General features: G+C 37.9%; 1 long non-coding RNA gene and 1 other non-coding gene across 3 annotated transcripts; one reads left to right on the forward strand and one right to left on the reverse strand.

Annotated features, from left to right (window-relative positions):
- Positions 1-9,731: 9,731 nt before the first annotated feature.
- Positions 9,732-9,855, reverse strand: LOC123600243. The gene has a single exon (XR_006713602.1). It is a non-coding gene; the product is annotated as a small nucleolar RNA SNORA31 (small nucleolar RNA).
- Positions 9,856-14,418: 4,563 nt separating this feature from the next.
- On the forward strand, positions 14,419-43,639 carry LOC123598334. Of its 2 annotated transcripts, none has more exons than XR_006712547.1 (7): positions 14,419-20,983; positions 22,320-22,387; positions 26,966-27,100; positions 28,385-28,452; positions 29,062-29,147; positions 30,604-30,689; positions 42,969-43,639. It is a non-coding gene; the product is annotated as an uncharacterized LOC123598334 (long non-coding RNA). The 2 variants fall into 2 exon arrangements; XR_006712548.1 differs by having other exon boundaries at positions 27,031-27,100.
- Positions 43,640-72,089: the final 28,450 nt, after the last annotated feature.

Raw genomic sequence — 72,089 nt, forward strand, 5'->3', positions numbered from 1 at the left:
AGTTTTGCTGCCTGCCCTCTGGAGGCCCTTGTCTCAGGTCCTTGCTGAGTGGGTTTCGCAACATGGTGGCCTGCTTCCTAAAAGCCAGTAAGGAAGAAAATCTCGCAAGAGGGATGTTATAATTTTTTTTAAAGTTTTTTTAAAAAATATTTACTTATTAAATTTTTTTATACATTTATTTTTTTTGATAGAGACAGAGCACAAGTGGGGAGGGGCAGAGAGAGAAGGAGACACAGAATCTGAAGCAGGCTCCAGGCTCTGAGCTGTCAGCACAGAGCCAGAGGCAGGGCTCGAACTCATAAGCTGTAAGATCACGACCTGAGCCAAAGTCGGACGCTTAACCAAGTGAGCCACCTAGGTGCCCCCAATCTATTTATTTTGAGAGAGAGAGAGAGAGAGTATGCATGCAAGCAGGGAAGGGGCAGAGAGAATCCTAAGCAGAATCCATGCTGTCAGCACATAGCCTGATGCAGGGCTCAAACCCATGAACAATGAGATCATGACCTCAGCTGACACCAATAGTTGGAAGCTTAACCAACTGAGCCACCCAGGTGCCCAGGATATTATAATCTTATGTAACATAATCACATACATCCCATTGCATTTGCATATTCATTTGATTAGGGGAAAATCATAGATCATGCCCACACTCAGGAAGAAGAGATCATAAAGGCATGAATACCAGTAGTTAGGGATCATTGAGACCACCTCATAAAACCCAGGGAATGAGAATTAGAACCAATTAATGTCCTGTTTCTGTGTCAACTTAGACTATGACTGAGGATACTTCCTGCCCATGTTTAAGCCATAATAGGACTGGAAATATTTTTCTGCTTCTACCTTACATAAAACTGAGAACAAGTAAAAGTAATTTAACTACTTGATTCAGGAACTACTTGCTCCTGGAAGTCAAAACTCTGAGCCAACTTACTTACCAAAACCAGCAGTTTGTTTATCATGACTCTTAATTACGACTCTCACCTCTTTCTGCCCATGCATCTGGAACTATTATGCCATAAATGTCATTATGTCTCTCTTACTACCAACCAGATTCTATCAAGGTATGGTTTGCCTTACAGCAGAAAGCCTAATAAACTTAGCTTTGTTTGATCATCTTTGTTCTGGTGGTCTTTTTTGAAGGGTTAATAATCAACATTATAACTTCATGGTTGTTTTGGTGTCAAATATAGTATGTATCCCTTGTATTCTAAGAAAAAGACTAATATCAAAGCAATTTTACTTAGTCATACCTTAAAGATAAGGCCTTCTCTTCATGTTATCTTAGACCTTCAGGGTGACTAAGTTCCCTATCTTCTGTTTTGGGAGGAAAGCTTATGAATATTCTGAGATGGGGCATTGCCCTCAGAGGAGAGGAATTAGGTCAGTGTCTTGGAATTCTTCCACATTGGTTGTCTGATAAAAGAAAGATCTTCTCATGACTGAGGTCCTTTGTGTGTGGCAACGAGGAGAACTGACTCAGCTCTCACACAGCCTCCCCTGCTGAGAGTGAACTGTGTCCCTGCTCCAGCAGGTGCTTGGTCTTTCACTTTCCTTTTCTTAGAGTGATGGGTCTTGCCCTTCTGTGGTCAACTTTTTATCTAGTGCCTCAGACATAAAAGATGTCATTTGGAAAGAGGCATCTGACTACTTTTGCTTGTCTCAGAGTAGCAATGGTGTTTAATAGTCAGATGTTTCTGATGATGCAATGAGTCACTCAAGACTAGCTGTCTAAGTTGGGAAGCAGGATGGGGCACAGGGGAAGAGGCTCCAGGAGGAATGTGTACATTAACATTTCAAAATATTTGACCACACTATTTCCTCTCTACTACACTCCTCCCTCTTTATCGTGGCTGAGCATGTACATTTGAAGTCATGTAAGTTAAATAAATGTTCCATATGACTGTGTAGTTTCTTTTTTTTAACTTGAAGACAAATTTTTATTTTTTAAACTTTTATTAAAAGTTTTTTTAAGTTTATTTATTTATTTTTCGGGGGAGTGAAGAGGGAGGGAGAGAGAGAGAATCTCAAGTGGACTCTGCGCTGACGGTGCAGAGCCTGATGCAGGGCTCAAACCCACGAACTGCTAGATCATAACCTTAGCTGAAACCAAGGTCTGGATGTTAACCAACTGAGCCAGCCAGGCATGCCTGCAGAAAAATTTTTAGACAAACTGCTTAATTAAAAAATTTTTTTTAACGTTTATTTATTTTTGAGACAGAGAGAGACAGAGGGCAAGCGATAGAGGGGCAGAGAGAGAGGGAGACACAGAATCTGAAACAGGCTCAAGACTCTCAACTGTCAGCACAGAGCCCGACACAGGGCTCTAACCCACGAACCGTGAGATCATGACCTGAGCCAAAGTCAGACGCTCAACCGACTGAGCCACCCAGGTGCCCCAACAAACTTCTTATTTTGGAACAGTGTTAGGTGTATAGAGAAAGGGTGACACTAATACAGAGAGTTCCATTTATTCCAGACCCAGTTTTCCTTATTATACATTATTATTATGTGAAGTCCATACTTTATTCAGATTTCCTTAGTTTCTCCCTACTGTACCTTTTCTGTTTTGGTGCCCCATCCAGGGTACCACATTGTACTTTGTCATCATGTCACCATCTTCCTTGTTTTTGATGATCTTGACAGTTTTCAGGAGTAGTTGTCAGGTATTTTCTAGAATATTCCTCAATAGGGGTTTGTCTGGGGTTTTTGTCACAATTAGACTGGGCTTGTGAATGTTTTGGAGGAAGACCATAGAGGTAAAATGCCACTTTTAATCATTGAATGAGACAACTGTGTTTGTCAGATTTCTCTGTTGTAAAGTTACTCTCCCTCATATTTCTATACTGGTTTTTATTTTGTTTTGTTTTGTTTTTTGTTTTTTTGAGAGAGAGCCCAGGTGGGAGAGAGGGGCAGAGGGAGAGAGAAAGAGAATATCAAGCAGGCTCCACACTCAGGGCAGGGACTGACATGGGGCTTGAACCCATGACCCTGGGATCATGACCTGAGCTGAAATCAAGAATCAGACACTCAACCCACTGAGCCACCCAGGCACCCCTATGCTGTACTTTTTGGAAAGAAGTCAGTATGCTTAGTCCATTCCAAAAGGATGAGGATTTATGTTCCATCTCCTTAAGGAATACCTACATAAATTATTTGGAATTCTTCTGTCTCTTCTTGCTCATTTATTTATTTATTGAATTAATCATTTATTTCTGTCAGTATGACTCAGGGATATTTATTTTATACTTTGGGTTATCATCCAATGCTACTTAATTCATTTTGTTGCTCAAATGGTTTCAACTTTGGTCACTAGGAACTCTTTCAGTTGACTCTTGTGTCCCTTTGACATACTCCACTATTTTCTTTTTTAAAGCACTTCCTTATTTTCTGCTACTACAAACTACGAAATGCTCCAGGCTCATCTTGTATACTTCCTGTATTTTCTTTTTAATTAAAAAAAAAAGATACTTGAAAGAGCTATCAAATGAGAGAAATCCAGAAATGCTCATTTCACCCCAACTAAACTATTTAGCTTAATACATATACTTTTTCTTGTAGAAATTTTTCTATTCTCTCCATTTTAAACCATTATAATGTGAAATCATTGGTAACATAAAAATAATATGATAAATCAAATTCAATTAACTTCAGAATTTAGGAAACTTGGTGGATCTGATATAGTTTCGTGTTGGCTATTGGTGAAGTTGGCCAAGCAACTAGCTTTGAGTATTTGAGATAGTCTTTTCCTGACTATTCATACCCTGATCCCCTGTAACTTTTGGCATAAGGTTTCTACTTTCATATGTACCTAAACTTTCTTGCCAGGCAAACAGGTAGTCTAGGGCTCTGAGTGGCCTGCAGTATTGGGAGAGATGGCTTCTTCTGCTTGAAGGCATGAAACCATGGGAAATTAAAGTCACCATTCTGGGAAGAGACTGGATTAAGATGCTATGTAGGACAAAGAATCAAATCTAAAAAGCAAGACTTCATTCTAAATCAAAATATTTGCAGCAAAACAGTGCAGAAAATAAGGTAGTTCTGCAAGTGAGGACTGGAGATACTCTCAGTCCAACAGTGTGAAGGGACAAAACCTTTTATCAGGTGCTTGATGGCAGGAGATAACTGTTAGAAGAAATAGCCTAGAAATAGCCTGGTTTCAGATCTGGCTATTTCTCTTACTAATTATGCATTGTTGGGAATTCTATATACCCTCTCTGAGCCTCAGTTTTCTCAAATGTAAAAATAAAGCAAATACTGATACCTACCTCATTACATTGTTAAGATAATTATTTTTTTTTTTAATTTTTTTTTCAACGTTTATTTATTTTTGGGACAGAGAGAGACAGAGCATGAACGGGGGAGGGGCAGAGAGAGAGGGAGACACAGAATCAGAAACAGGCTCCAGGCTCTGAGCCATCAGCCCAGAGCCCGACGCGGGGCTCGAACTCACGGACCGCGAGATCGTGACCTGGCTGAAGTCGGACGCTTAACCGACTGCGCCACCCAGGCGCCCCATTGTTAAGATAATTAAATGAGATAATATGAAGAACGCTTAACAAGATATTGGACACCTAGGAAGATTTCAGTAAGTCAGCCATTGTTTTATTGTGTATTATGTAGAGTCGTAAGTCTCCTCCAACTAGCCCTTTGTATGATATAGCTCATTAAAAGAAATTGAAGGTGCGAAGATACAAAGGAACAGTTAGCTGAGAGTGCTAAGTAGCTTTTAGCATCTTTTCCATTTCCTACAACTTAGGTCTTGTTTATATGTTGAAAATAAGATGGAGATTCCATCATTCTTTAGTTAATTGATCAGTGTAGATAGGTATACTAGTTTTAGCAGGTTTTTCTGTAGTTGATTTATCTTATATATTATAAAACTTATCTAATTTTAATTTTTAGTTGATATTTTCTTCATTAGAAAGTTTCCTGTTTTCTTTATTAGAATGGTATTTTTTAAAGAAAGAAACATGGATTAAGGTAACATGAAAAATAATGGAGTGTACAAAGGACATTTAGTTTACTAAGCATTTTCATATAAATTACCTCAAGAGAAGCATCTTGGATATATGAAATCCAATGAGTGAAAGAGTGAAACTTCCTTGTTAAATTCCTGATAGCAGCCTAGCTACAAAATACAGAGTTTAATTGTGAATAACCTTTGTGTATTTAGTCAGGGTTCCCTATATATGTGTATGAATATATATGGAGAGAAGGAGAGGGAGAGATGTATTATAAGCAGTTGGCTCACATGGTTATGGAGGCTGAGAAGTCCAGACCCAGGAGAGCCATCTTTTATTCTATTTAGGCCTTTAAAAGATTGCATAAGACCTGCCCACACTGGGAAGGGCAATCTGCTTTACTCAGTGTATGGATTCAAATGTTAATTTCATCCAGAAACATCCTCATACACACACTCAGAAATTACGTTTAACCAAATATCTGGCCACCTTGTGGCCCAGTCAAATTAACACATTAAATCAACCATCAAACTCAAGCACCAGCTCTTTCATGCTAGTGCTTTCAACACAGCTTACTTAGCCTCGAATCTCAAGAGGTCAAGGAAATAATCTGTGGCAAGATGGTAAAGTACTATCATTTGTAAAGGAAAAAACAAATACATAAGCAGTCAACAATTGAAATATCGATGAAGACGTGTGACCCTTCAAAGTCCTGCTTTGGTTTAGCCCAACCCTTTTTCATTATGGGTAGAGAACATACCAACCAAGGCAGCTGACACTTGGTTGACAGGGTACAGGGTTTTGGACAGTATCCTCAATTTCCTCCTGGGGAGTTATGATTGTAAAGTGGGATCCAAAGAATCTTATATAATATGATTTTGGAGTACAATCAATTAATATCAGCTAGGTCTCATATTTCTTCTAGTTTCATTATCTCCCCCACCCCTGATCCCAGGATCCTTCTGTTAATTAGGATAATATAACTCCAGTATGACTTAAGGACCCTAAGATTTCATGCCTATTTCTTCTCAGTGACTCCTAAATCTGTATCTCCATCTTGGACATCACTTCTCAGCTCAAGACTCTATACCCAATATCTGACCCTTTCTTATCACACTCACTATGCATCATGTAGGTAATGCAGTGATCCTCAATGAAACTGAATTCTTGATTAGGAAGCTTCTAAAGCTATTGTATAAAGTTCCAGGCAGTTCTAGAACACAAGAGACAGAAACTGCCCAAAACTTTGCCTGTGCTTTGGATACTTGAGATTCCTTTAGAGACAACTGTATTTGTGTTCTGGGGAAAATCAAGCACAAGTAGTGAGCACTTTTAGATATGGTGTTGGACATGCCCTAATGCAAGCCCCTAGTGATCCCCTCCTCTTGAGTGTGCATGGAGACTGTGACTTGATTGTAACCAATAGAATATGGCAAAAGCGATGGGAGTTAATTGTATTTCATTCTATATGAGTCCATTTCAGTAGAGTCTGCTGGCCTGGCGGAAATAACTGCCATGTTGTGGGTCACTTGTGGAGAGGGTCACATAGTAGGGAGCTGTGAGTTGCCTCTAGAACTAGAGGGGGACTTCCAGATGATAGCCAGTAAGAAATGGACGTTCAGTCCTACAAAAGCAAGAAAATGAAATCTGCCAACAACCTGAGAGAGCTTTGAAGTAAATTCCTCATTCAAGCCTCTAGATGAAGACACAGTCCCACCCATACCTTGGTTGCATCCTTGTGAGTCTCTGATGGAAGGACCCAGCTAAGCCATGCTGGACTCCTGATGACACATGAAAGCTGTGAGATAGTAGGTGTGTGTTGTTTGGAGTTGCTAAGTTTATGGTAATTTTGTTGCTCATCACTAGAAAACCAATACACACATGTAGCTCTAAAGAAATTTCCTATCTTATGTTCCTGAGAAGATTTAAAAAAAAAATTTATTGAAGTATGAATGCACATCACAAAAATACAGTTCAGTAAAGTTATGCAAACTGAACACATCAGCACCCAAATCCAGAAACGGAACATTACCAGTCCTCCAAAATCCCTTGAGGAAGATTGGAATGCCAGGAACTAACTGGATGCAGGTGTTTCAGATGGAGAAGTTAAGTGCTGTGTGTATTGAGCTAATTGGGTAAAACTTTTAGTCATCTGTGTCTATGGAGTTTATATTTAGGGAAGATATTTTATAATCTGTATTTATTTTTGAGAGATCACAAGGGGGGCAGGGGGAGAGAGAGGGGGAGAGAGGATCTGAAGTGGGCTTTGTGTTGACAGGCTGACAGCAGTGAACGCAAACCAAGAGATCACGACCTGAACAGAAGTTGGAGGCTCAATCGATTGAGCCACCCAGGTGCCCCAAGGAAGATTTTTTTTTTTTAAATGAAGATGTAGACTGTGTTGAATCTGAAAGTTGATGCTTGTTTTTGGGAGCTGTATGTGTTTGAGGAGCACTGATTTTAGAGTCTGTACACTCTTTCTTCATCTCTGTAATGCTTTATAGCATGCCATCCACTTTCTTAGTCATTATTTCATTGTATTCTCCCAAGAGCCCTGCTAACTAGGTTTGTCAGATATTCACCCTGTAAGTGAGCCTCAGTTATTCATTAGTGCTTAAACATGCTTGGTATGAATCTCAAAGTCAGTACTGATTCCCACGTGGTAGGTGGGGACATAGGTTACTGGTTGGTTTAGGCTGACAGGTTGATGCCCATACTGTGTATGTTAAATGTTTTGACTACCACTCTTTTTCTTCCTAGAATAAATACCTAGAATAAAATAATTTCAATCTGAACGAGTCCACGGAGGTGATGTATTTCACATGTTTTCAGTAGTGTTCCCCAGATTTCATGGAGGAAGTAGTGGTAACAATGAAGGTGAAATGGGAGGTAAAAGAGAAGGTTGGAGAGAAGAAAACACCACACTCCATTCAGCTTCAACTTGAGCCATTTCAGTCTTGGCTCTTTTAAATATTGGTTTTGGGTGAGTTTTTACATGAAATAAAGGATTCTATTCCTTAAAAAAAATCGAAAACCACTTAAGTATTGTAGCTCTACCATCTTACAAATCAAGAAATTGAAACTTACAAAGGTTAAGTGACTATGAGAAAAATTACACAATTACATCATTAGATTGTAGCAAAATTTGGATACGAACTCAGGTTTTTGAATCTCGGACTTTTTCACGTGCTCCATCTTTGATGCCTAGCGAGCACAGGATAAAGAACTGTAAACATATAAACATATATGTAAGCATATATAAACATAAGTCTAATGTTATTTTAATATGTTTCTTCATGAATATGTATGCATATTTGCAAATTATTTGTTTATAGTGACCCTTAATTCGTGAAGAATTGACATGGCTTACAACAACAAATTAGGAATTTGTGGGAGGGAAAGAAAGATGGACGTAAAGGCACAAAATACCAGTACTAAGGTCTAGATGGTTGTACGGGTGGGCTATGGGTGGACTGTGAGCTTGGTAGAGGTCCGTGCCTAGGAAACCAATTCTGTACAACCTAGATTGGGTTTCTGGCATCTTGAAAACACATGAGATCAACAACTGACAGAGAAACACTTTCAGAATCTGGACAAACAAAAGTAACTGCTCCAGACTGTCAGCTCTTACCGTTCTTGATGTGCATAAGGCTTACTTATTTCCCTTTGCTCTAACATACTCAGACTCCAAGTGCCTGAACATAATGTGGAGAGTTAAAATAGGAGTGCCTCAATTCCCAAAGTGCCTTACATCTGTCAGTTTAAGAGGAAACCATGGTATTGCTTTAATGTGTGTGTGAGTGTGTGTGTATGCGCCCGCACACACTTTTATTAAACATATGCTTCCAGCCACATTCCACTTGGCAAGATCACAAGTACATAATAGCTACAAGCTGTAAAGAAAAAAATAAAAGAGAACTTAACCAGTGTTTTTAAAAATAAGATAAATACGACCTCCCCAGCTACTTTAAGCATTCATTTACACATTCTTTGAGTGTGCACACTAGCTTTTCTTCTGTCTCCAAGTCTCTATTTATTCACTCCTGCCCAAAGATGAATATTGCAATTGTACATGGTGCAAACATTGGAAATCTGTGTTTACGTTTGTGTTTCCAACTGAATATGCTAATGGTGTTTAATCAGCAGTGATGTTGCTTTATATCCATGTTTTGTGCCACGTACAGCCTCAGTGATAATGTTGTGATAACCAAAATTTTCCCCACATCAAAACTTGGAGACCATCCCAGTTTTTTTTGAACAGCCATTTGATTTCGAAATACGATGAAATTCTTTAATCATCTTCAGGATTATTTCTGTGTTTTCAGGAAGCATTCGATATCCCCTTAGTTTCAGTAAGGGGTGGAGGTGGGGCTTGAAACAGATTTGCCCTTGCAGCAGTTCAGAGATTTTGGTATTCCAAACAAGCTCACCAGCTGTCTCAGAGGACCTGCAGGAGGAGGCTCCAAGGTTGGTGATGCCGTAGAAGGAAATGGCTGCAGGCTACTTGGAGTGCGATTTGGGACACTCTGGGGTGGAATCCAGTAGCACGCTGGCCAGAAAAACAAGAATCCAGGGGCAGTTGAGTGTGATGGAGGTGGGAAATGACAAGCTTTTAGTCTCGAATTTACAGAACATATTTCTAATCCTCTAATAATCTAGCTAAGGCATGAGAGGGCCTGCACACGATTTGATGAGTGTCTGACCCTAGGCAACGAGCTACTCTGCAGATAAAGTATGTACTCTTTTTTTTTTTTTTTTTTTTTTTTTGGCAAATATATTCCCTTATTCAATCTGGGTCACAAAGACAGAAGGTACACAGAGTTTGTTTCTTTTGTATCCTAATGCAAACCAAAAGAACAGCAGCAAATTATTTAAGGTCTATCAGTAAATGCAGTAAAGGGTCATACTCTTGAGTCTTAAGACACACACATATCCCTCTCCTCTCAAAAAAAAAAAAAAAAAAAAAAGGAAGAATAGCAACCCCAAACCCCAAACTTCCTCTTATAGAGTAGAAGTATTTCTTATTCTTTGTGTATGTTCAAAGTTGGGACTGCTTTTTTTTTTTTTCCCCCTCAGTGAGTCTGTGAGAACCCTGCTGGGCTTTTTTTTTTTTTTTAACAGAAACATGACATACCTTTTAAGGAATACTGTCATCTGGAAAACAACCCACCCTTTGCATTTTAACCTTGTTAAATTGTATCCAGATTCTCTTTAGTGCTGCTTCTCTCACAGGACATAAAACATTTTGGTTCTTAAACACTTATGAGAGGTACACTGCTTGAGATGTACAGATAGCTTTCATTAGCACTAATGGGAGCTATGCTTCTGCAGGAGAGAATAGAGCCCGAAGATTTTAAATTATGCTTGATGCAGATCTTCCAAATGGAATAAATTACGAGGGATGCTTAGGGGGAAAAGGTCTAAATATCCCCTAAAGCCATAGTTAATAGCAAAGCAATACTTCTGAGTAACGGAAGTGAAGTCAACAGTAATGGCTTTGCGCCTATCACCATGCTAAGTAGCTGATATTGACTCTTGAAAATTCTTTATTGGATTAGTACTGCACTTGAATTCCATTATTTTCCAAAGGACCTGAGAGATAGTTGTCTGTCTTGAATAGTCCACTAAAATGGATTCAGTTCAGTGCAGTTTTCAAGGCCATTTATCTTAAAATCAGTAAGTTTCCAATTGGCGAGCATAATACCAAGATCTTTATTTTTGTTTCTTAATGACCCATTCTGAAAATAGTGCTCCCTGAATCTTTCTTTTTGGGGCATATCTTTTATTTTGTTTTTTAAAAAATGTCTACATTTCATTTTTCTTTGAGAACTATTGCCCACATCTCTGAGATCACTGGAATTGTTTCCTATATTGTTCATTTTGTGACATATCTCCTGTCTTCTTATTTTAAAATTTGTCACATTTTCTTTTATTTGAGACTTTTTGTTTTGTGAATTATTACCTCCCTCCCACCCCCAAAATAACTGAAAAACTGGAGGAGTTTTTTTTTTCTTAATTTTATTTTTATTTACTTTTTTTCAATATATGAAGCTTATTGTCAAATTGGTTTCCATACAACACCCAGTGCTCATCCCAAAAGGTGCCCTCCTCAATACCCATCACCCACCCTCCCCTTCCTCCCATCCCCCATCAATCCTCAGTTTGTTCTCAGTTTTTAAGAGTCTCTTATGCTTTGGCTCTCTCCCACTCTAACCTCTTTTTTTTTCCCCTTCCCCTCCCCCATGGGTTTCTGTTAAGTTTCTCAGGATCCACATAAGAGTGAAAACATATGGTATCTGTCTTTCTCTGTATGACTTATTTCACTTAGCATCACACTCTCCAGTTCCATCCACGTTGCTACAAAGGGCCATATTTCATTCTCTCTCATTGCCATGTAGTACTCCATTGTGTATATAAACCACAATTTCTTTATCCATTCATCAGTTGATGGACATTTAGGCTCTTTCCATAATTTGGCTATTGTTGACAGTGCTGCTATAAACATTGGGATACAAGTGCCCCTGTCCATCAGTACTCCTGTATCCCTTGGGTAAATTCCTAGCAGTGCTATTGCTGGGTCATAGGGTAGGTCTATTTTTAATTTTTTGAGGAACCTCCACACTGTTTTCCAGAGTGGCTGCACCAATTTGCATTCCCACCAACAGTGCAAGAGGGTTCCCGTTTCTCCACATCCTCTCCAGCATCTATAGTCTCCTGATTTGTTCATTTTGGCCACTCTGACTGGCGTGAGGTGATATCTGAGTGTGGTTTTGATTTGTATTTCCCTGATGAGGAGCAACATTGAGCATCTTTTCATGTGCCTGTTGGCCATCTGGATGTTTTCTTTAGAGAAGTGTCTATTCGTGTTTTCTGCCCATTTCTTCACTGGGTTATTTGTTTTTCGGGTGTGGAGTTTGGTGAGCTCTTTATAGATTCTGGATACTAGCCCTTTGTCCGATATGTCATTTGCAAATATCTTTTCCCATTCCGTTGGTTGCCTTTTAGTTTTGTTGGTTGTTTCCTTTGCTGTGCAGAAGCTTTTTATCTTCATAAGGTCCCAGTAATTCACTTTTGCTTTTAATTCCCTTGCCTTTGGGGATGTGTCGAGTAAGAGATTGCTACGGCTGAGGTCAGAGAGGTCTTTTCCTGCTTTGTCCTCTAAGGTTTTGATGGCTTCCTGTCTCACATTCAGGTCCTTTATCCATTTTGAGTTTATTTTTGTGAATGGTGTGAGAAAGTGGTCTAGTTTCAACCTTCTGCATGTTGCTGTCCAGTTCTCCCAGCACCATTTGTTAAAGAGACTGTCTTTTTTCCATTGGATGTTCTTTCTTGCTTTGTCAAAGATGAGTTGGCCATACGTTAGTGGGTCTAGTTCTGGGGTTTCTATTCTATTCCATTGGTCTATGTGTCTGTTTTTGTGCCAATAGCATGCTGTCTTGATGATGACAGCTTTGTAGTAGAGGCTCAAGTCTGGGATTGTGATGCCTCCTGCTTTGGTCTTCTTCTTCAAAATGACTTTGGCTATTCGGGGCCTTTTGTGTTTCCATATGAATTTTAGGATTGCTTGTTCTAGTTTCGAGAAGAATGCTGGTGCAATTTTGATTGGGATTACATTGAATGTGTAGATAGTTTTTGGTAGTATTGACATTTTGACAATATTTATTCTTCCAATTCATGAGCATGGAATGTCTTTCCATTTCTTTATATATTCTTCAATTTCCTTCATAAGCTTTCTATAGTTTTCAGCATACAGATCTTTTACAATTTTGGTTAGATTTATTCCTAGGTATTTTATGCTTCTTGGTGCAATTGTGAATGGGACCAGTGTCTTTATTTGTCTTTCTTTTGCTTCATTATTAGTGTATAAGAATGCAACTGATTTCTGTACATTGATTTTGTATCCTGCAACTTTGCTAAATTCATGTATCAGTTCTAGCAGACTTTTGGTGGAGTCTATCGGATTTTCCATGTATAATATCATGTCATCTGCAAAAAGTGAAAGCTTAACTTCATCTTTGCAAATTTGGATGCCTTTGATTTCCTTTTGTTGTCTGATTGCTGATGCTAGAACTTCCAACACTATGTTAAACAACAGCGGTGAGAGTGGACATCCCTGTCGTGTTCCTCATCTCAGGGAAAAAGTTCTCAGTTTTTCCCCACTGAGGATGATGTTAGCTGTGGGCTTTTCATAAATGGCTTTTATGATCTTTAAGTATGTTCCTTGGAGGAGTTTTTTTCTATGACCCAAAGAGTCACTTCCTTTATTTCATTTCCTGTGACAGCACTGTCTTCACTTGAAAATTTTCTTTTTTCTTCCAGGGGAAATCAAGCATTATTTTAAATTAGTATTGATGACTTTTATGGGTAGGAAAAGGGTAGGGCATAGGGGTAGTGAGAGGAAGACAAGATACCATGCACCAGGAGAAGACGGGGTGACTGCCAAAAGACCAAATTGGCTGGTGAATTCATCGTGATTCACATCACATCTGAGATGTTCAGTATCCCAGCATTCACAGGAATCACATAAGTAATGCCAATCAAACTTAAAAAGACTGAAGTAGAGAACCCAGATGGACAAGTCACGAATATACAACGGGAGATACTATTTTCTAGAGTGGGATGGTGGTGCCTGCTCTTCAGGACACTTCTTTCACCTCTGGAATCAATGTAACCAGAAGCCAAATGAATAACCAGAAAGTTGTTCAGTAAGCATGAAATCAGCATAGAGGAAGAGGAAATAAAGAAAAATGAAGGATAATTCATCCAAGTCAGTTGATGCCCAGGGAATCATACCTTCTCTACAATAGGGTAATCTATGTGAGGGGTTCACATGCTCTGTATTCCTGATCACTCTCCCCAGGGTAGTCTGGAAACTACTACCAATCTCTGGGATGTTGGTTTCTATTTTTTTCTTCCATGACCATCTTCCTGTGGTTTATTCAGTCCTTCTTCTTTTTTTTTAATACTCAGTCTTTCTTTAGACATGGTACAAATTCAATTGCAATGGCTCTTGCTTGTCAAATTACAGTTACTTTGATTTCACTTTTGAGCTTTTCTAAATTATTATTATTTTTTTAAATTTTTTTTTCAACGTTTATTTATTTTTGGGACAGAGAGAGACAGAGCATGAACGGGGGAGGGTCAGAGAGAGAGGGAGACACAGAATCAGAAACAGGCTCCAGGCTCTGAGCCATCAGCCCAGAGCCTGACGTGGGGCTCGAACTCACGGACCGCGAGATCGTGACCTGGCTGAAGTCGGACGCTTAACCGACTGCGCCACCCAGGTGCCCCTAAATTATTTTTTAAACATTTATTTATTTATTTTTGAGAGAGAGAGAGAGAGAGAGAGAGAAGAGGGTGGAGGGGCAGAGAGAGAGGGAGAGAGAATCCCAAGCAGGCTCTGCACTGTCAACACAGAGTCTGACAGGGGGCTCGAACTCACAAGCTGTGAGATCATGACCTGAGCTGAAATCAAGAGTCAGACACTTAACAAACTGAGCCACCCAGGAACCCCTAAATTTTTGAGATTAGTTAAAATCTATAGTTAGTGCAACCATCATATGTGCATTTCTCTAGTTCAGAGGCATATTTATTTTCTTCAGTGTTAAGTTCATGGAAAGAGAATGCCTCTCTGTTAATCATTGTATACTGCCACACATCTGCATTATGATACTCTAATAATTTTTTTGAGTCCCTATGATGGACTGGATACTCTGCTGGTGTTCTATGAAGTTCTAAAAGCAGTCTATTTTTATAGGTTAGGAAACTGAGGGTCACAAGAGGCTAAGAAACTTTCCCTCAAACCTTACAGGTATGCAAGAGTGAGAGTTGGGATTCACAGCCAGTTCTTTCTGGCTCTTTTCACTGTGTCCCTCAGCCTCCCATACTTTGTTTTTGATGTTTTGTTTGAAATTACTAAAATGGAAAATGGCATGAAAGGTGGAAGAAGATACTGTTTTCTTTTTAGTTCTTTTTTGGGAAACTAATGTCATCTATTCCCTGAGCCTTACATTTATTTTAATTGTGTCGAGGATTTGGTTAGTATCTATGTCTGCAATCAAAGAAAACGCAATGGAAAAATTCTGAAAAGATGAGGATGTAAGTTGCATATTTCCAAGTGAAGTAGGCCAATCTGGAAAGACTACAACCCAAATGATTCCAACTATATGACATTCTAGAAAAAGCAAAATTATGGAGACAGAAAATGATCAGTGGTTGCCAGGGGCAAGTGGGGGAGGAAGGGGTGAACAGGCAGGTAATTTTTAGGGCAGTGAAATTGCTCTGTATGATAATATTATGGTAGATTCATGTCATTATGCATTTGTCAAAATCTATAAAATGTACAATACAAGAGTAAGCTCCAATGTAAACTACAGACTTCGGATGATAATGATATAACAATACAGGTTCATAAATTGTGACAAATGAACCATTCTGGTGGGGATGTTGATAAAGGGTGAGGTTCTGCATATATAGGGACAGGAGGTATATGGGAACTCTCTGTACCTTCTGCTCAATTTTGCTGTGAACCCAAAACTGCTCTAAAAATAGAAGTTATTTTTAAAAAGTGCAGTGGAAAGTAGCAAGAGGAAGTGGGTGTTCTTTGGAAATGTTGCCTGCTCCCTCTTTGAATAGATGTAGCACATTCAGTTACACAATCACTTCTCTACCCTCACGAGCTTCCTTTCTCTTCTTCCACTCACCCATCCTCATCCATTTTCTTCACAAAACCTTCAGCAGAGAGTAAAGCATCTTTGTGTGCGTTTGTGTGTTGATCTGCGGTTGTGGAAAGGAAGGGAAATATGATTAGTGTTTGGTCTGAATAAAGAAAGAATCGTTCTGGTTTCTCCCCTCTCTCCACGTCAAGGTTGCCTTGGTAGAATTGGAGATCGTGAGGATGAATTGGAGGGGCTAGTAGAATAAAAATAAAATTCTTGAAATAATTGTGAAGAGCTACTTTCTTGTCACCTGGTATTTTTCTATCTCATAGTATCTGTTATATTTCATAAGCATTAATCATCAAGAAATACAACTCCTAGGAAGGTTTTTTTTTTAATCCCCCAAATAACTCAGTCCTAGAATTTAAAGGCTCTATATGACATTTTATATGTCAAAGATTGCAGCTTCAAAAATCCATCAAATCAGACAGCTCACACTGTTACTGGAAAGGAACATTCGAATATGTGAGCAAGCTTAATGGCCTCTGCTGCCTTTTAAGAATATAAATGGACAGTTCTTCACATGCACAGTGCTAAAATTAAATTAGCAGCATGGGATGGCAAATGGGAAAATAATGACATGAAACACCCAGGGTGCCTGCTACTTGCTCAGTGGGGAGGTGAAGACTCCATAGGAGGCAGAAAGAAAAAAAATAGGCTGGGCCATCTAGAGCATGTTCTATGGTTGGCATGGGCGAGGCAGTTGGGCAGTGCTGACAGCTGGCCTGCAAGTTGAAGAGGATGGGAGAGTAGGAGGAACAGGCAGGCTTGACTTCAAGCTGTTTTGTGTGCATATGGCCACAAGCTGGCTCCCTGTCAATCTACTGCCCACACCCTCCTCTCTTCATCCTGAGTAAGTATCCATTTTGGAATGTAGTCTGTCAGCCAAAGCCACTGGACATTAAGTAGTTGATCTGCTCAGACAGAATTTGTTCCAACTATAGAAAAAAAAAAAAAAAAAGGCAAAGGATATAATGCTCTGGCGGTTTTTCCTTTATTGAGATACTATATTTCAGTCTTGTAATAAAACTGACCTCTTAGGTCAAGGCTGGTGAAGGACATTCCAGGATAGACAAGGATGGATTTCAGGAGAGACCTAGAATTTAAATCCATTTTAAATTTGAATTTAAATCTACCCAATCCATTTTAAACTAATTGTTTGCTGCTATTTTGTTAAAGATTATTTCTGAAAGCTATTGAGGAACACTGGGAATCACTAGGAATTCTATCTATCTCTGTGATACTATTTTAACTATGCATAGAATAGTTTCTTAACACTTTAAAAAGAATAGTTGAAGAAGTAAAAAAAAAATAATTGTTCAAATGGGATTTAACTAAACAGCTACAGACATATGCACTCCATGAGAAGTATTAGAAAATTTTGTGCACGTGTGTATATGAATGTGTAAGCATGTGTGTGTGTATTTGTTTTTGGTGGAATGATTGAAAAAGAAGCATGCCAAATAAATATGGTATTTATGTTGGTGACCTGTTTTTTTTTCTATTTTAAATTCCAATGTAGTTAACATACAGTGTTATATTAGTTTCTGGTGGACTGTTTGTTGAAAGGATAATGGCTGTGCACATGTTTGGTAGAAAGGTGTCAACATTTTTACTTGTGGTAATAAGACCACAGATTTGTGCATTTCAAAAACATGGCTTTTATCATTTTCTCAGGATCCACATGAAGGAAAAAATTGGGATCATTCACCAGTCATAAGCCAAGTGACTATTCATCTCAGTTCTGAATATATCGGTTTTACAAATTCTCTTTTACACAGGAATGCTACCCAAGAGCAACCCTAACTTTTCCCCACCCACACACTTCCAGAATTTCTTTTGAGATCCATAGAAAAGGGCCTTCTGTATTTACAAATAAACAAATTTACAATATATATTGGAGAAACAATTCAAGCATATATTTTGAAAATAGGGGGAATAACAGTAAGCAAAGGTAAATTATAAATCTAACTGGAAATAGATATATATTTTAAAACCAGAGGATCACACTAAACAGGTGCATTTGGTAAGAGAGGGCATGACAATATCAGAAGTTCAAAAGGAGAATGGTATTAAAATTGTAAATCATTAAAGATAACTTTTATAATTTGAACTTTTAAATCTCAGAATATGTAGCATAAAGGTGGGGATGTGCATTTATGTGGATTTCCCTTAAACCACCACACTGAACATTTTTAGGCTGGCATAATATAACTTTATAATTTAAAATAATTTGGTTTATTTTTCTCCCTGTTTCAGATCAATGGATCAACATTACTGCATTTATTTTAAATGGTGGCATGGGGAGCTCAGGTGATCTGTTAGCTGGTTCCAGAAAGAGTATTAGACTTTGAGAGAAGCTATGAATAAAAACTCCATTCTGTTGCCTCAGTGATTAGCTAAGCCATATTGTAATCTCATGGTTTACTACATGTGGGGCTGAGTGCTTACTGGTTAAAAAAATGAGAGTGACTAAAATGTCTTTAGACAAGAACTGATTGGAGGGCACTTGTTGGGATGAGCACATTATGTAAGTGCTGAATCACTAAATTCTACTCCTGAAACCATTATTACACTATATGTTAACTAACTTGGGTTTAAATAAAATGAAAAAATAATAAAAGAACTGATATTTTCAAACATTGTGATCTAATATCTACAAAGTGTTAGACATCCAGGAGGTGGTAGTAGTGCGTAATGATTAAGAGTATGGACACAACCCAGGCCGAGAAGATTGATTACCTTTCCAAAACAGGAGGGACCTAAGTGGTTCAGATGTGGCAGATACACGAAGGCATCTAAACAAATGAGAGACATTTTTCACAGACTGATAATGTTAAAGTCAGCTGGAGGAGGCTACATCTCCTCGAACCCTAGATTGTCTCTTTGATTCATTGGAACAATATGACTATTGTAAAATATGACATCATGGAGACATTTTCTGAAATCTGCAAGAGAGGGGTAAGGCATGATAACAGGATTAGTCAGGCCAGATTAGTCTCATGTTGGCCTTACTGGAGTGACTGGTGCAATTTAATTCAATATTGTCAAATGGTCAATCTGATTACACTTGAGTGTGTGTGTGTGTGTGTGTGTGTGTGTGTGTGTGTGTGTGTGTGTGTTGCAGGAGCATTTGAAGGGAGATGCTGGCCAATGTATTTATGGGAATTAGCTGGCAGGTAAAAGCAGTAAAGGAGAGGGTTATATGTGATTGTATGTGTGTTAGTTATCTGTTGCTGTGTAACACATTGCCACCAAATTTAGAAGGTTATAAACAACCTTAACCATTTAGTATCTATCACCTTTTCTGTGGGCTAGATGTATGGGAACAACTTGACCAAACCGTTATGGCTTGAAGATTCTCATGAGATAGCAGTCAGATGTCAGGTGAGACTACTGGGATATGAAGACTTGACTGAGGCTGGAACATCCTCTACAAAGGTAACTAACTCCTATGATTGGCAAATTGGAGCTGACTATTGGTGGAAGTTCTCAATTCCTCTCCCGGAGTGCCTTTCCATGTGGCTGGTTGACTGTCCTTATGATATGGTGGCTGGGTTCCACCAAAGTGAGCCAATCAAAGAAACTGAAGCTTCAATACCATTGGTAGCCGATTGTTGGAAGTCACACTGTCATGTCTGCCTGTACTTTAGTTATCACATAAGCCAGCTCTGATTTGTATAGAAGGAGACTAATATAGAGCATGAATACAGAAAGTGAGGATAATCAGGGGACATTTTGGAGGTTGGCTGTCACAATCCATTAAGAGAAATTCCCTTTCCTTTTTCAAGTAATTGGGATAGAACATGTTTTCACTAGGAAGTCCTTGTGAATACTTGTCATCAGACTGTGATGTTGAATCACGATATTTATTATATGCAGGAGTACTGACAGAAAGTAGAAGTACATTGGAATTACCCTGTGGAGTAATTATGGTAGAATTGCTATCAAATAGTGGTAAGAGAGAGAAAAAAATCTGTCCCCCAGTCAGATTATCACATTAAAAGAACAAACTGAACACAAGCAAACAAAGCAAAAAAACATAATGACTCTGGAATGGCTAAAAAAACAAAACAAAACTGGGCTAACTTTTTGTATTAGAGACCAATCTGAAAAACCTGTCCTTTTTTGAAAAATATATATTTTCTACCTCAAAAGAGAAAGGAAGAAGCATATAGTCTGCGAACATTCAAGAACATGACACAAGTAGATTGCCAAGAGGCTCTCTTCTGTTTTCTGCCAAGTATCTCAATGATTGAACTGTACTCCTCATTTGAGTTTACTGTATTATTGAAACTGTCATGTTGTGTTAAGTGGAACCATTTGTTTCTCCACACTGGCTGATGAGTGTTTTAGGTTGGCATTGTACTTGGCTGGCCTATATTCCAGTGTATGATGACTAATTAGCCTGAACTTGGGTGACAGAGTTAGGAAGGGAGTAGTGAGTGGTTAGCGAGATGTCAATCCACTATTGCCAACTCCTACCTCAAAATTTCTTGTTCTAGGTCTCCATTTATCATCCATGTCAACTTTTCTGCTCGTTGGCTCCTGCTTGACATCTAAATCACAATTTGGGTGACCAAAGGCATTCTGATACATAAACATTCCTTTGACCAAGTTGAGTATGTAATAAAAATAAGTCCCATAAGGGATTCTAGCCACTGTGATTGATTGGAAACTATTCTAGGGCTGTAAAACTAGTGGCATTCAAAATAATTTTTAATATGGGAGGACTTCAGAAATGTTGTAAGAGAACTCTGCAAATTCAAGTTGTATTGATTTATGGGTGAATAACAAACCCAAGCACCATAGTATTTTCTTCCTCTCTAGATCTGTGCTGTAATGATATCCAAGTTTCAAAATATTACTTGTCTTGTAATCTACCCAGATTCTTGGCATTTTAGCGGCTGTGGCCTAGATTCGCATTGCCCATCCTAATATCCATCTCCTCTTCAAAGAACTCTAAGGCACGTGATTGTCTGGAATAAGGACAACATTTGCAGTTAGATATGGTCATATGCCTAAAGGTCTAGCCAAAGGCATATAAATGGAAATGCATGACAGTTTCTGGGAAACTTCTGTAAGATAGATTATAGGTGTGCTTTAAACCTGCTTCCCCCTTACTTGCTTCCTTCTGTTTAGAACTCAGATGTGATGGTTGGAGCACCATGTTGGACCAAGTATAAGTAATCATGAAATGGAACTGAAGGCAGTCCAAGTCCCAGGTGATGAGGAAGCCACCATATCAGCTCTTGCTTGCCTATCCTGGATGTCACGTGAGAAGGAAATTTCTATTTGGTGAAGGTAAGTTACTTTGGTAGAGCTCCATTGTGCGATCTTTATGAAGTCTTAGATTTAAAAGTGGTCTTCTTCTATGCTGGTAAACATGTGGCATTGCCAGTCCCTTTGTAAGCTGTGTAGAAATAACAATGGCACTTTCCATGTGATAGTCAGAGATACATCGCTTTAGTAGCATCGCAGGGGAGAATCACAGTACCTCAATGCAGTATGCTTACACAGAAGCTCCAGATGCTGTCACTTCTGTTGCCAAGAAAGCAGCTGCCTCTCCTGATTCCCTGTTGGTTCCAGTGCACATTCCTGGGTGATTCATCTTGGGACACATGTGTTCATTCTGTGCCAGAATGAGGAACACCAATTTCAACTTTTGCAATTCATTAATGTTTTCACACATGTGAGGTCATGGAAAGTTTTTGTAACGGCTGTTTTATGGCATTATGATTTCAGTGATAAAATACTAATTTTTTTCATATTAGAGGATAAAAAATATGAGAAATTTAGCATCCTATATGTGGCCAAATGAGTCCAAATTTTTTGCAAATAAAAGATAGAAAACAGACTTGGAAATAAATATTCAAAACATGAAACCTGTAATTATTTAACTCACAAGCTGTAATCCTTTCTGAATTAAAGCTCTGGCTTAATATGCATGTTTCAATAGTATCATACCCTTTAAAGTGAATTCATCCACAGTTTGATTAAAGAATTACATTCGTGTTAACTGTGGCTATTTTTGTAAAGTAATTATGGAATAATTATTATGAATAAAACACTGAATTATACCCTATGAAGGGGGAACACAAGTGTCTAAAGTAGAGAAAACAGCATGAATATGTCTTACTTAGTATGGTATTAACGGTATACACATATCGTAATTCATTGAAGACCTGAAGGAAATGTGCTGAACTTTTAGCATTAGTTTTGAGTTATTGTGCAGGGTATTTGGTGAATCTTTAGTATCCCTTGGTAGCTTCAATAGGTGTTTGATAAAAAGCTATGTTTTTCAAAATCATGGCTATTATTTGATTATTCATGTTTTCATCACTAGACACTGCATATATGATGTATCTTATAATCTCTTCTAATTAAAAAAAATGCTGCTACTGTAAACATGGCTGGCAACTCCCTTTATGTGCACGTTTTGCAAGTGTGAAGAATGGCTGTTCATTTGCAGCTGTAATCAGTTCACTGAAAACATTTGTTTCTCTATAGCTGACAGTTCTGAAGCCTGTGTTAAAATAGAGTCAAAGTCGTTCCTTAACAGAAGTGCAAGAGACAGTTTTCTACTGTTTCCTATTATCTCTCAAATGTGTTTTCTACTCAGCTTACATGTTCTGTACAGGTTCGCAAGAGAGCAGCCGCTTGGGAATCCTGATGCCGAGAGTGATAATAATGCCTATTAGAAGTCACGTATTTTACATATATTTTTTGTAAACTTCATAATAATTTAAAGGGCAGTTATCATAGCTCCCATTTTGTTAATGATAAAACTAAGACACAGAGGGGCGCCTGGCTGGCTCAGTCAGTTAAGTGTCCGACTCTTGGTTTCAGCTCAGGTCATGATCTCAGGATTCATGGGATTGAGTTCTGCATAGGGCTCTCACTGACAGTGCAGAGCCTGCTTGGGATTCTCTCTCTCTCTCTCTCTCTCTCTGCCCCCCCCCCCCCCCCACACTCTCTCTCTCAAAATAAATAAACTTAAAAAAAACAAACAAACCTGAGACCCAGAGATTTAAGTTAACCTTTTAAGATCAAAATACTGATTAACGGAAAACGTTGGTTTGAACTCAAGTCTGTCAGCAGCAAAATTGTGGTTTCCACTGTATGATACTACTTTCCATGTGATACTAGACTTTCACTATTACAGTCCCTTTACAGCAGTTGGGATATTGGAATGAATCTGCTTCATTTTTAGTGGGTTGAAATATTTCATGACTTTGTTGTAAAGCCCAGTTGATTTACTGCTTAATGTCAGGTAGCGTCCACTGACAACACAGGTGAAATTACCTAAGAAGCCAAACATACACACCATGATTATGACCGTTTACCATCTCTTTTCCCCGAAGATGCTTTTATTGTTAAAGAGGATGTGCTGAAGTGTGATGTTTTAAAATTAAGCTCATTGAGGATATATATATATATATATATATATATATATATATATACTATTTCTAGGAATAATTTATTTCTAGGAATTCCTGGTGATGATATTTTAGGGAGTCTCAATTAAGAGAAGAGGATGAATATTCTAGTCAATGGATGCAAACAGTACTGTAGAGATGGGTGAAAATGACCACATGATAATAGACTGTCAGGGGGATGGTTTGTAATGCATGAACTGGTTTGTGGTGCAGGCCATTCAGCCGGTAATGAGGCAGCAGATACTGCCTGTGGCTTGCACGTTTAAAGCTTTCTGCCTAATTTGCAGAATATTAAAGGGAAAACCTGGTAGAACGTTAGAATAGTATTCCTTTAAAGGCAAACCCCAAAGAAGTCAGATCTACTGCCTGTTCCTCAAGGTATGATTCAGGCCTGTTTAGAGACACGCCCTTTCCAGGCCCCAATTCATTGTATTGTGTTGCAAATATAAGGCAAACGACGTGTTCCTTCCCACTACTAGAGAGCAAACTTCACCCAAAGGCTCCATTTTTCTCTCTTGTATAAAGCCTAAACCTTTTGATACCTCCCTGAGGCTTTTAAACACAGTTAAACAGGTGATCTCATGGTTCCTGAGTTCAAGCCCCCACGTCGAACTCTGTGCTTACAGCTCAGAGCCTGGAGCCTGCTTCAGAGTCTGTGTCTCCCTCTCTCTCTCTGCCCCTCCCCCACACATGCTCTGTGTCTCCCTGTCCCCAAAATAAACAAACACTAAAATTTTTTTTTTAAATAAATAAACAACAGTTAAGCATGGCAATGTTGGGAATGGGTTGTCCAATGAGATACTTAGAGATGACAAAATCCTGGGATCCTAGAATTCCTTGAGCTCAGAAAAAGCATCTGAAAGACTGACAGTTTTACATACATAGATTTTTAAATCTCACATTTTGTAAGAGACAAGCCATTTAGCTCTTGTTTTATCGCCAGCAATTTGAAGCTATCATTGAGACAGAAAATATGACCTGTGAAGTTTCATGGCATATGTAAAACCTTTCCCATTTTTCAAGTTACTCTCATTTGCTTAGTCATTTACTGAAATAAGATTTCTTGTGAGATAAAACACCACAACCACCACCTACACAAACAAATAAATCAATAACTAACTCTTCCCTCAAATACCTTATCACAAGAAATTCATTTGCTTCTTTCACAAATCAATTATTTGTATATTTGGAACTTGATGTCTTTGCAAGTTAATAATTGGTTGTTTAAATCAGGAGTAACTGCATTTGAACAAAGTTATTCCCATATTGGACCCATTCTTTTTTGAAGTTGGAACTTCAGGCAGTAAGGAGTTCATTATTCTTTGTTTGTATTTTGCTATTGTTAAATAATTTAAACAAGGAAGCCTTTGGATTGAGATGGCTTTAAGGTCCTAGCAGCCTACATGCATAAATGAAAATCTAAGCCTGTAAATGCCTCAAGGTTATGAATTTGAAACCTAAGGACAACCAATCATAACCAACCGAGACGTTAAACTACAGCCAGTCAAGAATTTCCTTACTTTGCTTCTACCTTTGCTCTATAAAGTCTCTCCCCCAGCTGCTGTCAGTGGATCCGCCCTAACCACTTCTGATTTGTTGCTGCACTGATTCAAATAGATTTTTGCTTAAATAAACCCTTAACATTTTTGACATGCCTCAGTTTCTCTTTTAACAGTATGAACTGTTTCCCACTCCCCACTCCCCAGTCGGGTTAAGAAGGCGTTTGCAAAATCATATATTCTTAGAATTTCCCCATGACTTTGAACAACGATTCTGAATAAGAGATGAATTCTTGTGCTGTGTAAGGTAATAATAATACTTACCCTATGGCACTGACATAAGGATAAAGTGAGTTAGTATGGGCGAAGTGCTTTTTAAAAGAGTTCCTGACACATAATAGGTGCTCAGTGTAAGGTGGTTATAATTATTGCCTCATTGCTTTAGTCCTGATCATCATCACCTTTCACCTAAATAACAGCAATAACCTATTAATTTTTTTTTTGCCATCAATCTTATCTCCCTCTAGCATTTTCCACAGAACAAGCCAGAATTATCCTTTTTGAGGTATAAATATGCTGCTCCCATTGCTTGACTTTAGTAGCTGCCTGTTACTCACAAGGTATAATCTAAACTCTTTACTATTACAGTATGGTTTCTCCTTAGTTCTCTTGCCTTATCTTGTAATCCCTCAACCTCAAAATCCACATCTTTTAATTTTATTTGTAAACCCAATGTTTCAAAAAAATGAATTAGAAGCTTCAACTTGGTTTTCTTTTATTAATAATCAATTCATGAATTAGTGGATTAAAATTTCCCCTGCAATTAACTCCATTTATAAATTTAGTTATTTTATATTCCCTTGAGTGTTTCAAACCACATTAAAAATTTTTAAATCTCTTGATCTTAGGCACCTTAAAAAACAAGTAAATGTGCTTTTTTTTATAATGGTAAAAAATACGTAACATAAAACTTGCATTTTTGCCATTTTTAAGTGCACAGTTAGTTCAGGGTCCTTAAGTGCATTCACACTGTCGTCCAGATGTACTTTTAACTAGAGCTTTAAAAATAGTCTAAGGGCTTAAGCATATTTTGTAAGTTTGATGAAATCAAACTTACAAATGTTGAAAATTGGGTCTCCAAAAAATTCATATTTTGTCCACAATTTAGTTATTTTATATCCTTTATGTTGAAATAAAAAGTACCAGTTAGATATTTCAATGTGAAATCACAAGGCTTTTATGTCATATTCTCTTAAACATTTGGAACATAAAAATACATTAAAGAAAACATTTCAAAAATTTACTTATGAAAATGGGTAAGGTTGTATTACCATCTTGATGCAAAGGAACAGCATCCTAGTAGGCCAATTTAAATATTCATTTTCTGCAGGCACATCATACAGGAAATGAGAATAGTCACATAACCAATGTTAGACTTGCCAAGAAAAAAAAATTCAAAGATTTGGAAATGGGCAAGAGGGATGATTGCCCTTTTAAAGGAATGTTAGGGATTTCCTTCAGAGATTATCTGACATTTTAGGGCTATGCACCTTTGATTGTTTCTCTGTGACAATTTCAAAACCATAGGGGTAGAAATTAAGTTATAGACAACTGGTATTTCTCAAGTGATTCTCATGCATAGCAATACAAGTGAATTATGTCATGTAGAGATATAACTTGTTTCTACTATGTGGAAAAAATAATTTCAAATATTATGTTTTAAGTTATTAACCAGTTTTCATCTATTAGCAAATTCATTTTAGCAATCTTGATTGCCTACACATATATAACTGTCTGTGCTTTAAATTCACGTTTCAACCGGTTTTAACACCTTATTGATTTGCTCATTAATTAATGAGCTAAAATAAAGTGTTTGATAGTATTCATTTCATACTTTTATGAGTCATGTTCTTAATTTTGTAAAAATATATACTTCAGAAAATTAGATTTTTAAAATAGAATGTCTGGTTAAAAATATCCTGGGGCGCCTGGGTGGCTCCATCAGTTAAGCTTCCGACTTTGGCTCAGGTCATTATCTCACGGTTCCTGGGATGTGACGGGCTCTGTGCTAACAGCTCAGAGCCTGGAGCCTGCTTGGGGTTCTGTGTCTCCTCCTCTCTCTGCCCCTCCCCTGCTCATGCTCTCTTTCTCTCTCTCTCAAAAATGTATAAACATTAAAAAATTAAAAAAAAAAATCTTGACTGACAATTGACAGCATGCTGAGAGTGAACTATTTACTAGTTGAACAAGTCATAATCCCTATGTTCTTTAGAAAATTTTTCACACAGTGGGGCTTTATTCCCAGAAGAAGTCATTAATTACTGCATGGAAAAACATTTCTATTCCAGACCAGTGTTGAGAAAAGTTACAAACTTTTAGAATGTTTCCAAAAATTATTCACAACATTCTTGAGGTTACAGAACTACTTACCATTTCTGGCTGTCCTTGGAGAAGAGACCCAGGATGATTCAGCCAAGCCGCAGGTAAACATGCTGAGTATTTCCATCTCTTTCCAAGGAATTTTTTAAGATATGCCTTTTTGGTGTGTATATGGTATCCATCTTTGCTTTTTTCCTTCCTTCTTTCCTTCCTTCCTTCCTCTCTCTCTTCCTCCCTCCCTCCCTCTCCCACCCTTTCTTTCTCCCTCCCTCCCTCCCTTCCTTCCTTCCTTCCTTCCTTCCTTCCTTCCTTCCTTCCTTCCTTCCATCCTCTATTTCTTTCTCCCTCCCCCACCCTTTCTTTCTCTTTTTCTCTCTTCTTTCTTTCTTTTTCTCTTTCTTTCTTTGTCTCTCTCTGTCTCTTTCTTTCTTTTGCCTTTCTATTTTTCATCCTCTGATTTTGATGGATAGAATCCCTTACTCGTTTAACTAGGTAGTGCTAATCTCTGCTGAATGTTTAAATTCAACAAATCTTTTTATTGCCTGATTGGTTTCTATTTCTCTTGCTCATTAGACACCATTCTTTCACTGACACCCATCTTCACTCTTTTCCAGCTCGTACAGAGAACTACAGACATTGCCCCTAGTACACCAGGTTGTCTCTTGTCTTTAGATCTTTGTACCTAAACCTGCAATCATCCTGCCCCTACTTCTGAGATGAACTTCTCTGGGAGGTTTTTCTGCTTTGAAACTCAGGGTTAGGTTTCTTTTGTGTGTGTGTTCTCATCACAGATGTATCTATCTCTCCTGCGGTGCTTATCACACTGCATTGTAAATACCTGTTGCCTTGCCTGCTATCTCTATTAGATAATCTTGAGGATGGGGACAACATCTTGTTCGCTGTTGGAGCTTTCACACTAAAGAGAGGCCCCATAGAAGGTGCTTAGTACATACTTATGAGAAAAAAAAAAAACAGATGAAGTTCAGGGAGCAGCTCTGAGACTTCAACACTATATTCTGATGGTGGAACAAAGATCAAACACTAGAAAAATAAATCCATGTTGTCAAAGCTCCTAAGGAATCTAAGGCCACTTTAGCAGCATTTTGCTAGTCTTGTCAGTTTACTGACCTTATCTAATTCATTCTTCATCAACCACTTTTATAGAAATATCCTGAGAGGACCAATGGCTAAAGGTACTTGTGACCTTATTAAAAGCGCTTATGGTTGCTGGATGAGTAACTTTAAAACAGAAATCAAGTTTTCTGTTGTCATAGAGAATGACACCAACTCTCCTCTGCTCATACAAAAGATTTAAGCCACGATAAATGATGAAACAATTTTAAGACATCATATTCCAGCAGCTGATAGTTTGGTGTTTTCTCCTGCAGGCAGACACGGTTTCATAGAGTCTTTGCTGGTGTTAAAGGGAAGCCCTGACTCCAGGCCTTTTCCATAGGTGAGGTCTCGTTCCTGTCTTTTCGTTTTGTTTCGCTCCTTAGAAAATTTTTTTGTAAAGTTTACTTTGGACTGTCCAAGATTTCCAGTGTTTCTGTTGCAATCCAGTTGGCTATGACCTAGAGACTTATAAAGAAAACAATTAGCATTTTATGTTTAGCTGCAATTTTCAGTGTATCAACCACATGTGATTGTACCATATTTCTGCTCAGTGACTCCCTAATTAGTGACAGTCACAGATGCTCTTGCTGCATTCTTGGAATCACTATCCGAACAAAAATAAAGCTAATGTGCTCTATTTTAGTTATAATAAATTTTCAGGTACCACACAAATCATGAAAATAGTCAATGACAACAGATGTTACCAATTACTTTGTAGTTCTGTATTGGGGGGGGGGAAGAGGGGGTTGAGTATGCATACGACATTTCTTTCTTTCTTTTATATTTATATTTTGTGATAAAATGGTAGCTGAAAGAAGTGAGATAACACAAATTATTAACAGTATGTGTGAAATTGTACAGAATACTTCTATAGTTCTAATGTTAAGGAAAGAGTTGATACTAATATATTACCTTAGGTAATTATGACTTATGTTTATTGTGTTTCAAGGGATGTGATTTGCTTTTAAGAGCCAGACAGATGCTACAAATCTTTCTTCCCAAGAAAAAAACATTCTGAGATTCCTCTCAACAATTGTGAATTATTTGTTTTGAACATTGTGGATGTCTGGCATTCATTTTGTGTTATCCCGACCCTTTTGTAGCCAGGCATCAAAATCTGTTTTTCTAGTACTGTGGTTAGTCTGCCTGACAAGGATTTTAAAATGCATTTTAGTTTGGAACCATAGCTAATGTAGTTAATGAAAGTACTTTCTTACTTTCTATTCTGATGATGAGGAAGATGTCTGTGCAGTGAAAGTAGTTAGATAGTAAAGAATATCATCTCATAGCCCATTGATATGTTATTTTATGAAATTAAGTGAGGTTTTCTTCTTTCTTGTAATTACTGTCTATCTTATTCCATATAGAATGTCAGATACTAGGAAGAATAATAGATACTTTAATTTTACTTTTTTAATTATCAAGAATTAAAAAAAATATGACCTAACCCTTCAAGGGTGGGTATGATAAGAATGTTTACATTAAGTATTCCAGGTACTAGAAAAAGCTAATCTGAAAGTTAACAACTACTTTTAGAAAGAATTATTGGGTTGGGGCACCTGGTGGTTCAGTCAGTTAAGTTTCTAACTTTGGCTCAGGTCATGATCTCACAGCTTGTGAGTTCAATCTCTACCCTGGGCTCTGTGCTGATAGCTCAGAGGCTGGAGTCTGCTTTGGATTCTCTTCTCCCTTTCTCTCTCTTCCCTTCCCCTGCTTGTGCTCTCTCTCTCAAAAATAAACATATAAAAAATAAACATTAAAAAATTGCTGGATTTATTTTAATTTATATAATATAGATGTATATTACACATATAATTAATGTTGACTTTTAATGTACCCGACTTCACCCAAGAGGGGTTGCCAATTAGGGAATTGTGTAACAGTGTCTAAGATGACAAGAGTAGCAAGGGTTTTCCTTTTTTTTTTTTTTTAATTATCATTTATTTTGAGAGAGAGAGAGAGAGAGAGAGCACGATGAGGGGAGAGGTAGAGAGAGAATCCCAACCAGGTTCTGCACTGACAGCATAGAGCTCAATGTGGGGCTCGAAGTCATGAACCACAAGATCATAACCTGAGCCAAAACCAAAAGTTGGACGCTTAACCATCTAAGCCACCCAGGTGCCCCCGTTTTTAAATTTTCACCCCTACTTCAGCTTTTTTTCAAGACACTAGTCAGTTTGGGGACATTGTGAGCCATTGTGGTATTGATGTAAGCTTCTTGCTAAAAAGGAGATTAGTTGGCTATAATAGGAATCTAGACACACCTTTTTAGTAGATTAATTGCATCAGTGGTTCCAGATCTTTACCCCTCCTCTAGCCCATGAACTTTGCTTTGTGACTTTGAAGTCGCCCTTACTTAAAGAGGCAAAGTTTCTCTCTGTCCCTAAATTCTGAATTTGGCCACGTGATTTGCAGATTTGGTATGTGTAGACGTTTGAAAAAGTGCTTGTATACTCCTGCTTCTGCTCTTGACCCTCTGCCTTTTCCACAGGAACACACCCAAGCTAGGCTGCTGGAGGAATGTAAGGGACATGTAGACAGAATCAGCCACTGACAGCCAGTCAACCCGACATGCAGGTGAGTCCAGTTGTTAGCAGAAGGCCCACTTCGTCTAACTTGCTCACATATAGACTTGTGGACTAATTAAAGGCTGATTTCTGGCATAGTTCATTGATAGTATCATTGTGGCAACAGGTAACTGATATAAATCTCATTCAAGACTTGTTTCTTTTGGGGGGAAATGAGAATTCCCAACTAATGGCTTCAGGGACACTTTCTTTTTCTTAGATTCAGACAGTTCAACCACTGGATAACGGAGGCCTGATAATTCCAGTTAGATAGGATTATAATTGTAGCTTAACCGTGAGGATCAATAGAGCATGTGTTTTAGGCCCCTGGTGCCTGCCTCAGGTGCAAGAAGAAGTATTAGGCTGAATGCAAAGTATTAATTACCAGAGAACACAGAGTCAGGCATATATTTTTTGCTAATGGAATGTACTAAAACCTGATTACAAAAAATCCTAGGGGACTTAGGAAAAAAGCTATAAGGGACATTTTATAGTGTCCCACTTGCACTGAGTTCTAAGTTAGGTCAGGGGGATTTAAAAGCTTAACATTATCCAAAGAGTTTCTTGGTACATCAGGTGTTTATAAGGAATTTTCAGCATATTATCTATTCACTATATAATCACACACATAAATATATTTTTGCCCTCTCTAGAAAATTTTAGAGGGAGATTTATTTTATTTTTTCTTTCTTTTTAGTTTCTTAATACTACCACTTTTGGCTTTGGTATTTCCTTCCATTAAACAAAATACTAAGCTCCTACAATCTATAATTTAAAAAAATATTTCAATGTTTATTTTTGAGAGAGAGAGAGAGAGAGAGAGAGCATGCGAGAGCATGGGGGAGGGGCAGAGAGAGAGAGGAAGAGAAAGAGAGAGTGGGAGAGGGGCAGAGAGGAAGACGCAGAATCTGAAGCAAACTCCAAGCTCTGAACTGTCAGTGCAGACCCTGACTCAGGGCTGGAACTCACAAACCATGAGATCATGACCTGACCCGAGGTCGAGCGCTCAACCGACTGAGCCAGCCAGGTGCATCTACAGTCTACAATTTTAACCTCTACTTTTAAAATTAAAAATACTCTAGAAATTGATCATAAGCATGATATTTAATGGTTGTATAATACTTAGTTGCATGAATTTAAGCATAATTAACCATTTCCTCTTCTTTTCTACTCTATCACTATTCAAAGTTTCGCTGTAGCAATATTTTTTGTTTGTATTTCTTTCTGATTACCTTTTTATGATGGATTTCCAGAAGTGAGGTTACTGATTCAGATGTTATCAGTATTGTAAAGGCCTAAACTTCTGAATACACGTAGCCTAACTTTTTAAGAAAGGTTATGTTGCTTCTTGAAGTGTATGAAAATGCTTTTCTTACAACAGACTTGCTAGCATTGAGTACATTCTTGAAAAATTACCCTATGATAGTATACATATATTATGAAATTTACAAAGCTCAATAATGCTAAAAAATAACAAAAGTGTAATTGTTTTCAATTGCAAAAAATAGTAACTTTTCTCAGATTAAAGATTATTATGTGGCTTTGAAACTGTGATAGAGCTAGAAAGGCAACATTTCCCCCCCGCCCCCCGCCATGCTTCTCAAGGGACCTAGAACAATGATTCATGATAGCATTCTAATTTCCAGCTAATTGAGGGCATGTCTTGAGGCTTTTAGTTTTGGAACTCTAGGTACATAAAGAAAAGGGAATGAGGTGACAACTGCCACAGGGAAAGTAGCAACTGGCCCCAAGAGTGTGTGTCTGAAACTTCACAGTATAGGGGGAGGTACAGTTATGGATATTCAGACCATATTATAAGGCTTGAATGCTTGGATGTTATGATGCTTGAAAACAGGAGACGGTGAGATAGAGTGAGACTAGTAGAAGATTGAGGATACAACAGGCCTTGTTAGAATCCTGTCTCTGACACTTATGAACAATGTTGTCTTGGGCAACCAATCTGAGCCTTATTTTTCTCATTTTCTAAAAAGAAGATAATATTTTTCTTATTTTCTAAAAAGAAGATAATTGTTTCTAAAAGAAGATAATAATAAAGTGTTCTGATGTAAGTAAATAACAACACAGTTTAAATGCACTTAGTGGGGCCCCTGGGTGGTTCAGTTGGTTGAGCCTCCAACTTTGGCTCTGGTCATGATCTCTGGGTTTGTGGTTTCGAGCCCCGCATCAGGCTCTGTGCTGACAGCTCAGAGTCTGGACCTGCTTCAGATTCTGTGTCTCCCTTCTTGTGTCTGCCCCTCCCTGCTTGTGCTCTGTCTCTCTCTGTCTCTCTCTCTCTCCCTCTCAAAAATAAACATTAAAAAATAAATAAATGTACCTAGTAATAACAGTTATCAAAAGGAAATGATGAATGGACTGGGTGTCATGGCATAGATTTAATGAGGGTTCTGTAAAATTTGAAGCATCAGAAAGCTGAAGAATAACAGAAATTTGGGGGACCTGCAAAACGTTGTGGACTAAGTGAAAAAAAATTAGGGCTCTGGTGGGCACTTGGGCATTTTTCCTTTTATCTGCATGATAACTCAGTCTCCCAGTGGTAATGCTTAATGGAGCAGTGACCAGATGTGAATACCTGGGCTGTCTTGCCTTGCTACATCTTTAATTTTATCCTCTAGTGAAATTACTGTTATCAGAAACCATGTGTTTGGAACTATGAAATTAGAGAATTTTGGGCATTTATTGGGATTGCTCTAATTGAGGGCATCTAGGAGAAAGACAATAACTTGGTGTGTCAAGCTGATATGGAGGTTGGGTCTGAGGGGCACCTGGGTGGCTCAGTGGGTTAAGCATCTGACTTCAGCTGGGGTCATGATCTCGTGGTTCTGTGAGTTTGAGCCCCACATAGGGCTCTCTGCTGTCAGTGTGGAGCCCACTTCACGTCCTCAGTCTCCCTCTCTCTGCCCTTCCCTTGCTTGCGTGTGTGTTCTCTCTCTCTCTCTCTCTTACTCTCTCTCAAAAATAAACTTAAAAAAAAAAAAGTTGACGCTGAGATATGGCTATGGCCAAAACCTGGTTTCAGAGAAATTCTGCATCTGTATTTGGGAGGCTAGAAAACAACACAGGTGGTCTTTGCCTCAAACCCATTGTGGCTAAGAGACTGTTAAAAAAAATCTTTGTGGTTAACAGTTATCTAAAAACTGATAGAGAGGTAAGTTGTAATGAGACACAAATGGTTTGAGTTTTCTAATGCCCATATGCCAGGTCTAGACCTATCATTTTATATTCACAAGAAAAGAAATGTAAAACATGTGCTGGCATGTAATGCCACATTTGATTAATTTTGACTATTATTAGGATTGTCAGTAATTCCTGCAGCTAAATTTACTGTGTAGACATATGCATTGATTATTGAGATGGGCACATTGATGTGTCAGCTATGCCTGCCACTGGCAAATCATTTCAGCTCAATATAGAAAGGCAGAGTTTGATATCTTGTAAAAGTCTTTTAATAAAACCCTCTGTTGGAACTAGCCCTATTTAAATGGACCATTATGATTAGGAAAGGGACTTTGGTTTCCCCAAAGAGGAGTCTTCTACTAATGAGGATTAATTTGAGAATTAGGGAAATTACTTAGAATCAGAAACAGCTGAGAGGAAATGGTTTTAAAGATTTGAATTGGGTTGAATGACTGTGGCTCAAAAATTGGAATTGTTCTTTGTAAGAAATGCCATTAACCCAAACTGAAGGATTAGCAGAGGATTGTGAAAAAGTAAATGAGGCAGTTCTCATTAAGATAGTTTCTTTGGACTGAGTAAAGAAGAACGAAGCACTGTTCTTGTATTACTCACTGGTAAAGTGTTAGTTGGACAGAAAGATCCACACAGATTTAATTTGTTTTTTTCTTATTTTTTTCTCTTGTACATTACATGTATTTTTCATTCCACAAGGGGATGTTTATAGGGCATCACTAAAAATGACACAGGAACTAGGACCATATACTTCTAGAGTGGATGGGATTTTCATTTGACTTTCTACCCTGTGACAGTCTTCCTGATAGTAAGTTGGTGTCTGTGCTGGAATAAATCCAGGTCGGAGAAATTCAGGATCTCACAAATCAGTCCATTTCCTTCGCTGATAGCACCAAATGTTAGCAAACTCTTCTTTGTGGGGCAAGAAAAATGGTTGCTGCACACCACCTGGGGTTTGCTCTAGGTAGCAGGAGAATCAATCTTCTGTTACATATCTACTCTGCTGTTCTGGGAGCAATAGTGATGGAGGACAGCACAGTGACCTTAGAGCCCCTCTAAATTCTTAGAGAATTTCATTAGGAATTTGTGAAGTCCTAAATAAAAGCTTAAAAGTTAGGATTTAGGTGATTCTTTGAATAGTTAAGATGAAAGTCTGGCTAGCAGGCTTTTTTCTTTAGGAAAACAAATTTTCAAAAATTATGAAAGCAAGACCCAGGCTATATTAAAGGGGAGGAAATGCATAAAAGAGAATAAAACTTAATAAAGGAATAGGGATTTGGCTTTGATCTGGGGTGATCTAAAGGCTGAGTTTGAGGTTCTGGGACTCAGGGAAGAAATCACTTTATAAGTGGTGTCCAAAAACATGGTGTGGGCAAATTAACTCTAAGAACATTGGTTTTTGATATTTAATTACAGGTTTTTGGTTCAGTTGGTTAGTTTCATACTGTAAAGCTTCTCAGCAAATGGAAGATTTCAGCAAAAGTATGTTTTGTAACAACAATAGATGATGGTGCTTTGTGAAATGAAAGGGGGATGGCATGGGGCAAAAAAAAATCCAGGACAGTTGTAGGAAGAGGGTGAGGCAACCAGAGTAGCCTATGAGAAAACATCAGAGCAGGGGCGGCAGGTGAGAGCAGAGAAATGGCTTGTAGAATATAAGCACCTTCTTCGTCCCTCCAAGAAATCATGGAATTGTGGGCACGGGAGGAGTGTTATTTTGCTTGCCTACTAAAGGAAAATAAGAACACAGAAGCTCACAGAGGACTTGGAGTCATTTGGGTTACAGTAGCCAATGATTATATAGCACTAATTGATTGTAGTTTTTAGAAGCCTTCTCGAATAAGTTTAATACTATGTGCACAAGGACTTTTCTCCACCAACTGAGCCACCCAGGTGTCCCTTGCACAAGGCCTTTTCTTAAATATTTAAAAGCTGCCCTGCCTGTCCCCAGTTGGACAGATACAGCTCTATCAAGCATTCCACAAATACTTGGACTCCAGATCTTCTCCCCTCACCATCTTGGACTTGGTTCTCTGGACGTGCATTCTTTTCTCAATATCTCTCTTAAAATGTCATACTTAAAATGGAGCTTAGTATCCCAAGACTAGTCTATCCAATGAGATTCAATGAGAGAAGAAGCATGTGACCTCCCTTTTTCGGAGCTTTGTACTTCTAGCTTTGCATACTGAAACAGAATCAATTATAATTATGGACCCCTTATCACACTACTGACCCATATTCAACTTTGGTTTAACAAAACACCTAATTTTTTGACACAGAGATATTTTTAAAAATATTTTTTAATGTTTATTTATTCTTGACAGAATGAGAGGGAGAGGGAGAGAGAGAGAGAGAGTGAGCGGGAGATGGGCAGAGAGGGAGAGGGAGACACAGAATCCAAAGCAGGCTCCAGACTCCAAGATATCAGCACAGAGCCGGTGCAGAGCTTGAACTCAAGAACCATGAGATCATGAACTGAGCTGAAGTCAGACGCTCAACCAGCTGAGCCACCCAGGTGCCCCAACACAGAGATATTTTTTATGCATATCTCCATTATTCTACAGTTGTGGAGTTCATATTTTTTAAGACTAAATTTTATTGTGCACATGTGGTCCATCTTGTTTCTTGAATTCACTCTGGATCTTGATTTATGCCCTGTAAAGATTTTATAAGGTTGCAAGATGTATATACTTTCTTTTTCCCTTTTCCAGCTTTATTGAGGTATAATTAACAAATTGTAAGATATTTAAAGTGTACATCGTCGTGATTTGATGTACATGTACATTGGGAAAGGATTCCCACCATCTGGTTAATTAACACATTCATTACATAATTATGTAATTACTTAATTGACTTATTGGTGAGAATATTTAAGTTCTCCTCTCTTAGCAAATTTTAATGATAGAACACAGTGTTATCAACTATAGTTTCCATGTTATACATTAGATCCTCAGATCTTACTCATCTTACAGCTGCAGACTTGTTCCTTTTACCAACCTCACCCTATTTCCCACACCTGCCACATTTTGGCAACCACTTTTTTACTTTCTGTTTCTATAGGTTTGATTTTTTTTTTTTTTTACCATGAATTATTTGTCTTTCTTGGTCTAGCTTATTTAACCTAGCATAATGCCTTTAAGTACCATTCGTGTTGTTGCAAATGGCAGGATTTTCTTCTTTCTCATGGCTGAATAATATTCCATTGTACATATACACTACATCTTCTTTCTCTATTCGTTTATTCATGAACACTTAAGTTTTTCCATATCTTCGTTACTGTAAATAATGCTGTGATGAACCTGGGGGTGCAGGTATGTTTTCGAGTAGTGTTTTCAGTTCCCAAATAGGAGTAGAATTAGTGGGCCATATAGTAGTTTTATTTTTAATTTTTTAAGGAACTTCCATACTGGTTTTCATAGTGGCTATGCCAATTTATAATCCCATCAAGGGTTCACTTTTCTCTATGTCCTTATTGACATTGTGATGTCGTTAGCTCATCTTTTTGAAGATAGCCATTCTGACAGATGAGGCAATACCTCATTGTGGTTTTGATTTACATTGCCTTGATGGTTAGTGATGTTGAGCACCTTTCCATGTATCTCTTAGCCATTTGTATGACTTCTTTGGAAAAACATCCATTTGGTTCCTTTGTCCTTTTAAAATGGATTATTTTGCTTTTGAGTTATATGAGTTTCTCATATAGTTTGGGTATTAACCCTGCATTTGATATATGGTTTGCAAATATTTTCCCCCATTCTGTAGGTTGCCTTTTCACTTTGTTGATGGTTTCCTTTGCTGTACGGAAACTTTTTAGTTTGATGTAGTCCTACTTGTTTATTTTAATCTACTTTCTTGTCAATGTTGAAAATACTGAAAAGAACAAGGCAGAAAATAAAACATGGCATGCCATTGTTTAGACACAGTTACTCAATCAACTACACGTCTGTGTAAACATGCAACATTTGGCTCTCATGGTCTCTCTTAGTCATCTAGAGATTCTGGAGAATAAAACAGCCTCCATAATCAGTAGAATCTCATGCCACATATTCTACAGTTTTAATTTCAATTAACAAAGAGACATAATGTTTCATTCAAATGGGAATATACTGTAACCTGCTTATGGATCTTCAATTTCTTACAAATACTATGACCTCTTTCAAATTTATGGTATTAGGATTGTTTTTAAATAGCTTTTTTTTGACATTTGCCAACTTAGGACTTGGAGGTTCATTTTCTTCTCTCCTCTGAGTAACAAGAAGTTTCACCTTCCCTGAATGTCATGAGATCCTTTCTCCCCTCTGTTCTCAAGACAATTCTTGGAAGATGTCTCAGATTGTGCTCTTATACGAAAGGAAATTTGTAATTTTAGTTTGTGAAGAACTAAGATGTGGTGTTTGCCCAGCTTCTGTCTGTGATTACTTTCTTCATCTTGCATTTAAGCCTTCAGTAAAATATACAATCTTATTTAAAGAATTTTTAAAAAACTTTTTACCCCCTCCCCATTATTTCAGGCCAAGAGAACATTTTAACTTGCTTAATATAAATGTAATTTAAATGTAATTTACATACTCTATGTTGTATAAGCAATATACAAACATGGTCTTGTTGTAACAATATAAATGTTATATAAACACAGTTTTTTCTGTCAGAGTCTCAGCTATATTTACATCACTATCTCCTTGTATTAGTCAGTTTTCTTAGTTATAGTCAAATTCACTCTGGTGAGTTTACATGAAAAGGAATTTGTTACAGCATGTTAGTGGGCTCAGAGAATTTCTAGGTGTACATTGAATCAAGGCTGTATTATACAGACAGGAGCAATGTGAGTAGAAGAAATGCCCAAACACATCACGGCACTATTCCCAAAGAAAGCAAGAAATCTTACTACAGTCTTCTGTTATTCTATACCTATTCACCAAAACCTCCTCTAGAGATACTGATAAAAATCTTAGGGCCTTCTTGACCATGAATGTCAGATCTATGCACCCCTGCTCACAATCTTGTCTCTGTCAAAGTCTCGTTAGTGAGTCTGTTAGTGGAATATAGTCAAATGAAGAACCTACCTACAGGCAACTTGGGAAATGCAGACGTAATTTTCCCACCCCTAGGGAGCAGGGAGATACACTGTAAGGCTGCTGGAGTGGTGTGAAGTGAATCAATATGCAGTATCTGCTGCGGCCACCTCTTGGGTCATCTAACATGCTTATGTACTCTTTTTTCCCAGAATACAACTTCCCACAGCAATGGGAGCCAGCAGCATGCTCTATGTATAAAGAACCTAATATAAAGGAACAATTCTTTTTGGAATTGAAGAAAGGCTGACCTTCTCCCAAAAGGGGAGGATCACTATATCATCAGTCATTAAGTGATGTTCATAATTCTTGTTCAGTCATTATTTTGGCTTAATATTCTTAATTATGTACCAGATTTATAAAGTTTATCATGGTCAGCTTATCTTATACAAACTAGTAGGAGAAATGTAAAGGCAAAAAAAAAAAAATAGTCAATTGGTAAGGGAAGGGAAATTCTTAATTCCTGATTCATTTCCCTGTGTATCCATTATCTAATTTTGTCACCCTCAGCCCTGTATTGAGTTGTAGCTTTTCTAAAATTTATTGCTGGATAAGGTGGTACTAGGAGTCCATTGGTTTCAGGCTTACTCCTCCTGCCTCCCCTGCACAGCAGAACCTTTATTTCCTCTTGAAAATCAGCACTGGGGGACCTGGGTGCCTCAGTTGGTTAAGAATCTGACTCTTGATATCAGCTCAATTGTGATCTCATGGTCATGAGATCAAGCTCCACGTTGGGCTCTACACTGAACATGGAGCCTGTTTAGGATTCTCTCTCTCTCCCTCTCTCTCTCTCTCTCTCTCTCCCTCCCCACCCCCTTCCACATTCTCTCTCTCTCTGTCTCTCACACACACACACAATAAATATTTAAAAAAAAGAAAATCAGCATCAATTATCCTAGTCTATATAGTAATTTCCAGCCTATTGGTCCAGGACATCAGAAAAGAAGATTGGGCAACTGCTGGTTCAACATAGATTTCAGTAGAACTAATACTTTCCCAGAACCTGGACAGCTAACATTTTCAGCAAGTCAAATAAAATATTTGTTATGTTCTCTGAATTGGCCTGAATAAACTTCCAGCAGATGAGCAAGAAGGACCTTGAAATCAGCTTTTTATATGTTTAGAATCTCTGCTAATCATATTATGATTACTTCCAGCTAGGTTTATGATGATGTAGTTTTGTTTTTCTTCTCTATCTCCACATGTTCTCTGTCATTCTCTCCTCAAGTCAGTGAATCTTCATGTAGATGTCACTCTAGCAAGATATAGTGCTTGGTAAATAATAGGTGATCCATACATGTAGAACATTGTTTTTTTAATCCTGACTTCAAATTAGGTTCACTTGGACAGAAGTTAAAGAGAGAGAGAGAGAGAAAGAGAGAGAAAGCATGGAAAAAACTTCCTCCATCCTGGACAAAACCCCCAAAACAAAACAAGTAAAACTCATACTGGGGCTCCACTTAAGACCATCTATAGGGCATCTGGGTGGCTCAATCAGTTAAGTGCCGACTCTTTTTTTTTTTTTTTTTTAAATTTTTTTTTTCAACGTTTTATTTATTTTGGGGACAGAGAGAGAGACAGAGCATGAACGGGGGAGGGGCAGAGAGAGAGGGAGACACAGAATCAGAAACAGGCTCCAGGCTCTGAGCCATCAGCCCAGAGCCTGACGCGGGGCTCGAACTCACGGACCGCGAGATCGTGACCTGGCTGAAGTCGGACGCTTAACCGACTGCGCCACCCAGGCGCCCCAAGTGCCGACTCTTGATCTTGGTGCAGGTCATGATCTCATGGCTGTGAGATTAAGTCCCATTTCAGGCTCTGGGCTGAGCATGGAGCCTGCTTGGGATTCTTTTTCTGCCCCTCCCCTGATTGTGCACACTCTGTCTTCTCTCTCTCTCTCTCAATAAATTTTTTTTTTTTTTGAAGATCAACTATATGAGGAGTTCTTTGAATGAGGCCCAGGCATCAGTATTTTTTTTTTTTTTTTAATTTTTTTTTCAACGTTTATTTATTTTTGGGACAGAGAGAGACAGAGCATGAACGGGGGAGGGGCAGAGAGAGAGGGAGACACACAGAATCGGAAACAGGCTGCAGGCTCTGAGCCATCAGCCCAGAGCCCGACGCGGGGCTCGAACTCACGGACCGCGAGATCGTGACCTGGCTGAAGTCGGACGCTTAACCGACTGCGCCACCCAGGCGCCCCGAGGCATCAGTATTTTTAAAAACAGTCTGTGTCAGGGGCACCTGGGTGGCTCAGTTGGTTACGTGTCCAACTTTGGCTCAAGTCATGATCTCATGGCTCGTGAGTTCAAGCCCTACATTGAGCTCTCTGTAGTCAGCATGGAACCTGCTTTGGATCCTCTATCTCCTTCTCTCTCTGTCCCTCCCCTGCTCTCTCTCTCTTTTATCACTCTCTCTCAAATAAATAATTAAAAAAATAAATAAATAAAAATAGTCTATGTCATTCTCATGTGCTGCCAGATTTGAGACATGCTATACATTTGTAGGCCTGGAGACAGCCCCCAAATCTCTTATTATCTAATTTCACCTTTGGGTAGAAACACCTAAAGCAGCTCAGCCAATGAACACTAAAACCTTATAAATACACAAACATACTTTAACTGTTATGTGTATGTTTAATATTATCCATTTATTGAAGACAATTTTTAAAAATACAGGTAAAAAATGAAAACAATATCACTTGTAACCCCCTCACATAGAGGCCACCACTGTAGACATTTAGATTCATATCCTTGTTTAGAAACCCATCCACAAGTAATTGGGGATCGTGATATATACTTAATTTTTATCCTGCCTTTTCTCCTTATGTTGTTTTGAGCTGTTCTTCAGGTTACTAAATGTGCTTTGAAAAAGGGGAGTTTTAGAGGCCACAGAATACTCTACTGTGTGGCTGAACCGAAATATATTTATCCTTAAATATTTGTCATGGAAATTTTCAAAGTAGAGATACAGTGGAAATGAACCACCACATACCCATTATGGGACTCAAACTTTACCATCCTGATTTAACAGCTTAATTACGGTTTATGTCCCCCTGTAGATACAGGGGAATAGTTACAAGGCTATCAGTCCTAAATGGTCACTTTGGTTTGTCCTTAGGACACCTTCCTGTCAATGGCCACCATGGATGTTCGTACATAATTTAACCTCCAGATTCAGTTTTGTATTTTCAGTGCAGGCCTGGGGAAGTTCAAAGCATCCACCCCCAAATGTTGGACTCAGCCTATCTTAATGCCTTTGGTAGTTTCCTTTCAATTATTGTTATGGCTCTATGATTTTTGAACCATGTATCTTTACCTGGAATTTTTGCAAACTGATGGATTTTTAAAATAGCTTTATAGAGATATGAATGATATATAATAACATGCACATATTTAAGCTATACAATGTGATAGGAATTTAAGAAACAAAACAGAAAAAATAGACAAAAAACAGACTTTTATTTGTTTATTTTTTAATGTTTATTTGTGAGAGGGAGAGAGACAGAGTGTGAGCAGGGGAGGGGCAAAGAGAGAGGGAGACACAGAATCAGAAGCAGGCTCCAGGCTCTGAGCTGTCAGCACAGAGTCCGACGCGGGGCTCAAACTCACGAACTGGGAGATCATGATCTGAGCCGAAGTCAGATGCTTAACCGACTGAGCCACCCAGGCGCCCCTTTTTTGTTAATATTTTTATTTTTATATATTTTTTAATGTTTATTTATTTGTGTGAGAGAGACAGACAGAGTGTGAGAAAAAAAAACCCAGACTTTTAAATATAGAGAACAAACTAGTGGTTGTCAGAGGAAGGTTGCTAGGGGGATGAGTGAAATAGGTGAAAGGAATTAAGGGTAAATTTATCATAATGAGCACTGAGTGATGTAAAAATGAAAATAAGAAGAAAATAAAAATAATAAAGTGCATAATGTGATAAAATGTGGAATATGTATACTGCATGGTCTGAATGTTTATGTCCACCAAAATTCATATGTTGAAATCTTAACCCCACAGGGGATGTGGGAGGGGGTGTGGACTTTGGGAGGTGGTAGTACCTTTACAAAGAAGGCTCCAGAGAAACACCTTGCCCCTTCTAACATGCAAGGGCACAGCAAGAAAGCACTGACGATCAACCAGGAAGATGGCCCTCATCAGAATCTGACCATGCTGGAGCCTTCATCTTGGACTTCTCAGCCTGCAGAATGGTGAAAAATAAGTTTTTGTGTTTTATAAGCCACCCAGTCTATGGTATTTTGTTATAGCAGCCCAAATGGACTAAAATATGTGCACTCTTGAAACTATCACCAAAATCAAGACAATGAACAAATTCATCACTCCAAAAAAATATCCTCATGCTGTTTGTAATATCTCTCACTGGACTCATCCCTGTCCCTCTAAAGTTTCTGGACAACAGTGATCTGCTTTCTGTCCCTATAGGTTAGTTTGCATTTCTTACAATTTTATATCAGTGGACTAATACAGTATGTACTCTTTTTTGTCTTTTACTCAGCATTATTATTTTGAGATTCCTCCATATGGTAGTGTGTATCACTAGTTTATTTTTTTATTGCTGTGTAATATTCACTTACATGGATATACTACTTTTGTTTATCCATTAACCTATTGATGGCATTTGGGTGGCTTCTAGTTTTTAGCTACTATAATAAAGCTGCTACAAATATTTATGTACAAATATTTTTTTTAATGCTTATTTATTATTATTTTATTTATTTACTTATTTATTTTTTTGAGATAGTGCCAGTGGTGGGGAGGAGCAGAGAGAGAGGGATACAGAGGATTTGAAGGAGGGCCTGTGTTTACAGCAGAGAGCCTGATGCAAGGCTCAAACTCACAAACCGTGAGATCATGACCTGAGCCAAAGTTGGAGGCTCAACCAGTTGAGCCACTCAGGTGCCCCTCATGTACAAATCTTTGCTTTCATTTCTCTTGGGTGGGAAAGCAAAAATGAAATGATAAAGTGAAATGGATGAATCATATGATAGTGCATATTTAGAGAAATTGCCAAATTGTTTTCCAAAATATTGTACTGTTTTATATTGCCTCCAGCAGTGACAATGTCCTCCTTATCTTCACCAACATTTGCTATGGCCATTCTTTTTAACTTTAGCTATCTTAGGAAGTATAAAACATGTGTAGTATATCTCAGTGTGGTTTTAAACTTGTATTTCCCTGATGACTAATGACGTTGAGCATACTTTTTTATGTGCTTATTTGTCACCTACGTATTATCTTTAGTAGGTGATTGTTCAAATCTTTTGACTAGTTTTCAATTAGCTTTTTTCTTATTGTTGACTTTTGAAAGATATACTTATATATATGCATCTGTATACAGGTCTGTATACAGATGCATATATATATATGTGTGTGTATATATATATACACACATGCACATACATATTCTAGATTCAAGTCCTTTATCATATGTAAGTTGTGCAATTATTTCCTTATGGTCTATGGCTTGTCTTTTATTATTTTAATAGTGTCTTTCAAAAAGCAGCTTGAAATTTTGATGAAGTCCTGATGGATTTTTGACAATACTGAATAATCTCTGTGTAAGATTTGCTTTAGAATTTGTTATGAGCCAGCTATCAAAGTTATTACCAGTGACTGAGAATGTTCTGTGTTCTTTGTGAGGAGAAACAGAATTTTAATGAAATGTTGAGTTTTTTCTCTGGAAAAATACCTTGATCAAGAAAAAATTATTCTGTATAATAAACATTTCCTTATTTGATTACCATCAAAAAGGAAGCCATACTTTGCCTAGAGATAATACTGAGCTTTTCCTTCACCCTAAGATGAGAATACACAATGAGAAATTTTACCCCTCCTTGGATTATACCTTTTGTCATGTGTATCAACTAACAACGCATCCTTCTTGTCTTTGTTTCTTGTGGTAGACTTGCCCCCTAATCATGATGGCCTATGAAGTCATAAGTAAGAATGTTTTGGATCTATTCTATGCACAAGGATCTAAGTGGGCAAATCTATACTTGTGTGTGGTTTCCTGTTCTGTTCCTTAGCATAGCTTGGCCAATGCCTCCCATTTATAGTCAGGATTCTATTCAGGACAATACTCTGCATTTTGGGCAAGTTTGTATACATATGGCAATGGTGATGGTGATGACAGTAGTGTAGAGAGATGAAGATTTGTAGCATAGAGCTTATTTGCTTTAATTTTAACATTTTCCAAAGTGTGTATTTATGGAAAATTCCCAAGGAAATTTTTTTTTGAGGGGAAGAAGGGTTTTTTTTTACTCTTTAGTCTCTCTGCCAAATTAATCCATTTCTATGTTTGTAATAAATATCTATTACAAACTATGTTTGTAATAAATTTTGCCTTCAAAACATTTCTTTTTCTCATGACAGCAGTCTGAATTTCCTTTGGGGGGACTAACTGCCTCTTCTTTATTCTTAGTTCATGTATTTTAGATGGCTATGGTTTCTCCTTCTGGTTCTAGGTGAAGATCCATCACCCAAAGCCTGGACTGTAAGAACCCTGCATCCTCTTGACCACAACGATGGGTTCAAGGGCGGGAATCTGATTCTTATGACCTTTGAAAGCCTTCTTTTTAAAAATTGAAGTATAGTTGACATTGAATGTTGTATTAGTTTTGAGTGTACAACATAGTGATTTGACAGTTCTACACATTGCCATTGCTCATCACAGCAAGTGCAGTAAGTGTGGTTACCTGTGTCACCACATTATTGCAGTATTACTGACTATGTTCCCTGTGCTGTACTCTTCATCTCTGAGCCTTATTTATTTTGGAACTGGAAATTTTCTTAATGGTATTATTGAAAGTGCCTCAAAGGGGTCCCCAAGACATGCCAAAAAGTTAGAAAAGAAGTATGCAACTGCTCATGGCCATTTTGCCACCATGTGGGAGGGGTATTCCTGAGAATGAAACCAACACAAAAAATGGCAAAGCCTAGAGGTGGGTGAGATGGAGGTGGTATGTTCCAAAGGTTCCAGAGGTGGTATGATATTTTTTGAGACTGTGAACTCTGCCTTCATATTAAACTGGTTTTAATTTTTGAACTCAATAAATTATCTCTTACTTAAACTGGTTTGAGTGGATTTTTCTCACTCTAACTAAAGGAATTCTGGCAGAAACAGCGTTTGAATAAAATTAAGCCCTTGACATAGAAGTCTCTTATTATAGAGAGTTGTGTTGTATTCTCGTTCTCTGTGACCCACTTCCACTAAAAATATTTGTAGGTTCTATTAATAGGATTTAATTTTTTTTTGGAATCCAAATAGCCTAGAACTCTAGATGGATTTAGCTATTTTTCTTCCTGTGACTGTCTTCTTTCTCACTTTTAGAGTAAGTAGGAAGATATGGATGGAGAGAAATTAATACTTGGGTTAGGATAAGTTGTTGGAGATGTTCAAGTATAGTCTAGATTCTCTCTTGGCAGATCTGTGGAATGCAGCTGTGAACTACCTGTGGTTCTCTGCCCTGATTATTGTGTTCCTTGTCTTCATGCTCACATTCAGGTTTGCTCTTCTAGTTTACTATACTCCTAAACTGATTTATAAAAAATTATTTTTAATGTTTTATTTAGTTTTGAGAGAGAGAGGGAGAGAGACAGAGCACAAGCAGAAGAAGGGCAGAGAGAGAGGCAGACACAGAATCAGAAGCAGGCTCAGGCTCTGAGCTGTCAGCACAGAGCCTGACACAGGGTTCGAACTCATGAACTGCTAGATTATGACCTGAGCTGAAGTCAGACACTTAACCGACTGAGCCACCCAGGTGCCCCTACTCCTAACCTTATCTCAATTCACATCTCAAACATCTCTTTCAAGAAGATTTTCCTACCCTCTGTAGACTTTAAGTGCCCTTCTTCTTCTGTAATAATCCTTTGATACCCTCTGCTCTTTGTTAATTCTACATCTTATGTCTGTACCTTTTAAATGGTGAGCTCTTCAAATGCAGCCATTGTGTCTTATTCATCTGTATCCCCAGTGTCTGGAGCTATTCCTAGTACAGAGCAGATGCTCCATAATTGTTCTTTCAAAGACAAAACAGAACAAAACAAAATGAAACAAAGCAAAAATGAATGCATAGATAACTGGATTTAACTTCTGGATGGTGGGGTTGATCTAGATCTGACCAATTATCAAAATCACCTGGAGACATTTTTTCCTTAGCTTTATTGAGATATAATTGACATATAATATTGTATAAGTTTAATGTGTATGATATGTTGATTTCATACACTTAGATATTGCAAAAATGATTACCACCATAGCATTAGCTAATGGTTCTGTCATATAATTACCATTTATTTTTTGTGGTGAGAGCACTTAAGATCTACTTTCTGAACAACTTTCAAGTATATAATGCATTATGGCTAAGTGTAATCGTGATGCTGGATCAGTAGATTCCACAGAACTTATTTATCTTCTAACACCAATATCTTTCCATTTCCTCCATCTGCTCAGCCTTTGGCATCCACCATTTTAACTCTCTGTTTCTAGGAATCCAGCATTTTTAGATTTCACATATAGGTGGTATCTTACAGTGTTTGTCTTCCTCTGACTTATTTCATCTAGCATAATGCCTTCAAATTCCATGTCTGTTGTTGCAAATGGCAGGATTTCCTTCCTTTTTTGTGGTTGAACAATATACTCCACTGTATCTATACATACATCTTCTTTATCCATTCATCTTTGGCAGATACTAAGTTGCTTTCATATCTTGGCTATTGTGAATAATATTGCAATGAAAGTAGATATCTTTTGATATCCTATTTCCATGTCATTTGCATGTATAAACCTGGAGATATTTCCAAACAGAAAAATTATTCGGCCAATATGTAGAGATTGTGATGTAGTGGGCATATTAGTCTTCTAGGGCTATATGAGCAAAGTGTTACAGACTGTTATTTAAGCAATAGAAATTCATTTTCTCATGATTCTGGGAGCTAGAAGTCTGAGATCAAGGTGTTGGCAGGGTTTTTTTTTTTTAATTTTTAAATGTTTATTTATTTTTGAGAGAGAGAGACAGATTATGAGTGGGGGAGAGGCAAAGAGAGAGGGAGACACAGAATCTGAAGCAGGCTCCAGGCCCCAAGCTGTCAGCACAGAGCCCAGAGTGGGGCTTGAACTCAAAAACCATGCGATCATGATCTGAAGTCAGATGCTTAACTGACTGAACCACCCAGGTACACATCAGGGTTGGTTCCTTCTGAGGCCTTTCTCCTTGGCTTTCAGATGGCTGTCTTCTGTTTTCACAGGAACTTTCCTCTGTGTCTGTCTGTGTCCTAATCTCCCATAAAGATACCCATTGTATTGCTTTAGGACTCACTGTAATGACCTTATTTCTCCTTAATCACTTCATTAAAGACCCTATTTCCAACTACAGTCATATTCTGAGGTACTGACAGGACACACAAATTTTGGGGGATATAATTCAGCCTGTAACAGTGTGTCTGTCTGGCCTGGGAAGTAGAATGGTGAAATAGCTCCATAATAATTCTGAAGATTAGTCTCTTTTGGAGATCCTGGATCTAAATTGCCTTCAACATTTCTGTTTCTATTAAAAGTCACATGTTTCACTCTTCTTGCAGCTATGAAAGCCAACATTGGTGTTCTGTTTCTTTGTTATCTTGAGACTCAGGTTATGCCAAAATATCCACATGCAAAATGTACCTATTTATTCAATCTACAACAATAATTATGACTCTTATTTAGTGTATAAAATTATTAATATTTTTGACAAAGCTTCTCTGGAAGACCAAGACTGATTATATTAGGGAATTCTTTTGTCAGAAATGCTATGGGTCTGGTTTCTAGGGGAAAATCATTTGTAAAATCAAAGCTTTTTTCTTTCTTTTTTTTTTTTTTTTAATTTCTTTTTTTTTTTTTAATGTTTATTTATTTTTGAGACAGAGAGAAACAGAGCACGAGTGGGGAAGTGCAGAGAGCGAGGGACACACAGAATCCAAAGCAGGTTCCAGGCTCTGAGCTGTCGGCGCGAGCCCGCTGCGGGGCTTGAACCCCTGAACTGTGAGATCATGACTTGAGCCGAAGTCGGACACTTAACCAACTGAGCTACCCAGGCACCCCTCAAAGCTTTTTTCAATTACAAACCATGAGAGCCTGTGCATATATCTCCCATATATGCTTTTTGAGTCTATCCAATGCCCACACAATGCTATGTTTCTGAAGGGCTTACTTTCTCAATTGTCATTTATTTGCTTTGTCATTCCAGAGTGATGTATGGTATGGATTTAATTCCCAACACCACACATTAAGCCCAGCTATTCATAGGAAAGGGGACTCTGTCCTTCACCAGGGCAGCTGGAGCCATTATCCCCCCACGTACGCTTTCTTAGAGTTTTTTTATTCATGGAGTCTAGTAAATGTTTGCCTCCCCCATTGCTTATTCAAAGTCATTGAATATTGTAATTTCTTTCCATTAATCAGCATTATACCTATACGTATGCTGTATGAACAGTGGAAAGGAGTAATGAGGCATGATGTTTACTCTGACACTTTTGGTGGGAATGTTCATCTTATGAAGAAATGAACTGAAACCTAAAGCATTCTCCCAAGGAGCACCTATTATGCATTCCACTGAATTTGCTTTTTAGTTTTCTTCTCTTTAGGAGAGAGGGCTTCCCCCACCCTTTGGTCAATCGAGTATGGCACAAGGGTAATGACAAGTCTAATAGATGCTGTAAACCACTACTTCTAATGCACAATGTAATTGAGTCAGAATATAGTGTCTATACTGATGGAGTCCCTGGTGCTTTAACGGCTGAAATTATGATTAGAAAGATCCAGATAATGCTGACTTCTATTACATTAAACCACAGTATTATATGATTTTTCCTTGCTGAAGCATATCCTTTTCTTTTGAATTATGCAGTGTTGTCTTAAATGGTTTAATATTACTTTGGAATAGAATTTTAAAAAATTGCTGAGAGAATTTAACATTTTTGGTAAAACAGATGCAAGCTCAATTTCCAGCAGTGTTTTTCAACAATTTCTTTCTGGAACTTTCACAGGAAAGAGCCTTTTTAAATAGCACTCTATGGCAAACCTTCCTAGCCAACTAAAAGGGGATCATGTAGGGGGCAGTCCAATGCCCTGGACATGGAAAGATCATTATCCTAATTGCTGTGTTGCATGCGGAAGCTGTATATGCACTTTTCACGTTGTCAAGGGTGCAAGGTGAGAAAACACTTTATGGATTGTAGTGAGGAGTGGGAGTTACTATTAAAATAATGAATGCCTCCGTAACTCAGACCTAGTGAGGTGTGAGTGAAATATGTTGTTTTCTCCCTTTGTGAATAAAGAACATCAATTACTGCTGTGGACTAAGACACTTTTATGTGTGATGTAAAGCCACCCAATGTAATACTCTAAAACTGTTAGTTTCACCTTGTCTTTACTCAATTGTTTATAATTTGTTTTAAAGGACATTCACTATAACCATATGAATAATAAATAACAAAAGCGATTTTGTGTTGCTGTTAATGGTGTTAAGAGTTACCATTGTTTGGGTGGTTCTTTGCTGAGCATTTTACATATAATAAAATTCAATCCTCACATGATAAAGTTGAAAGAGTTTAAGAAACTTGCTGAATGAACAACAGCCGGTAAGTGGCAGAGCTGGGATGTGAACTCTGGTCTTTGTAAAGCCACTATGCTTTATGACATCTCTTGTGAACCTCTTAGAGAGATCTACCTATCTGAGGGAAAAACAAAAATCATTACCAATGAATTCTGTAAGAATTGGGTTGTTAACCATGACCCTATATGTACATATCAAGTAAATTGGAAACATGAGGACTCCCTGGTGCTCCAGGATGTCTACTATGCAGACAGAGTAATATCAATCTGGACAAGGAAAATATATTTTTATTTAATAAGAAAATAGTTTATATTAAACTAAACAATATTAATAGAATCTTGCAGTCAGTTTATATAGGGTGTCATACACAATCATACTTAAACCATTTTCTAAAAAAAGAAAAAAAATTCAAAGGAAAAAGTAACAATAGTAATAGCTGACATTGAACACTTACTTTTTACCCGGCATGGTTTTAAATACTTAGTATGTATTTTTTTCTTTAAAAAAACTTTTTTTCATTTTTTCATTTTTGAGAGACAGAGTATGAGCAGGGGCGGGACAGAGAGAGGGAGACACAGAATCTAAAGCAGGTTCCAGCCTCTGTGAGCTGTCAGCACAGGGCCCAATGTGGGGCTTGAACCCATGAACCGTGAGATCATGAGATCACGACCTGAGCTGAATTCAGTTCTCTTAACCAACTGAGCCACCCAGGTGCCCCAATATTTCACTTTCTTCATCATGACCGTTAAGATATTATGGAAATAGGAAGCAAGAAAAAGCAACTACAGAAAATACCAGTAATTTTAACAGAGCAATTAAATACCTTGTCTGAGTGGTAGGAGCAGAATTGAAATGGCCTCGGTGATTTCAGTGGGAATGATGGATCCCAGAGTGGCAGAGGCAGTCATAGTTTCCATTACTGGCCGCAAAAGTAGAGTCATAACCAGAATTATATGACCTTTAAGCATATTTGGGGGTGCCTGATTGGTTTTGGGTTCACTGGGATTGAAATAGGTAGTTTACTAAAATCTTACATGAACTGGAAAACCAAAAATAAGCAAACAAAGAAACAAACAAAATACAGATTCTAGGTGTGTTAAAAAGGAGCTTGTCTTGGGCCACCATGATGGAGAGTCATAGGAATTCTTGAATTCCAAGAACTAAGTCAGTTTACAAAAGCAGACACTCTGGGGAAAAAAAAAAAAAGAAAGCAAGAAAAAGGGAAGGATTGTATACTTGAGGAAAGGTTCTGTGATAATATCGTAAGACTTTGCTGAAATCTGCCTCCTAACTTTCCCCAAACTTGCTTTCCTTTATAGGGTAACTGTGTCCGGTGCCTTAGACACTGACTTTAAGCCAATACTAATCAATGCAAACTTCATTTAACTTATCTGTTTGGCCATTTGGAAGATATACTGGTCTTGAAAAATGTGACATGATTTCATCAGCTTATTCAGTGACTAATTTTCAGTTGCTGCTTCAGATGTTATCTCTTTATTGGAACAAATTAGGAAAGTCTGTGGCATCTACTGTACAGCTCTCGATTTTTATCTATTCCAATATGCAGAGAACAACAGAGGCAGTTTTCTTTTATAAGGAAAGCAATACGTTTTCCTCTTCTGGTCTTAGGGCCACGTTAACTCTTTAGATTCATGAAGAAAAGGTAGTCTTCAGGCACTATGACTTTCTCACCATTTCACAGGATATTTTGTATCTTAACTACACCAATGTCATCATGCTGAAAGGACAAGCAGTTCAGGGAGTAGCAGTTATTCTACTCTCTTGGGACATTTTGAATGAACTGGTACTTTCCCTGGCAAACCAGTCTATGCTGAAACATGGCGGAAAGTAAATTCCATTAGCAAGTGGTTTACATTCTTAGCACTCCTGTGGCACCCATGTGGCTCAGTTGGTTAAGCTTCTGACTCTTGAGTTTGGCTCAGGTCATGATCTCACAACATGGTTTCAAAGTTCATGAGTTTGAACTCTGCATCAGGCTCTGCAAGTGCAGAGCCTGCTTAGGATTCTCTCTCTCTGTCTCTCTTTCTCTCTCTCCCTCCCTCCCATGCACTCTTTCAAAATCCTACCACTCCATCATCATCCTATGCCAGTGACCTTTGACTGAAGAAGGCAAAAATTAGAAGTAGATTCATTAACACTATGTTGGCAATAGCTGAAAGTGGACTGCTGCGGCATGGTAGCCGCACTTTGAGGAGGGTCTGAAGACTTGAGGCAAGGGAAATGTTCCCAGTGTATAGCTGGTTGAATAGTATGCCTCATGTTCATTTCATCTAGAAGAACAGATACTTGAGGTGTGAATTTGCAATGATTCATGGGGAGATGCTAATGCTTTGGCTGGACAACCCAGGAGCATTGAGTCAACAGATAGGAGGGTTAATGAAAAGAAGATCTGGAGAAAATATGTGGGTTATTCTTTCAGATTAGGTAGTGTGAGAATATTTGAACATCTAGCATATACCCTCCACTATGGAAGAGGCTCTTGATAATCAGGTATGCATGAAAGACCATTTCATCCATAGGATTTTCCCAGCCAAACCAGTGCTTGCTCAGTGTGATATCAAATAAAGTGGCTGTGGTGGCAGATGATGGTGGCATCCCTTATTTGACTAGCATCACTGCTGAACGTAGCAGAGAAAAATCTTTGCTCATAGGAGTCTACTGTTAAATGTTTAGGAATTACGTGTTAACTGATTTACCTCTGTTTATTTGATTCCTTTGCTAGTTTACCTATTTAATTTTATTATCCCTGTGGTGATGGTTGACTTCTCAATCTCATCTATTTGTTGCAAGCTATTAGGATGAGGTCATTTGGTTCCAGACTTGGAGTTGATGCAGCAACCAGTGATGTGGATAGTTCCCCTTCTGGGGAAACAGCAAGTGCACTTTCATTAAAAATATACAAATAAATAAATAAATAAGTGCAAGGGCACCTGGGTGGCTCAGTTAGTTAAGGGTCTGACTCTTGATTTCTGCTTAGGTCATGATCTCATGATTTGTGAGATGGAGCCCGGTGTCAGGCTCTGTGCTGATAGTGTGGAGATGCTTGGGATTCTCTTTCTCCTTTGCTCTCTCTGCCCCTCCCCTGCTTGTGCTGTCTCTCAAAATAAATAAATAAACATTAAAAAGTGGGTGCATTAGGTAAATATAAATATAAAAATATAAATAATGTAAATATTTGTTGTGGTGGTTGTTAATGTTTGGAAGTTTAGGCATAGAAAAGTGGGATTTATTGATGGTAGGCAGAAACCATAGTGAACATTTATTTTATTTATGGTCTTCCTAGCACCTTCTGAATACCCCTCCTAAAATTTCTCACCTAATGATATATCATTCTAAGTCAGAGGACAGAAAGGCTTCCTACTTACCATTAGACCTAAAATGAAGTCTAAGGAGAACGCACTTGGGAAACTATTTCGGGAGAGAATGACATGAAGAGGTCACACATAGAGAATTAATTCATGTGAGAATAAAGGAGAGACAATGAGCTCTCAGAAGTAACATACACACGCACACATGAACACACACACATGTTCTAGGGGTATAGTTCCATGCTCTGGGTGGGCAGTACAAAATCCATGGCCGTGATGGCAATAGTAGAACCTTTGCCAGAACACTTTGTAAGTAATTGAACTATTCTTCGTGGCTGTGTAGTCTGCAAAACAGATATCTCCAGGATTCCCTGATATTTTACAAGTAACCCCATAACCTTCAATATATTATTTTACTATATATCTTGGATGGAGTGGGTTCTATTGTTTATAGATAAAAATGACTCCTGGTACAAGGATATTTGAGGTAACTAAAGGGAGGAATGTAGGAATGGTCAGCTATCATAGAAACAATTTTTTTTTAAAGCTACCTACTCGTGGTTAAAAAGATAGAGCAATCCCAGCAAAGTCCCAACTCGTGTCATGAGAATTGCTACTTCCTCCACAACAATGTATATAAATCTGCCTCAATTTAAAAAATCTCATACACTGAATCTTCACTTACAAAACATATATATTAAAGGATCTTTTTTTTCAATTTACCAAATTATTCACCATATTTAAGGATTTATTATATATTTTACTTAACTGGCCAAGTTGCCATTTATTAACTACATTGTAACTAATTAAGAAATTCTGCCTTTAAAAAGGTTTCTTCAAGATAATATTTGCTACATAAATACAGATTTTTTTTTTTACTTAAGTATGAGAATTTAAATGCCTGCTTGGGAAGTTGTGAAATTGCTATAGTCCTGGGGCCTAACAAAGGATGCCAACCAGCACTTTCAAAATTGGAATGCTTTTTAAAAATATCAATATTATGAAGAATGTATACTGTTGAGGAATAAGTTTATTATGTAGGGTTCTTAAATGAACAGAGTAAAATACACATCTCACTAAAAATTCAACAGCACAAAATAGAATGCCATTCAGTTCTTAAACCTTTTTGTGTTAAAGTGGCTCACTATTGATTTTGCACAGTCACTATAATCCATTTTGTAGTTTTTTTTTTCAAGTTGTAAATTTTAAAAACCTTTATTTAGGACCTATGATACTGTACAGGTAGCTGACTATGCCTGAATTCAGTGTGTGTGTGTGTGTGTGTGTGTGTGTGTGTGTTGTACTATATGGCAACATACTTATAAATACCACTAAATCCCTTCTGGGTTCACAAGTTCACAGCAATGTTGAACACCGATTAGGCATTTAAGAGTATCATAAAAAGACTATCTCTGGTGGGTTGTCTTTATGCTTGGAATAGATCTCCTCCCGGCAAGTTGATAGCCCATTAAAGGGATTTGATCTCAGCCTTTGTGAGATGTTTCCTTTTCTATTAGAGAGCAGATCTTACAGCTATAACATCGGTAGTTGTCTGTTTTATTCTAGGAAGTAGCTTTATAAGAGTTATAGGAGCAGGCCACTAATATTTAATGTGATGATATAGATGCAGAGATTTCACAAATAAAAATTTAAAAATCAGGGGCGCCTGGGTGGCTCAGTCGGTTAAGTGTCCGACTTTGGCCTAGATAGGTCATGATCTCATGGTCCGGTCCATGGGTTTGAGCCCTGCATCTGGCTCTGTGCTGACAACTGGGAGCCTGGATCCTGTTTCGGATTCTGTGTCTCTCTCTCTCTGTGCCCCTCCCCCTGCTCTCTCTCTTTCTCTTTCTCCCTCTCTCAAAAATAAAAATAAACATTAAAACAAATTTTAAAAAATCAAAAAAATCAGTTTATCCTTCTACCCAGGAGAGCTGAAAAATATGTTAGAACTGCATCTTTTAAAGCTTTCTGGAGAGGTACTAGACTTCAGATTATGTAATAAGCTCTGTTATTGAAGTTCTGTCTTCCAGGTAAAACATTGGATCTTTTTACAGCCTTGGAAGATTCTTTTCTCATAAATGAGATCTTATAAAATATTGGTTTAAATATTTGTGGGCTGCATTTACAGAGTTTCACCATATTTGAACAGCAATAGTAAATGGCTTATTGGATATATTTCAGTTATTAGTATTCCCAATGCCACTCAAACCATCATAATCCTGACCCTAAATCCATCCTTTTCTCAGTTAACAATTTCCTAAATGGCTTTAATTAATTAGCTACCTCAAAGCAACCAAAAGTTAGTGGAAAAGTTTAAAGGAAGAGTTGAAACACAAATATTGGGTTTCACTGGTGAGGAGAAACTGGAATTGAAGTTGTCAAATGTGTTTAGTCTGATTTTGACAATAGCAAAAGCTGAGCGTGAAGATTAGTGGTTTTGTTTTCAGCCTACTTGATCTGGCCAAAGCACAGGCTACCTCAAACTGAAAGGTTACATATTTTTACCTACAATCTGCAGATATGGATGTGGTTGTGGTAACTAATCACTCAAATTACCCTAGTAGGTTGATGTCATTTTATTTTTTCAGAAGGTCCCAAGATGTGCTTCATTTGTATACTCTCTGATATTTCCACAAATAAAGTGTCCTAGTTTTTCTCTAATGGTGCAAACTGGCTGCGTATCTGCTTGAGGCTCTGTTTCAGGATCTTGAGATCATCTCCATGTAGATGTCTGCTTGCTGGGGAAGGATGTCAAAATTTCCAGAGCTGAGAGCTAGTTTATCTGCCAGGCGTATTCATCATGGCATTGTTCTACTGGTGTTACATCTTGCAGTAACCACCCTTCCTGCCTCACCCCTGTTTCCATACTATTACCTGTATTTCCATATATCTGCTAAATCCTACACATTTTACTTTACAATATGGTTTTTTTTTTTTCTGTATGGTCCTTCCTCTTCATATATTCATACAATACTTCTTACTGATTTCTCAGTCTTCAGTCTCGATCCCTTCAATTCGTCACACCTGTGCTTAAAAATCTGAAAAGGATTATCATTACCTACTGGATAAAGTTCAGACATAGCAAACCAGGTTCTCCATGACCTGGTCTATTAACCCCTCTAGACTTACTGCTTGTACTTTTCCTATAGATATCATAATATTGTATGCCTTGGGACTTATGTTTTGCTTCACCTTAAAGTCTTCTGTTATACTTTTCTGATTCCTATCCATCCCTTTAAGATCTAGCTCAGGAGATATACCTTCTGGCATGTACCAAAGTTATTTAAACTTGTTTTATTTCTATCTGCTTTTAGTCTGCTCAGCGGGCTCTCCTTTTTGTTCTGTGTGCTTCTAGTTGTTGATTGGTCTCTTTGTGATGACTGCCTATCTATATATCTATATATCTATATCTATCTATCTACATGTCTATATCTGTATCTTCCACTATGTATCTTCTACCTGTTCATCCTTGTTAATGGCTTCAGTACAATTAGGCATTTCTAAACCAGATGATGAATATTGGGACAATTTTGATATTGAAATGCTTTCTTTAATGGAAGACAGAAGTCAAGAATTCTTTAAAGTAGCCCATTCTGTGTTTAATTGCTCATGATCCTGTCCTGTTAGGTTCCTCACAGGCGGAAGCCTGAGGCAATATACAGAATGAAATCATATAGAGAGAGGATTTGCAGAAGGGTTTTTGAAATTAGGAAGCTTCTGTCCTTGACCTAGGAGTCATGGTGTATTAGCTTTAACTATTGTGAAAGTAAAGACCTAAAAATTGACATAAAAAGTTCAGTTTTTAAATATTTAGTCAGGTGGAGTTCCCAGTGAAATCAGTACCTGGTTTGAATGAAAGAGGGCTTCTGATTTTGAGACAGCCACTATACACATTGTTTTCATTGTCAGCCACACATAGCTTCCCCTACGTCTGAAGTTTAATGGCTAAAATTTTGCAAAAACAGCATGATAAACTCAGACTTTAATTAATTTTGTGACTTTTTCTTCTCCAATCATCTCCATTGCGCTAATTTGCCTAAATAGTATTAGACGCTCCAAGACATTTGACCTAGGTCAAAGGTAATTAGTTCAACAGCTATTGATAGTGAGCTGATGAATTTTTCATGCATGCAGTGGTTTGTAAACTTAAGCAATCTTTAACTGAATGGCTATTTCAATTCCTCAAGTGATTAATGAAATAAAAGATGTTACAATATTGCACATTCAAAATGTAACACTCTAGAAGTATAGTAATAACGCATTTTATTAATTATTATTATTATTAATTATTTTAGAGAGAGTAAGCATGAGTGTGGGAGAGAGGCAGAGGGAGAGAGAGAGAGAATCGTTAACAGGCTCCATGCAGAGCCCAAGGTGAGGCTCAATCCCACGATTCTGGTATCATGACCTAGGCCAAAATTAAGTATCTGGCACTTAATGACTGAGCTGCCCGGGCATCCCAACAATGCACTTTTAAACAATGAAGTCAAACCAGTATTTTACATGGGAGAATGACTTCTGTAAGGATACAGTTTACATCACTAAGATTGCAAACCATTGTGGAAAATTTTGATTTCTGGAATGAAGACATTGATCCCAGGTGATTCCTCTTCTGAACCTGTCTTTATCTTACAACAGCTTTATTTCCTAGAAATAAACTCCCCTGGTATGAACACTTCTGTGTGTAAATTTGATTTGTAAGCAAGTCCTTTTTTTTTTTCTTTTTAAATAAGATTTTCCTGAGCTGGTGAAGTTTCTTTTAATCCTTAAGAATTCTGAAACGAACATCTAATTTAACATGAAGGAGACAGGTATGCACCACTCTGATTTTAGCCTATCTACTCTTGGTCTTTGTTACAACAAGTATCTTTTTCTCTCCTGAATTCCCTCTCTCCTGAATTATTCCAGTTTGTGAGCAAACTCTCATATCCCATCTTAAAAAATGAAAATTTAGTAGATGAACAAAATAATGTCCTTGACTCCACAGCATCTCAGGTATGGCATCTGTCTGTTCCTTTTTATAGCAAAATTCTTCAAAACTGTTATGACTGTCTCTATGCACTTTTCTATTTTCTTCTCAACCCTCTTGCCATAATACACAGTAACTTAGCTGCATTGCGGGCTCTAATAGCTTCCCTGTATCCATGCACTTTGGTCTCTAACTTCCTAGTCATCACCTACTCTGGTTCTGGGTTGGACTTAGACTTGCTTTTGCTAATAAGATGTGGAGGAGATAATGAAGTGCCAATGTGCAGTCAAGTTTTCAGGATACCTTGTGCCTTTCTGCCTTTTTCCTGGAACCCTACCACCATTCTAAAACAAACCAGGACTGTCCTTTGGGAGGTTCAGAGACCCTGCAAAAACTGTGATGAGTCATCATTTCAGGTGAGGCTATTTTAGAGCAGCTGACCCCTAAGATACCACACTGGTTGCATGAGCTAACCCAGCTGAGATCAGCTGAGACTGGTCCAGATTAACAGAGCTATTAGCTGACCATAAATTTGTGAGAAATAATAGTTGTTATTTTAGGCCATTGAGTTTTGTGGTAGTTGTTACATAGCAATAGCTAACTGGTATATGCCACTAATTAAGCTTTCATTGACACCAAACTTCTGAAATGGTCTTATCAAGGTCACCAGGGCCCTGTAATTCACCATATCCTTGAATCAAGTACTTGTCCTCATCTTTCTTGACTTCACAGTAACCATGAACAAGATGCTCCTTTTGACTGTTCTGTGAGCCTTCCTGGTACCATAGCTACTAAGTTTCTTGTTCCCTCACTGAGGCTCTTTCTTAATTTCCCTTGCTTCTCTTTCTCTTCTGCAGATCTTTAAATGTTGGGGACCACAGGAGTCTCTGTGTGTCCCCTTTTCCTTTCTCTATGTTTTCCTTGCATTCAAATACTATCTGTATGATCATAACTCCCAAATATAAATCCCTTTTTCTATACCTTCCCTCTGAATTCTAGAATCATATACCTGGAAGCTTATTTAGTATCTTCACTCAGAAATGCATTAGGCATTACCAACTTAACATGGCAAAAGATACTCTTTATTCTTCCCTCTTCCAATTATTTTTTTATTTCTTTCCAAGTCTTATCTTTATCATCTCCCAAGCCCAAACCCAACTTACAAGTATGTTGCTAGTTCTTCTTCCAAAATGCATCATGTATGTGATCATATGTCACTAGCTCCTTCCACTCTAGTCTGACCTACTGTCTGTCATGTCTTATTTGCCCAACTGTACTTGCCTCTTAAGTGATTTTCCTGCTTTCATTCTTTCCTCTTATGGTCAATTTTCTTCACAGTAACTGGAACAGTTCTTCAAAAGTTTATATCAAATCATGTCGTTACCTTACTTATACCTCCCAATGGCTTTCAATGCCAATTGGAAGAAAATCCAAACTTCTTATTTTCCGAAGTCCTCTGTGACATGCCTAAACTGTCTTCGTCTCTGACCCTCCTCATTCTTTTTCACTATTTTTCAGCCCCTCTGGTTTTCCTTTGTTACTTAAGCACTCCAAGATCACCTCTGTCTCTGAGGCTTTGTACTTGCTGTTCCCATTGCCTGAAATTTTCCCTACTAGATTTTTCTTGGTTGGCACTTTTTCAGATAAAAATTTTCTTAGATTAATATGTCATATTTTCAGAGAGGGCTCTTGGGACCATCCTAGCTAAAATAGCTTCTCCTATAGCCCCCAATTCATCCCCTGACCCACCATCCTGTTTTATTCATCTTCTTTATAGCACTTATCTATCTTCTAATTCTTATCTAAATTTAGCCTACTTATTCACATAGCTATTGTTGGTCTTTCTCCATTGGAGTATAGCCTTTCTGAAACTAGACTCTTACTTGCCTTGTGAACTGCTATTATACTTCATGCCCACAATAGTACTTGGCTCTGAATGGGTGTTCAGTAAGGATGTAGTGAAAGAATGAATGCTTCTGAAGTAGAGCACTTTAGATGTATGTGTCAAAATATCAGATCTTGATCTTACTTCAAAAAATATAATGACAAGAACCTACAATATATTTCTAAACTTTACATTCTTTAAATGTGTGAAAATAAGGTATTGCAATGGATTAAACTTGAAAAATCTCTTTTTTAATGGCATTGATCTAGTCATTGACATAGCTTTTGTATTAGCCAGCAGAAGGCTACTGGTGTGAAGACACGTGAGTCCATTGCTCTGGCAGCTGGCCTTTTACTAAATTGATTTTCCAAATGCCATGCTCCAAGTTAGACAGATTTGCAACATAGAAAGTTTAATTGTGTCTATGAATGGGCTATGCTCTCAGGGTTGCATATCTATGATGTACCAAGGAAATGCCAAATACATTCAAAGGTTTTATTTAGGAATGAAAATATGTTTTCAAATGAGAAATGTTTCATTCATAGGATATTAAAGATGTATTCTTTAAGATTTAGCTTAAGCATTATCTTTCCTGGCAAGAATTCCCTGGTCTTCTAGAAAATGTCAGTCACATCTTCTTAGGCACCTAGTGCCTGAGTGCATTGACCACATTGAATTTTTAATGCCTGAATTACAACCCTGCTTTTCCCTTCACTGAATCTTGAGATCCTTCAAATAGATCTCATGCCTCCTCCTTCATCTTTCTTCTTGAACGAAGATCCTGATTTTGGCATCTTTAGTTAGTTTGTAATACTGAGCAAAGCTCAAGCAACTGTCTGTTGAATTGAATAGAATAAATATGTACTGGGTTGAATTAGTACTTAATTGTTTCATGTGACTAAGTTTGCCTTTAGAATATAAAACTTGGGATGGTAGAAACCATGTATTATATTTCTCATGTATTCCTCTTAGAGTATACTATACTACTCTGAATATGTACTCTTCACTGGATGTGGCCTCCATCCAGGCTCTTAACTACCACTGCAATGATTAGTGGAATTGGTAATCAACTTCCACTTAGGGTTCTACATTAAGTCTCTGTCTAGTCTCCTTTCCTGGTGAGCTAACTGGATAATATGAAAATTTTAAGAACTTTCAAGAGCCAGCATAGTTTACACTTATGTGACTTCGGGCATTTTATTTAATCTCTGTCTCAATTTTTTATTGGTTTCCAACTCATAGAATTGTTATGAGGATCACACGAATAAGGATATAATCAGTATATGAAGTGTTCTAAATGACTGGTTCATATTACATTATAAGATAAGTAGCTATTAGTAATAATAATAATTATTACTACTGCTCTTTCTTGAGGCTTACATCAGAGCTATGTCTAAGCAATTACATCGTTACCTCCTATTTTCTATTTTGCTTAGACCATCAGAGCTGGGGCCTCAAAAGTCAGATTGAGCCAACAGATAAAATCAGGAGAGTGTTTCACTTATCTGTATCAGGTTCATGAAAAGATTTCTTTAATCTTCCCTCTGATGATTCTACATTCAATCTTGAGAAAAGGGTAAATGGTACATTTCAAGGTAAAAACTTTGTGTGTCTTTTCTTCTATTTTGATTTTGTGCATCACAGTACAAGTTGGTGTGGGAGAGAGCCAGGATGTGAGGTTAAAGCAGCATGTGGTCAATATATAAAAATACTTCCTGAGGCAAATAAATTTTCTTTGTGTTGATGGTTTCCTTTATAGAAAAAGTCCAGTGGAATGAACTTCCTCTTCAGGAATAAGTCAGTAGAAAAAAGGTACAGCTTATGAGGAAAGCAAATAATGGATTTGGAGCTATGGGTGTGTATCTCCAAAAATATGAATGAGCTGAACTAACTGCTATAAAAACCAAAGAAGTCAGCTCTTATCACACAAGACAAGGACAGGCAACAGGGATTACAAGAAATCTGAAAGTGGTTAGCAAAAGTTATTCAGATTTTAGGGAGTACAAAATAATCTTTTCAGGGTACTCCTCCTTAGAGTCCAAGTTTACAGCTTTATGATGACTTTGGTCCCTGTTAAGGAAGTAAGTACAACTCCTTCTTCTTCTTGATTTTATTGTCTTATCATAAAACTTCTGTAGATCAGAGTTTACAATCTACTTATTAAACAATTCTTGCTAGGGAGACCTATAGATTTGTTTCAATCATGGAAAAATATTATAATAGTTTTCCTCAGGAAGATGATAATTATGGTATTAAAAATCATAAAAACATGAATGAACTACAGATTTTTCCTGTATTTTTCTGTTGAGTGTTTAAAAGTAAAGTTATGAATTTGATGAATAAGTGACCAGGCTTACATACTGAAATTATTACTCAATAAACCATGTGATAAAGGCTGCATTTTGATAGAAATTCTCCAAATTTCACTGAACACATGTCAGTTCCAGTTGACTCCCACTTCTTCATGATACCATATTGCTATTAATAATTATGGCTATTCATACACCTATAAAGATACTCTTGTATTTGGTTGATAGGGAAATCAATCTTTAACTTGCAAATTAAGTTCTCCAAAGTGACAATGTTTTCAGAATTCCCACTGAGCCACTACTCATTTCGGGCACCTGGAACATCTATTTTCTTTCTTCCTTAGAAGGCTAGGCTCTTTTGTTGTTATTTTTAGTCTTCCTTTGCAACAATTTTGATGCCTCAGAACTTTCCAGAGATAAAGAAGATATCAATCAATCATAAAGAAAGAATATATATAAATCAGAGCATTATTATACTCATGAGAATTAAGCAGCTATTATTAAAAACAGTGTGCCTGTAATATTTGAAACAGCATGTTCCAGCTTTAATTAAAGACTTTAGAAAGAATTTAGATACTTTTTTTGGAAATTTCTTATGGTTGATAAATCTGAAAATGTTGAGAGTATTATGAGCTTTTCTTCCTATCGTATTTAAGAATCTGTAAGAAAATCATGTAATCAGAAAAAAAAATTTATTAGAATTTTTAGCCAAAGTATTAAGGCAAGAAAAATAAATAAAAAAGGTTGGAAAATATATTAGTTTTCTGTGGCTGCTTTAACAAATTACCACAAATTTAGTAGCTTAAAACAATAATCACTTATTACCTTTTAATTCTGGAGGTGAGAAGTACAAATCAGTCTTAATGGGCTGAAGTCAAGGTGTTGGCAGGCTGGCTCCTTCTGGAGGCTCTGAGTGGGGAATCTGTTTCCTTATCTTTCTCAGCTTCTAGAGATCTTCTCTTCTTTGCTCATGACCCTTCCCTGACCCCACTACAATTTCTTGCTTTCTTTGTTACATCTCCTACTACTGTAATACGATCTCTCTCTGCCTTCTTATAAGGACACTGATGATTATTTGAGCCCACAAGAATAATCTCCCCATCTCAAGATCTTTTACTTAATCACATCTGCAAAGTCTCTTTTACAATGTAAGGTAACATATTAACAGGTTCTGGGGATTGGGATGTTGACATCTTTGACATCTTTGAATAAAACCCTTATTTAGCCCACTATAGAAAAAACACGCACAACTAATTATATAGATCATATGATTGTCATCTATATAAGGAAACCTTAAGTAATGCACAGATAATTTATTAGAATTAATAAGAGCATTTAGCTAGGTGGCTGGATATAAAACCTATTTTAAAAATGCAATTGCATTTTTATATGTCATAATTAAAGAGAAAATGTAATGAAAAGATATGAGAGAAGGATGATGTAGATCATTAGAAACAAGTGAGGCTGGGACAAATGCTTAATACATGAGAAAAAAAACCTATCCTGACCTTACTCCCTACCCCAAAATCAATTCTAGATTGATGAAATACTTAAATGTAAAAGGCAAAACTAGAAAAACTTCAGAAAAAAACCTCAGATCATTTTAACTAATTAATTAAAAAATAGACTATTCTAGGGGTGCCTGGGTGGCTCAGCTGGTTAAGTGTGTGACTCTTGATCTTGGCTCAGATCATGTACTCCTGGTTCATGAGTTTGAGTCCCATGTAGGGCTCTGTGCTACAGCTGACAACCTGGAGCCTGCTCAGTTTTCTCTCTGCCTCTCTCCTACCTGTGCATGTGTGTGCTCTCTCTTTCTCTCTCTCAAAATAAATAAACTTAAAAAAAAACTCAGACTATTTTAATTAATGACCATTAAAAAAAAAGATGGTAGTGTGATTACTTTAAAAGTTCCCCTGACATCAAAAGACCTACAAAGAAAGTGAAAAGACTAAGCCAAAATCTGGGAGAATTTATTTTCAACATATATGACAGACAAGAGATTAGAATAAAGAATATATAAAAGTTCCTGCAAATCATTAAGGAAATAACAACTCAATAGAAAACTGGAGAAAGAATGTGAACAAGCATTTCTAGGAAGGAGAAATAAAAATGGTCAATAAGCATTTGAAAAGAAGTTCATCCTTATTATGCAAACTATGACTTCATCAAGGAACCAATTAGAACCATTTAACTGGTAAAATTAAGAAGTCTTACAATGCCAGGGCACCTGGGTGGCTCAGTTGGTGAAGCGTATGACTTTTGCTCAGGTCATGATCTTGCCGTTCATGAGTTTGAGCACCACATTCTCACCACATTCACACCAGATCCTCTGTCCCCATCTCTCCCCGCCCCTCCCCCACTCACTCTCCCCAACCCCTCCTCAAAAATAAACTTAAAAAAAATGAAGTCTGACAATGCCAATCTGGGTAAGGATGTGGAACAATGAGAACCCTCATACACTGTTAGAAGTATAAAGTGGATTCACAAATTTGGATACAATTAGTACTTGGAAGTTGAAGATGCAGACAACCTATGATCCAGAAATTGTCTTCCTAGGTGTATGCCCTTGAGAAACTCTTGTCTCGTGTTCCAAGGGGCTTAAGCAAGAATATTCATAGCAGTAGTGTTAACTGATTATAAGAGCAAAAAGTGGAAACAGCCCAAATGTCCAATAAGGAGATAGCAATTAAATACTGTGTGGTATAGTCCACCATGGAATACTATTCACCAGTGAGAATGAATGTCACTGACATGGAAAAAATGGATGAATCACTGAAACATATTGTTGACGATTTAAAAAAAGGTCACAAAAACAACATATAGTATGCTATACTTTTGATGAAATTCAAGAATAAAAATTCTAAAATATATATCATTGAATGTATATATGTGTGATGAAAACTAGTTTTTAAAAAGCAGTGAAATGATAAATGCAATATTCACAGTAGTGAATCAGTATGGATGGAAACAGGCAATTTGGTTTGGGAAGAAGCCAACATAGTTTAAAGGTATGTTCTAGTTGATACTGAGCTTATTTTTTCCATTAATATGCTTCAGTATTTACATATATGTTATTTATTTTTGCATGTATGAAATAGTATATAGTACACACACACACACACTTAGAGAAAAAGAAAAGCACACATTATAGCAGTCTATATCAGGCTCTGGACCTACCAGTTGTAGCAAAAACAAAGGCATATTCAAGACGTGTGTCCATGTCTGGGCCAAATAATTATAGGATATCAAGTTTAAAAATAAATATGTGCATTACCTGAAGACATCATTCTATATTACTTGCTCTATTTCAATGCACTGATTACCGAATGAGTTTTTAAGGGTAGTTATGCTCAGCATATCTGATTGCTAATCCTTGAATTTTTGTTCTGTTTTATTTTTCTTTCCAGGAAATGGAACTGCTATCCTGTCCTTCTATATTCCAGAGGAATAATTTGATGACAAAGTTCTTGTGACTATGCAAAATCAAAATAATTCCTGCTCTTCAAAAAGTACAGAATTGACTTTAAAACAAGTCATTCTCCTTTATACAGCAGAACATTGCTGGCTCCCCCTAGTGGCCAGGAGGTACCAATGGCAAAGTTCAGATCACTATTCCTCAATATTACACAGTTAACATCCTAAATGTTACCAGCTTGGAAGAATAATTTTAGATTCAGTATCCCAGCTTGATTTTTTACATTCTTTTTCAGATCAATTTTAGTGTTTTCTTTCTGGCCCAGTGCACACTTTTATTCTGGATATATTTGGGGAAAATAGGATACCAGTTAGTTACATCGTATTATTAATTAGTCAATGACTTGCATTTCCTGGAATTTAAAGTGTCTTTTTCCCCCTAGTAGTGGCAGTTTTAATTACCTGTACTTAAAAATTATATATATGCATACTTTTGTCTGGTACTGGGAAAAAGCGCAATGCCAGGGTGCCGCAGTTTAACGAACGTACTTTTCATCAAGTTGTTAAGCTCCATACCAACCTGAGAAAAAGCAGTATGTCTTTATACATGGTAAACCGGGGGTTCCTAGAGAGGAGAGCCAAAGAAGTACTCAAAGTAGGCCAGGACCACCTCTGGGCAGTGGAATCCAAAGTTCCAGATTAGTGACGGCGGGAGTAGGGGGAGGCCCAGCCACTGCAACCGTGAAGCCAGAGTTGCCACGGCTGCTTGGTGGGGGCTGCCTGGTCCGAGCAGGGGGCAATGTTCCGTCTGCTTCCCCCAAACTCCACAGCGGGGAGCCGCCACCGCGCAGGGCATCCTGAAAAAAACCACTTGCAGCGCCTCCTCCCTACTCCTGCGCACAGACTGCGAGGCGTTCTCTCGTCGCCCCGGGAGCGGAAGTACCACCCCTACCCCAGCCAGCACAGCTTCTGGTGAAGGGAGGCTGGAGAGGCCCGTCTCCGGCTGCCACCAGCACCCCGGTGGTCACGCTAACGTGGTGACACGCACCTTCCTGGGCTTGGTGCCATAGGGGCTGAGGCGCTGGTTGTGCATCTCCTCCACGGCCCTGCGGGTCGGCGAGCTGAACTCAAACTTGTCCAAGAGCATGCCTTCGGACTCCTTGATGTTCCTGTCCGGCACCGGCACCACCCTGAAGGGTGAGAAGCGCTCCCTCGGCTCACACCCGAGGTTGTACTTGCTCATCACCAACAAGATGCGGCTGCTGGGCCGGTAGTCCAGGTTGTCCATGCCCGGACAGCTCACACAGCCACCTGCTCCACCCCGCGCGGAGGCCAGGCCCTGGTCCCCTTGGTTCTCCTCGTTTCTGCGGTGCCAGCCACCACCATAGCACGCCCAGCCGCTGCTGGTCTTCCTGGAATTTAAAGTTCACGACTTTATGTGTAAGTTTTTTTTTTTTTTTTTTTTTTTTTTTATGTACATAACATTAACATTTGTCTAAGCATGTAGCGGAGGGGTTGGTGGCAGAGGGCCTATTGCAACACACTGTTTAGGCCGCAGCTTACTGTGCTTATATCTTACATACATGTATACAGCCCCAGGAGATTGATATCAGTGGCACTTTCACTCTGGATAAGTAAAATAAGGCCTAGAGAAGTGAATGATTTGACTAAGGTCAACTGGTTAATGAGTTGCAGAGTTAGAATGAGAATTCAGTTCTTTTGATGTCGAATCCAGTGTTCTTACTACCGTACGTAGTCTGTGAGTAAGGCCAGTGCTAGAACTGGTGATGGCTCTCCTGTGTATACCGGGAAGATGCTGTGCAGAGGATCTATGACACAGTGGCTCTTTTTTCAGTATTTAGTTCCTTGATTCAATAAAATACATTTCACAATTCATTGGAAAACTGTCATTTGAGTGGGGACCTTGTAGAACCTTTTCTCTTCCATTCCCAGCCAGGCTTGCTGTTGCACTGTGAGGGTAGCACATCCTTTATGTTTCTTGTTTGGTCCAATTAGAGATCCCTAGAGATCCTGGACTGCTTTAGTTATTTTAGAAAACTATAGTGTGATTGTAGAATTGCTAAAATATAATTTTAAATTTATTTTCCCCTTAGATATGGATATAAGTGTATTCTGGGAAGAAAATCTAATGGAAGAAATAGCATCTTCCAAGGTTCACCGTTTCAGGAGTTTTCCACCCTATTAAACCTACCAATATGCTCCACTCACTCTGCTGTTCCTAGTTAGCTTTGCCACCCACATGTCTCTGTCTGGTGTCTGGAAGGGAGCTGTAAATTCCTGTATGTATTCATACTAAAGGGGAAAAAATGCTTTTTATCTGGGATAAACTACAAGCTTATTTCCCTTGGCTTATCTTATTAATATTTGATGGCATTTACTTTCAAAGTGACTTTGCACAGTTGCCCTGGAGTGTTTGCACAAAGGAGACTTTCTAATGCAAATCTGACTGGATTGAAAGTTAAAAAAAAATTGGCGCAAATGAGACCGCCCTGGAAGTCAAATCTTAACCATCAAAGCAGCTATTCATTTATTCATTCATTGATTTGTTTGTTAATTAAGTGCATGCAGTAATTTATTAAACAAATATTTTTCGAATACTTTGCAGTGGTTATTAGCACTGGTCTAGAAGCTTATCGTTTAGTAGGGAAGATGAGAGATTGTGAGAAAAACTTAAAAAGATTTTGCTATTGATAGAAATGCACTGCAAGAATGAAGGGTAGTACCCACCAGCCAGGCTTTGGGGAACTCCATACCCTGTTTCTTAAATGCATCAAAATTACAGTCTTCCTTTTACACTTGAGTATAAAAGGTCTTCTTTCATATTTGTCTTGTGGTCTGCAGGAGAGGAGGTTTTTCATGCACTTCGGTAGGGTAGATGAGATATAGTGAATGGTCAGTAGCAGAGGGAAACCGGATTCTATCATTACTTAACGTGAGCTTTAGGCTATTTGAAAGGAACACCACTGAAATTCTGAATTTGAAATACGGTATTTGAAATACCATACTGGTTACAATTGTTGCCTGGTGAAACCTTAAGGATCCATTAGAGGGCTATGGTTTTGTTCAGGAGAGTAAAATAATCAAAATCTATGGAGGGATTTCAGTGTTTGCCCAGGGGGGTGCAACATTAAGATTCTCTTTGTTAGTTGAGACGTTCACTACTTTTACAATATGGGATGCGAAGTCCTGTTAATGATGGAGGGACTGATTTCCTTGCCTGTGTGACCCAGCAACTAATAAGGTGAGAGTGAAAAACAGATATGGGAGGTTGTGAAAATGGAGTGCTCTGTGCAGACTGAAGAGGCAGCAGACAAGGCTTACAGAGGAGCCCTGGCTTCATTGTACTGGAAGCATTTGCATAGTAACCAATGAAAAAAGGGAGATGGGGAGACATTTCTCTGAGATGAAGTGATTTCTATACTGAAAAATGTTTATTGGGCCATTATTGTGAGGGGGAAAATGTGTTAAATGATGGAGAGGGTGTAAAGAAGCATAAGCTTACAATTTGAGAAGGTTTAATTCTTACACCCCAAAATGAGAAGTAATAATTAAAGATCATATTAAGTGATACAGAGAGAAGGTCTAAAAGAGTTCAGATGGGGATTTCTGTATAAGGCTGTCAACTTAAACACCTAAAATATTCAAACTCCAATTGTCATCTTTACCCTAATAATGCACGTCTTTTAAGGGTGGTTATTTTTTAGCAGCGCCTGGGTGGCTCAGTTAAGCATCGACTTTGACCTGAGCTTGACTTCGTCTCAGATCATGATCTCCCGGGTTCGTAAGATTGAGCCCCGTGTCGGGCTCTGTGCTGACAGCTCAGAGCCTGGAGCCTGCTTCAGATTCTGTGTGTGTGTCTCTCTCTCTGCCCCTCCCCCACTCACACTCTGTCTCTCCCTCTCTCCCTCTCCATCTCAAAATTAAACATTAATAAAATTTATAAAGGTGGTTATTTTTCTTGCAAAGCAAATTTGGTTATATCCTAAATTATATTCTTAATTATATTGGTTGGCTTAGTCATTCTTACTTAATGAATTAAGTGTCCTGAAAATGAGAGTACATTTAACAATTTAGTTTAACTTGGAGATTTGGTCAGTTCACCATGTTATCTGGAGTTCATGCTCAGATGTAGTTATGAGATTCTTTGATTCTTCTTTTTCCTTCACCCACTTCTTATAAATCCTAGTCTCTACTTCCAAAAGGATACTATGCCATTCTACTTCTCTTCGTTTCAACCCCATAGCCCAAGCTACCACCATGTCTCCCTGGACTATCATAATAGCTTCCTACTGATGTTCCCAATTCTAACCTTGAGACCTACAGTTCACCCTGCCACCGGTGCCAGTGACCTTTCGGAAAGGGAAGTCAGATGGTGCCATACCCCTGTCTGAATGGCTTCCCAAACTTATCAGTGCCCACAGAGCTGTCCGATCTCATCACTTGCCACACTCCCTCTTGCTCCTCACACTCCAGCCGCACTAGGTATTCATCTACTTTCCTTGAATTTCAGACATACTGCCCCGTCAGAGCATTTGCACATTGGTTCCTTCTGCTTAAAATGCTGGTCTCACAGGTTTTGATACGCCTGGTAACTTTCATTCAGATCTCAGTTAAAACCTCATCTCCCCAGAGTGGATTTCCCTAGTCTGGCCATTTTCTAATGCAGTACCTTTTTAATTTTATGCCGATTTTGTTATCTCTTTCTGAAACAGCATTATAATATTACAGTTCTTTCTGTCTTCTTCATGGTTTTACCTCTAGCACCTGGAACAGTACCTCTATCATGATGATCATGGTGAGTGTTGAATTATAGTTGAGGTGTTTTTTTTTTTTTTTCTTCCTTATTCATCTTCTACACTTTGAGGAATAATTTACAGTTGTGGCTTGATTCTCAAAAGCCGATAAGGGGAATTAGTTTCACCAGAATTACAGTTTAAGGCACTCGGCACTCTTTTTTTTTTTTTTAAGATAAATAATCTCTACATCTAACATGGGGCTCAAACTCAACAACCCAGAGATCAAGAGCTGAATGTTCTTCCGACTGAGCTACCCAGGCACCCCTTAAGACACTCTTAAGCTTACGAAAGAGCCCTATGGGAATCTGAGTTTATGATTCTGAAACTTAATGTCCACAGATAAAACTCATCAATTGATGGTAAATTTAAAATAGACTTCCAAAGCAATAAGAAAAAAGGAAATGAAAGAGGGAGTTGCTAATAAATTGCAAATGTTTCTAATACTGTATGAAAGTCTTAAATCATGAAAATGGAATAGTAAACATGTAGCCTTTTAGAATCTTCTATATTATGCAGGATATGCTGGATATATGAACTTAATATTATCTATTTTTTTCCTAAAGCAATATTATTAGGCTTAATGTGAGAGCGACTGTAAATTGAAAGTGCACTGTGAGGAAATGTTTCTGCTTATTTCAACAACAATTTTGAATATTATTTACATCTATAATGAAATACATTTTATTTAAATCTATAATGATTACTTGTTTGATCACCCCAGGTAGGTACTCTGGGGGTCTTTTAAAGTGTTGCCAAAGATTATTGTGTATATCATAAGCTTCCTTGGACAAGTGGTAGAAACTTGT

Source organism: Leopardus geoffroyi, chromosome C1 (genome assembly GCF_018350155.1).
Source record: "Leopardus geoffroyi isolate Oge1 chromosome C1, O.geoffroyi_Oge1_pat1.0, whole genome shotgun sequence".
NCBI classification, from domain to species: Eukaryota; Metazoa; Chordata; class Mammalia; order Carnivora; family Felidae; genus Leopardus; species Leopardus geoffroyi.